Consider the following 72,089-nt stretch of genomic DNA (forward strand, 5'->3'; position numbering starts at 1 on the left):
ATACCGGCGGAAGAAAAAACGAAGCAGGGTCATTCACCTAGTCAATGTCCACTGACAGAACAGTTGTGGGACTTGTTTTTATGTATACATTAAAATATCTGCAAATTTGACTTTTATTTAAAAAAAAAAATAAAAAAAAAAGGGGGGGGGGGGTAATCTGTTATTCCAAGTACACGCGCCCTAGCCTTTAATGTTGCGTGGTTCAAATTGGTCTGTCCTTAAGATAGCCGTTAGGTGTCGACGTCCGTTCCCAGTTGCTCACACGGGTAGAAGAGACATCTAGCCTTACACACGTTATCTATTCTTTACTCTAGAGATATCACTTCTATGAGGCTAGATGTATGTGCGCGGAGTTGGTAACGCAACTAACGGGTGGTCATCTTACGCCGGTGTTGTTCTCTGGCGGGCTCTGCAAATTGCAGCGGACAAAAGTACGTCGGTTTACATCAAACTGTCGACGTGGGCATGATTTAGGCTTGATTTTTGAGGAAAAGTAGTATTCCGAGAGGGGAATCGCTGACGTGTATGACGAACCGAGTCGACAATTGAGCCATATCGAGTTACTTTTCTTCAATGGCACCGACGCAAAATGGCCGACGAGTGTAGACGCCCGTTCCCCTCCGCTCACAGCACGCACCAGTAATCTAGCCTTGTCTATGCACTCCTACGGCAATGCCACATAGACAAAACTCCAATTCGTCGCAAAGCTGGATATCCGCCGCCGGTAGCTGACAGCAAGGCAGCAGGAGCTAGAAAACTCCTCTCTTGGAAGACCCGGGCTCCTTCTGCGGCATTCTTGTACAGGTCGGTCGGTATCGCTCAATTTCGAGTCATATTGGTCTCCTTTTCAAAACAATTGACTACGTAAATCACGGCCTTAAACGAGTGGGTGGACGGTTGGTTGAAGTTGTGCAGGTAAGTCCGCGACTTTACTTGTGGCGTCAAGGCGGCTAATGGCTAACAGTACGTAGCTACTGGCCCTGCCCGCCGCTTTTAGGGACTAACTAACATTGGCGTTTTGTTTATTATTAAACGACACCACCAAGGGTTGTACTCTGTATTCGGTATGGGCGAAAGTTAGCCCTCCCTTCCTCCGCGGCCCCCGCCCGCCCGCCCGTCCGTTTGGATCTGCCTGCCTGGCACCCAGTCAGTAACATTGCGCAGAGTTTTGGCTGCCTTCGAGTGAGTGACACATCTGCGGGGTCGTGTTCGTGGCTGGGCGCCTGTAGTATTTCTTTTCATTCTATTCCAATTTTGAGTAGTTCTAGACCTCAATGTAGCTGTTAGCTTGGTCACATGCGCTACATCAAAGTCAGGCGACGTCCACTGGCTTTGGGTTAGGGTTGACAACGTCACAACACATAAACCAGAAGCACGTCGTCCCACCTCACCTCCCTTTTTCCACTCCTTTAAAGTGTGAACGACAGGAGAAAAAAACTCTAATAGCATTATTATGTGAATTACAATCACATTTTGAGACGATTCGATTAAATACAACGCAGATGACGAGAAATTAGTTTTTTAATCTGCCGGTTAGCCACGCCTACCATTATAGGGCTCTATTGTCCCCAGCAGGTGGATGACGTCAGCGGGAGAATGGGCTCATCGGTTTTACTATGCACCCCATTGAGGGGGAATTATTTGGAATGAGCAAACTGCGACGAAGAGAGCCGCAAAATGTCATTGTTTCAGTCTCTACTCCAATATTTTTACAGGATATTCTTTTTATCCAAGTATTTTTCCCCAATAGCTAAATAAATGGCATGGTCATGACAAATAACAGTCTTGTGCTAAATGGAATATAAGATTATAAAAATGCATTTATTCAAGACGACAAGGCAAAATTACTGTCAAAACTGTCGACTTCACCTTTACTGTTGCACCTCCCGAACAATATTTTATGCCACCTAAATTGGGCTTATGTAATTCCCCCTCCCCGGTTTTGGAGAATGTAAACCAACCAAGAGGCCTGACGGCTAGCCGGCACGCTAACCCGAACCGAGCGATGTGTCAAAGTCTTCGAAGCGGAAAATAACACATAACTAGCACGGATCATTTCACATGACGACCGGGTTGTCGATTTGCTTCGCCGATCGGCACAATCGACAACCCGCCCGGCGGCCAACGAGTTAGAGCTCATCGTTCTCCGGCTGAGGGCAGAGGGCTCGCTTGCGGGGAAGCGGCCGGACAATGACCGCTGGACGTCGGCAGCTACGCGCCAAATGGTTAACACGAATATGGCAAAATAACGCTTTACTACATGGCGAAGTCGTAAAGAGCGAGAGACTCGTAGGAGGGCGGTTGCAGTTGTTATGCAGCTAACATGACAAAATGTGTATGAGGAGAGGTTTTTACATGCCCATCCATCAAACGAAAGTAGTCCTTTATTTAAAGAACGTTTGCAGTGTTTACTTTGTAATCGCTGTATTCGTGGCTATTTTGAACACAAAGTTGCAATTTCTGATCGGTCGGAAAATTTGACAGAACACCGGGCACGCGAAGAGAGCAATAAGCCGAGTATAGTGCTATCCCGGCGGGGGGATGTGCGACAAGCCGTCGGCCGAGGGGACAAGGAGCATGTCAGCTACAAAAGGCAAGCCACCTACATATTAAAACAATCCCAGTATTTGACATAATACAAATCACGATGTTCACTCACTTCCTCGTAAGTGCCATGGTCCCGCAGTTGTAGGGCTTGTTTTGGCCAATATCCACCGGTGAATGGTACCTTTTGAAACCCCAAAAAGGCTCACACGCCTCTCCCTCAAGTACAGCAGGATTTTTCTGCAGCCGTTTGGCTGGCGTGATATGAAAAATACAGGCAAAATTGGCGGAATCCTTAGTCCTTCTCATACAACAGTACGGCTGTATAGTGAAGAGGTCTCCTTCTCCCGTACACGTCTTCCTCAATGCAAGACCGAAGCCGGAGTCTGTCATTTTCGTAGCGCGGGATTCAAAAAATGGAATAAATCTATCGATCGCTTCTTCATTTCATTCAGAAGAATAAAGTACCGCGTGTATTATGAAATAAACATGCTTTTTTGTGTCACAGGCACTTTAAAGCCAGTACAATATCCAAAAATGTGACGCAAATTCAATCACTACTGGAGAGGAATGACTTTAGCAAAAAAGTCTATTGGAATAATTTTGGAGGAATCCAGCAATTCAGAAAATGGCGTTCACTTCCTGCCTTTGACGGTGCCGGACGTCCGACCGGATCGGCGACCCCAGTTCAAATGGGGGAAATGTTTTAACTTGGCTGGCGCAATGTTCTTAATAAATCCCGTTCCTCATCTGGAATGAAGCCGGTCGATCAGAATCAACACGTCGATCGCTCAAAACGCAGTACTTCCAGCCAATCGCTCATCTTGCTCATATGCCGTTTTGTTCACAAAAGAATGGTTTTCATTCAAAATGTCAGAAATATTTCAGCAGCAAAATTATCACCAAATTCCAAAATAGTGTCTGATCCATAGAGCCTGGTGTTTTTTTGTTTTGTTTTGAAAGTATGGAGGCAAACGTATTTCCCCGTCTGTCCCGATTCCTTACCGGTGATCCTACGAGTATCACGGTGACGATAACGAGTCCCGCCGATCTCTGTCAGGCTACTTTCACTCGTCACCCGAGTAGGAAGACGACGCGGCAGCGTAGCGTAGAAGTGATTATTTTTTCAAGGTTTGCACTTTTCTGACTGCACAAAATGTTCCGCTTCGTATATTAACTCTTACGAGTCCTAGGATCAATCACGTGGCACTCCGCAACTTTTCATTTGTCACTAGAGGTGCACGATAATTATCGTCGGTCCGATAATAGGAATTATGACGTCATTCCAATAAATCCCACAAGATTATATATAATCGGGCCTATTAATGATATTTTTGGCACGGTGTCGGATTGGGATGTGTGCGTTTGTTTCCACTCCTGTTTTGCCAGCATGCAAAGTTTTGTAACTGTTCTGGAGGCCGTATTTTTCCTTCACTGAGCTATAAACCTTACTATGGCAATGAGCAAATGTTTGCATTTTACGGTGTTCTGTTTACAAGTTCTTTAGAGGGCTTTGGTTATTGGTAGGCTTGCTGTTCTATAATTGCCAGGTTAAGAAAGTTGTTTCATGGACCAAGACGACAAAAGTCTCCTCTCTCGTTGCACCAAATGCGCATTGTTCAGGGCAGTGCTTCTCAATTATTTTCTGTTACGCCCCCCCCAAGCAAGACGTAAATGTTTCGCGCCCCCCCAAACTATCTGCCGCCACTGTAAATAGTATCATTTGTCTATAAAATTACTATCATAAATACGCATCTGCCTAACACTGTGTCCTTTTTTTCTAATAAAGAAAAAAAGTAACATAGATCAACTTATAATAAAGTATAACTTTATTAACGTTGTTTTGTTTGTAACAGAGAAGACTTGACGAGCATCAATTTGCCTGAATTAAAAAAAAAAAAAAGTCAACGTTCAAACTGTAAAAATACACTCAAGGTACATTTTTGACCATTTGATACAGAAAAATCAAATGTAATAAAATCAGTAAATAATAACAAATTCGAATTGATTAGAAACATTCACTCATGAGGACAATATGCCAAAAAATTTGACCGAAAAAAACAAAAGTGAATAAAAGAAAAAAAAGAGTGTCCTTGGACAGAAGGACAGTTTTTATTTTTGCTGCTCACACTCAGTATTACATCCTTTGCAATGGTGTGGAGTTATTTCGCAATGAGCATGTGATCAATGCTCACTGGTTTACTGATATACCACTGACAAAGCAGGACGATTGTTGGCAATATTCGGCACGTTTTCGCTGAAAAACAATCAAGCGGCTTATCAATGAGATTGGGGTCGAATGTCTTTAAGTGGCGTCTTAATTGATTTGGCTTCTGGCTGTCCGCTATAAATATTTTTGGACACAGTAAACAGTGGTCTTTCCTCATCACACACTGTATTAAAAGGCAAAGCTAAAAGGCAAACGGCACGAAAAAGGTAGAACCGTAGGTGAGGGCGGTCGACGTGACGATCCCAAGCCGAAAATGGCACTTCTCGGGCGGCGACGTGAGAACCCGACAAGACCGTGGGTCGCTGCGTGAGTGAGTCCGGTCGGAAAACGGCTTTCGAAAATGGCGGCGGCGCACTGCTCTTCATATCTGTTTTCTGTGTGCTGAGTGCTCTTCCTTAGTTCAAAAATACTGAACGCACTCCGTAAATGAGAGCGCCACTGCCACCCACTGAGTGGATGTGCAAGTACACGTTATTCCAGTACGGCAAAAAAAAAAAAAAAAAAAAAAAAAGCATGTTCCCCGAGGACACATGCGCCCCCCCTGGCATCGCTCTGCGCCCCCCCAGGGGGGCGCGCCCCACTATTTGAGAAGTACTGGTTCAGGGGAACACCTCGTCAATGATAGTGACTGATTGATTGTCATTGACTCAAATGATATTTATTTGAAAAAATGAATATGGGCACTTCAGTGTTTCCCCTAGGATTTTTTAAAGCTGCGGTGGTGGGCTGCAACGGAGTCGGATTGCCTCACCGTGTCGTGCCACGGCAAAATTGTGTCATATCATGACTTTTTTTTTTCTTTCCACATTTTGTTTCCCAAAAAGAACCATAACAAAGATCTATTTGAAATATTTCATGAGCCAGGCTAATGTCGTAGCTCTCAGCTACGGTTCATGTACGTAAAATGCGTAGCTGATTACGGTTACATTACCCAGCGTAATAATACGACTGTCTTTTCACGTAGCAATAGTATGACTTACATTTCGTAGTACTTCTTTTTCCTTTTATTTGGCCCTAATATATACTACATTAACACAACAATAGCAGTACTTCTGTTAATGGACCAATGGCGTAGTTTTGCATAGGGATGTTAGGGACATAACACAAGGAACGTTTCAGGATGCTCAAGTTGTCCCCACCAAATTTTAAGCAACCTTTTTGCATTATAGAAAGAGTTCAGTTATAGAGGTCATTTTGATTGCCTGCCCATATTTTGTAAGGACAGAATTGAGCCTACCATGATTAAGTGAATTACTTTCCTTATGTTCAGACTTACACTGACACCATTCCCCCCCCCTCAAATGCACGTTTGATTGGCAGTTGACTAAATTCCCTTGCGTCCATTCTACTAGAAATAAGTGAAATTATCTGCAAGTGCTTAAGTAAATTTTACTGAGATTTCTTGAAATGCAAATATTTTCACATAGCTATTTTTTAAGCACACTTATTTTAAGCAAAAAAAAACACACTTTTTTTTCGTCAGGAATGTTCTTAATTCAACAAGTGATATTGTTCGAAACATTATGTGAAAGCGTTTTCCCCCGTTATTTTGGTGAAAAATGGCCAACATTTAGATGTATGAGCTTAATAAGAACAAATGGTAATATTTACCTAAAGTAAATTGAATAATCTGATCCCTTAATCTGTTAACTAGTCTTAAACACTCAAAACAAGATGGAGAAAATGATTGGAATAGATTTCAGAAAAATCATCACATTAAAACATTCTAAATTTGCAGTGTGAAAGTTGGTACGTCAATACAGATGTATTTTTGCATTGATCATTTAGCCTATCAATGAATTAGGTTCAAATTGGTAGTGAGAAATGTAGCCCTGACCCCCGTTCACCCAGTCTGTTGGGCTTATTACGGTAATGTCAGTCCCCAGCAAAAAGTGTACATGGAGGTTATGTTATTATATCGTCCCTACCAATATTGAGACCAAACCTACGCCCTTGTAATGGATCCATTTCAAGGAGTTGGGGGAATTTTTAGTTGCCGTGTGTAAAGAGATTTACTGGCTTGGGTGAGGAGGTGAATATTTTGTTGTTTTTGTTCGTGAACTCCATTTCCACACAAACGCACATTGAGGTACCAATTAGCACAGCAAGGAGAAGTATAAGAGTCATTTTTCGAGTGTTCCCGAGCTCGCCAAACTTGGCTCGCATTTATCATGGTTTCGTCAGCCGTGATTGCGTATATCCGCCACCCCTATTTGTCACCGATAGACCGCAGAAAATCAGAGATTTGCTCCTTTTAATTTGATGACAGAAAATATCTTGATCCCTATTATTGTGTATTTATTGGCTTAATATGGCAGTCTTGTGGGTATAGTGTAATGATATAGATGACGTTGCGCTGAAAAAAATTATACCGGGGGCGTGTTACACATTTTTACACGCTATAAAGAGACAAAATTTGTCTCTCGGCTCTCTGTCTATCGAGAGCCGGGCGAGCGGGCCGAGTTCTAATGGCGACCAAGCCTAGCAAAGCCGGATGAAACTGCCACTGGCAGAGGGCTTGTGGTCGTGCTATAAACGTATTGTACTAAATTACCACAGCAAATGCACATGTATGCATTTTCAATGGCATATTTTTGTACCCTCGTCAGTCATCTGATTTTGAGAATCTGAGAGTCCCGTTACGATACCAAAAAGTGTTGTTCCGAAAAGCTCTTGAACATGTTACTGTGCCATCCACCGAATTATTTTTAAACGAGAGTAATGTAGAAAAATGCTCGTCTTTATTAAATGCTTTATTGAGCGAGTCGCTGCCGAGAACAGCCTCTCACTTACACATTGAGTCGTCGCTAGTGTTTAACGAGCTAAATGACGCTCAACAGATCGGTAGCTTCGAAGGGAGCGCTACCGAGCAAGATCAAAGCAGCACCCCGTCGTTTACTTTTAACGAGCAAACTCCAGGCCGAGAAAAGCAGCGGGAGGGAGTGTGATGCAAGGAAACATGAATCTTTTTTTTTTTAAATAAAAAGCCGATCCTTTTCACCCGATTCCGATCCTATGAGAAAGGATTTCCGATCAGGTGATCGTATGGGGAAATTTCTAATTTAATTGGGAGGCTGTAAAAATGGTTGAATCTACTCGACGCGACGTCAATGGAGAGCAACTTCGGAACGAGCGTGTAGCAGCGATGAAGCAAATTGAATTTATATTCCTTCATTTCATCATTTGATAGCTAAAAATACTTCCAAACGGCGGACGTGTTGGTGCACTGTGTTTTGATGACGTCATCACAAGAGGACTAAGATTCTTCACACTTTAGGCCCGGAACCAAAAATGCAGTTTTAGCCGAATTTTCGGTCGCACGTGTACAAAGGATTTATTGTTTCTCAGCGTACCTGTCCCTTTGGTTGGGAATCACTACTCTTGACCATCCAAATAGACACGACTTTTTTACAAGCGCACACAAGGACATTTACGCACGCACGCGCGCGCGCACTCGCTCAAGATATTTTGTCAGCCTGAAGATTGAAAGGCGGCCATTACAACCGACCCAGTTTAACCGGCGCGCCCTAGTTTTCACCCGACACCTCAGATCGCCGGGCAGCCTGAAACATTTACCGTTGATGAAATGACTGTCGATCAAATGTAGAATGTGGCGCACAGACGTCGGGGGACATTATGTGTGAGCGCTCGAGTGAAATGATCCACTTAACTTAGCGACTTTCCCACAACAGTCATGTGAATCTATTGACCGTGCACTAATCCGTGGGGGTCGTCGGACGGGAATCCTGGCGATCTAACAGAGCGCTAAATTTTCGCTCGGGAGCCGACAAACCGTCGCCTCCACTAAGCCTCTTTCACCGCCGTATCGCAGTGATTATCGCCCCGTGAAATCTAGATTTGGCCACCACATTTGGGGCACTCTGAGAGCATATTCTGTTTGACTGACACTTGAGGCAAAATGCTAAAAATCATCATGGCGCACATCTACGGATGACGTCGTTTTGCGTCGCTGTCTGAGTCACCCGATTTTGAAACCGTGTCTCAATCCGGCAATTTGTTTTTATCTAACTTTATAGTTTTAACGGGCACATTTGAACTGAATATTAGAGTTTGGATTGAACACGCCGCTTTGAAATAATTAAAAACCCTACGGTAAAAACGGCGGTGAAATTTGAATATCTCGTGTCAAGCGCAGTTCTGCCTTTCTTGCAGCCCCCAAATCAGCTATGTGCGAAGGATAACGCCACATCATATTGTATCCTCCAAATGGCAAACGGGGAGGGAAGCATTTGCGCTGTGTTTTGACGCCATTGATATGTTAGTCGTTGAACTTGTTCTGGGTGCATTTTGTTGTTCACTTGACGAACTTTGTTTTCTATGGTTTTTCAACAACATTTTTCAATCTATGGGTTCCGGTCTATGTGTGCCATTTTCATCTGAGAGGTAGTCGTACTACACGCTACGCTTCATCTGATCTGACCTGTAAAATAGCTCCATTTTAGATGCCAAAAAGTTTTCCCGGAACATCGCTCTTGTGACAAATAGGATGATCTCGCAACCCTTCCGTCCAACCCCGAGCCGTGACATCCGGTTTGTGGCTTTCAAGCAAATAGGCCTCTCTCTTTTAAAGAAAAATAAGAAAAGTTTGCCAGAGACCTGTGTTTGAAGCTTGCGTGCGTATACCACTAGGAGAGCTTAGCGGGGGCAATGGCTGTGCCTGCCGGTGTATCGTCTGGCGAGTATTTTTAGGTGTGTGTAAAGCCCTTCGATGTGCTCACAGGAACAAAATGCCTTGCGTGTGTCAGGGCCCTATTTACTCCGAAACATTTTCCGTCAGCCACATAACGAGAAAATGAAAGGACGTTCGGAACTTGGTAACCCTTAGATCGACTATTTGGACACGGACTTCCTAACAGAACGTGAAATAATGCAGCACAAACGCAGGCGCAACATTTATTGTACACTCGAATGTACGGATTTCCGTACCCGCCGCACGGAGTCATTTGCTCTACGAAAATGATGGATTGAATTCTTTGAGGACGTAGATGGTGATACTTGTAATTTTTTTGGAAGATGCGTGACGAGTCGTCTGTATGTTTTTACTTGTTTTTTTGCTGTAGCCTGCTCTGTCACCAAGCAAACATGTGAAAAGCAACTAGTCAAATGTCATCCTTTGAGGTCTTGAAGTACTATAAAGAACTCATTTTCCCAAATTTTTGCCCATCCACGCACGACTTGTGTTTATTTATTTATTTTTTAATGTTCCCGGGTGGAAGACCAGAAAAGTGTTAAATTTGAGCCTTAAAAAAGTGTCTTTTGTTTTTCCCTCAAGGTGCTCTTCCTGGGAAGCCTACGTATTGTTTTTTTTTTTTTTTTTTTTTTCTTCCCTACTCCCCTTTCCTGTTAGTACCCCCCCCCCTTTTTTTTTTTTTCTTTTTTAAATCATCAGCCCAAAGCCTTCACCTTGTGGCTTACATGGTCAGCATTGGGAGAGCGCCCCTCGACAGACACTGACCTCACATCATCAGAGGAAGCATGAGCTCGGCCAAGACCGGCGGGCTCAAAGGACCCAGTAAAATAGCCAGGGCACCGGGAACCGCCGCACCCAAGACCAGCGCCGGCACAGGTAGGTAGACTAGAGGTGGGAATCTTTGGGATTCGATTTGATTATAAATCGTTTATTGATGCAACCCCCCCCCACTATTAGCTGCCTTTAATGTTTCATACATTAAATAAACAAAAATTGTACAAAAATCCTCTCCGGCTTAAATAAACTACCTATTTCACTATCACCTTAACAGTTCAAAACAGTAAATGAAATACTCAAGTCAACATTATGTATCATTCGCTTTAATCTACATTCAATGAATTTAATGTTGTGAATCAAGTTGTTAAAATTGCTCCCGTTATTCCATCATTTCCCTTCTGTCTACTTTCGACATGACAAAGTTTTAATACTGTTTTGAAAATAGATTCAAGTCAAGATTTTGCGATTTAGGAGTATTTTAGAGAAAAAGTTAATTAGGTTCGCTACAAAAGCCTTTCCGAGAAGTCCACTGCTTTAGGATGGCGGCTGTTTACTAATGCCAGTGAGTCTGTCATTTCGCATCTACTTCTCTTTACATGTTCTAACGCTGCTGAGTCTCAAGTTTAAGTTTATTGTCCCCTAAGGAGGGGAAACGTATTTTACAGCAGGTGAGCACACAGATACACAACAACGGATAACACATACACATAAAATAACAAAGACCACAATTAAAAAAATGCTATGAGCAGCTTTGCCTCTCGGCGATATTTTGTATCTTGGCATATTTAAGATTTATATTTCATTATATAGATATGCCTTGTAAGGAAAGGAGATTGAGGGATGAAAAAATGAGTTGGATGAAGCTGCTAAAGGCAGTGGATACCTCATCAGCTGGGTGAATAGCACACTTGGTAAGAATAAGTTTGCAAGGATAGATGGGTATAAAATACAATTATATAGACAATTACAATGTTATTTTTCTATAAGATTTTATGCCATTGCTTTATTATTAGGTGCTAGAGTTGTGAACTATGGATAATAATGAAATAATAGTTTTGAGAAAACTGCTGTTGGTGGCTCAGTGACCATCTGATGTGGTTTGTTCTCAGATGAACAAGTTGAGGAAGGAAGTTTTGATGCAGAGGTTGAAGGAAGAAAAGAGGCAGACTGACTGAGTCACAGCCAGAAAGCGTTGATGACAGTGTTGATTTCTATTCACTGTTGCCCCCTCCCAATTAAAGTATGTCAGTTGCAGCCAATTATTATCTAAAGCTAGTTAAAATTGAAGTTATGTTGTTTTAAGGTGTAATAAGTACTTGTTCATGTGCCCCTTTTGATCTACGAGCACCCGCCCCGCCACCGGTCTCTGCACGGCCCTGCTGAATCGATGTGTGGGTCGACAGAGCTCACTATTTTGTTGGGTTGTACAGTGTACCGGAACATATTTCCTCCACTATCTTCTCACCTTTTGAACCCCTGACCCATTTTCATGCCCGGTATATATTTTGCCATTGTATGTTTCTGTTATTATGTTGTTACTCGTAAAAAAAATTACCAAATTAGGCCTGAATGAAATTGGAAATAAAGAACATTGCTATATACAGTGGTACCTCTACATACGAATTTAATTCGTTCCAGGACCTTGTTTGTAAGTCGAAATGGTCGTATGTCGAGCAGGATTTTCCCATAGGAATACATTATAATTCCATTAATTCGTTCCAAAGCCTAAAAACATACACTAAATTCTTAATAAATACTGCTGGCACTGTTACAAATGGCAATTAAACATAGAAAAACAAATAAGTTATAAATAAATAAGTCAGAATAATATAATAATAAGAAGAATAATTAATAATTATTCCTGTAAATAATGTAACGAATCGGATTCTAATATGGCGGACACTTTTTACTGTCCCTGAACGCACCGCGAAGCTGACGTCACGGTGAGATAGGTCGGTGCGGTAGAGATAATACTTTCGTTTTCTTGAGAGCAGTCAACTGCTTAAGACAATGGGCGTTTTGTGTTGGATAAGTTCTTAAATAAATGATAAAAACGTGACGAAGCTGGCGATTTCCTTGGCAATGTTACCACAATAATAATTGTCACCTTAACTTATAAATAGTGGCGAACGGTGGTCGGAAGAGGACCATGGAGCTGTATTGTTGAGCCAGTTCAGGGACGCGCACACCAAGCTCATATTTTTCTATAACTTGCATCTTCATTTCAAAGGTAAGCATCACTTTTTTCCTTGTTTCTCCAACTGTATCAACTTTTTTTGAAAACTGTGTTGATTTCTCACACAAGAAAATCCACCGTGCGTTCGTTTGCAGTGCTGTCATGTCGTCGTATTTCGAGCAACTCGTCGGATGTAGAAACAAATGGCGGCTCAAATTTTACGTCGGATGTCGAAAAGATCGTGTGTCGAAGTGATCGTATGTAGAGGTACCACTGTATATTGCCAAGGCTCCACACTTACTTTTTGCATTGTTTGCAGTGGTGCGCCTAACTTTTTGCTAAGGTGCACCAGCACAAAATGTAGGCGCACCCACATTTGGCATTGCATCACCTTTAACGCCATACTATGAATCACTCTCCGTAACATTGGTATAATCCATTCCAATTCACTCGCACTGCTGAGAACAGCCTCCGAACAACAAAGATGGACTAAATGATGATGAATACACTTGATTGTCGAGCTACCGAGCCTTGGCTCACCAGATCAAAGCGACAAACCTTTCAATCATCGTTAACTTGAAGTACCAAACGCCAGCTGCACCGGTGACCAAGAAAAGCAGCAGCAGCTGCAGGAGGGACCGAGGGTGAGAAGCTGTACGAGCACGAAGCGGCAAAACGTATATTTTTCTATGAAAAAGCCGATTCCTATCCTTTGAAAAAGGGCCGGATTTCCGATCGTCTGATTGGATCGGGACGTCCCAAGTCTGAAGTCAAGACTCAGACTACACCACTCCTGTTTCAGGTCTGACAAATCTAATTTCATTTTGTTAAATGCCACAATAATGAGAATTTGATCTCAGGGGCGTCAAACTGGTTTCGGTTGAAAATCAGATCTCACGGCGGCCGGCCGGGTCGGACCGGACCCGCTTTTTCAAACAAGTTGACTGACCGGCTGCCATTGACGGCGCTAGACGTCCAATCCCTTTGGACCTTCGGGAAGGGCGCCCTCTCTCCGTCCAATCCAATTGCGCCGTCAGCGGCACTGAAATATGAATGTTCGGCGCCAGTCCTCGCAGTTTTAAGTCAATTAGACGTCTGTCGTTGTCAGCGAAAGCCAACGAGTTCACTCTGGGTCACTTCCTTGAGACTTTAGGGTTCTCTGAATTCATTGTCACTTCCTGTACAATTCCTGTTGATTTTGGGACATGACCTGTTCATTAGTGACTGCCTGTTAATTTTGGGGCATTTCCAGGTGACTGCAGGCTATTGATTTCGCGGCACTTCCTGTTGGTTACAGGACATTTTTGGGTCACTTCTTTGTTCACTTATCGTCCGGATGAATTTACGAAAATCAGTTCCGAAACATACAAATACTATTTTGGGCTGTATAATGGACATGAGCACCTTTCAACTAAAAATGAACCATCTAGTATGGCTTCATACTAAGCCTGCACAATATATGGTTTGAACATCGCCATGTACTTTGATTTTACTTGAAAAAAGCAGCAGTTAGTTCCCTTTTGTATACAGCAAAACTGGGTTAAATGGCATGATATAAATGAGGGATGTCTCCGATATTAACAGAAATCGGGCCGATCGCGCCATTTTTCAGAGGAGGGGGAGGGGGGTTCATATTTTTCTGCGCCACAGCCTCTTAGCCCTCCTTCCTGCTAAGGCAGTGCGACCAAACTGTTAGGTTTTACCCAACCCTAGGCGCTTGGTACTTAAGGTTACTGACAATTGACAAGCCTGAGAAGCCTCGGTAGCTCTACGATCAAAGGCAGAAATGCGTTGGTCATCGTGAAACTTGCTGCCCAGTCTGAAGTGTGCTGTGCCAACTCATTCATTGTGTAAAAGAGAGGCTGTTGTCGGCAGCGTGGGTTTGAATTTGAGTGAACGCCCTCATATGAAGTGATTAAGAGTCGGATTAAAAGTATGGCGTTAAAGGTGTTGCAGTGAAAAATGCGGGTGGTGCACCTAGACAGTGTGGAGCCTTGGCAATGTCATTTTTTTCTATTACCGTCCAGGCCTATCCCAAACAGAGCTATTCAAGTTATCTGGTGAAAATTCTTCTAATTTTAACATGGCACATCCCCCCAATATTGTTCAGGCCTACTTCATACTGTATAGCTCGTAAATCTTCATAGTTTTAGGTGAGGGCCAAGTCTGTGGATGGAAGATTTGGTGTGGTGTTCTGAGCCAGTGCGGGTGCTCTAAGATCCACAGGGTTCTCTGTCATCATTTTATCTGATGTATTTTGAACAGGAAGTAAAGCAACTGCGACAGACAAATCGGCTGCTGGCGTGGAACCCGACCACGATGCCGGCGACGGCTTCCAGATGGGCGAACGCGTCTGGGTGAACGGGACCAAACCGGGCTTCGTCCACTTTTTGGGAGAAACCCAGTTCGCCCCTGGACAGTGGGCGGGCATCGTTCTGGACGAGCCCATCGGGAAAAACGACGGCTCGGTGGCCGGCGTGCGCTACTTCCAGTGTGAGGCCATGCGAGGGATTTTTACCCGACCGTCTAAGCTGTCGCGCGGCGAGGGCGACACGACGGCGCCGCCCTCCCGCGCCGCCTCCCCGTCGGTCGCGCCCGCCGGCGAGCCCCCGCCGGCCAAAAAGACTTCGGCTTCCGAGTCGCCGGCAACGCCGGTCACCCGCTCTTCCGATTTGGCGCGCTCCAACAGCAGATCCGTTTCCAACCTGTCGGAGAGCGGCTCGCTCAAGAAAGGAGAACGCGAGCTGAAGATCGGGGACCGCGTCTTGGTAAATAGCTTTAGCTTGCTAGAGTGATGGATGTACAATGGAACTTTGAGATAGGAGGTTACCCGCCCGCCCGCGCACGCATATCAACAGTATATTTCGGGTTCTAGTTCGTTGCGCGCCTAAAGCACTGAACAATCCCTTTGGCAACCGGGTGACAGTTCTCATATTGCTTGTCCTAATACGCATGCACCAGGAGATCATCTTTTCTCATTGAAATGCTCACAGAAATGATATTCTTAATATTCTATTATAACAACAACATGGCTTTTAGAACATAATTTACCTTTGTGGCATAGCATTCTAACTGGTTGGGCATAGCAAGGAAAAAGGCTTTCAAGGTTCAGGACATTTTTAACAGCCTTACGTTTGCCATCGGTGGCACAATCGTTCCATGTTCGTACAGAAAGGCAGGCACATTAGGACGAGAGACAAGTTTTCATTTCCAAGATGGAGAGCACAATTGGAGCACATCCATGATGTGATCTTCTACATTTTTTGTAACACAATTAACCCTGAATCATCATTTTAAACGTTAAAAGATGAATCGTGACTTAACTGTGGACTGAATGTGATGAAAAATGTTTATGGCTTAACAGCACTACAACTCTATATACAGAGCGTCCTGGAATTTAAGACGGAGTTCCGTTCCACCACGCTAGCGGGTGACGTCGCCTGAATTTCCGCGCGAGTCGGGTTTTGCCGCCGAAGTGGAAATCGACGTCAAAATACGCCGTGTAAAAAAAAAAAAAAAAAAAAAACGCAAGATGCCGTACTTACCGTTAGTGCCGATGGAGAGTCAGGCTTTTCAATGGGTTTATTTGCAAGGGAAATTACGGAAAGCGGCTCGTGCGAGCAAACAAAAAACGCCCTTTCGCTCCAGTTGCGGCGTGTTTAGGGACAGCCAAGAAAACGCCCGTCAACAATACAACCTGAAGCATAGATCATATTTCATTTGGCTTTTATTATTCGACTCTCAAAATGTACTGTGCGGGTCAAACGCGAGAACATTTCGTTCCGTATTCACTCGAGCATACCAGAATGTACACGTGCAATGCCATTACTGTCCTTATTTTGACACAAGTTGTTTGCTTTTGCGGACTTCAACTATGAAGAGAAAAGCGCTTTTGGCAACGCGACGAGCGGGGGCATTTTTGCTTTAACTTGGGCTCGAACGCAACAAATCTTTACCGATGTCTGTCGGCCTTTCTCGGATGGTTTTCTGATGTTAAGCTCTGTTTCCGCCGCCATCGCTTCCTTTTTGGCTAGACCGGCATACCTAGAAGAGCGAGCTTCAGGTGGAAAAAAAGAACCGGCCGGGGCGCAAAAAACGGACGAGCGCTATGCACTTGCCTAAGCAGATGCTACGATGCCGAGGACTAAACGGCGGACGAGGCGCGGGCGTCCTGTATATCTCGGTATGGACGACGTGTCCGATTTCAAGATCAATATGACGAAAAAGGTTTGCCCACCAGCCATTTGGAGATAAAACGGTTGCCCGACCGTTTGACGAGCCAAGCTATCTTGAATTTTTCTCTTTTTAGAGGAGTGATTTCATAGGCGTCGTCAGTGTCAAAAAGCGCTTCCCCCTTGCTGACCGCAATCTGCTCCGCACTGGCACGTTTTGCCGGAATGATGTCATTTTAACAAAGCAGATTACAGTCGACTCTTGATTTTGGCAGAGCTTAGGGACCAGTAGGGCGAGTGAGTGTGCGAGCAATTTCAATAGCGCAAATAGAGAAACCTGTCAATCATGTTTGTTCTATACAATTCTTTCTCTAAGCAGCTGATCGGTTGTTCAGATAGACCTCTGGTTGTAAGCTGAACAAATGTTCCCCAGGCAATAATTTACAGGAGCCAGATTTATACAGTATGAGTGCCTCTCGAGTTTTGTAGTTGACCAAAGCATCTTCCTTGGACATTTGCGGATGTGTGGTTGACCCTAACCCTAAAAATGTAAACAATAATTCCCGGAAATGGCGGCACAGTGGCTGTGTGGTTAGCATGTCCGCCTCACAGTTCTGAGATGGAGGCTTCAATCCAAATTTTTTTACAAATATTTTTAACCCCCATCAGGTGAGCGGAACCAAGGCAGGAGTGGTTCGCTTTATTGGAGACACGGATTTTGCCAAAGGCGAGTGGTGCGGCGTGGAACTGGACGAACCTTTGGGGAAGAATGACGGCGCCGTGGCTGGCACCAGGTAAAAAAACATCCTCTGAGATGATGAATGTCTGCCTGTGGCAAATAGAGCGGTGCTTTGAGTGTGCCAACTTATGAATTTCATCATGACATGGAATTACAAGTTTCATTCTAGCGAGAGAGATTTAGATGTGCCCAAGTGAGTGAAGTGGAAAAACTTGATAATGTAATGGCTTTTGAAATACAGCCACAGTCAACACAAATACTGTACAAAGGACACTTGCAAGAAGCTTCGTAGTCTTTTCGCTCCTAAGTATTGTAGTTTCTTCTCTTCCCCGTGGCACTATTTTTTTCAAGTATCCGTTAACTTGCAAGCGTGCTCACAGGGAATTGTTAGACAAAGGCTGTTTTGGACTGCCACGCACACACCGGAGGTCTCACCAGTCCGTCGACTAGGGGAAAATGAATTTGTTCTTTAACTTTCAGCTCTGTCGAGCACGAAAGAATTAAAAGTGAGCGTTCCCTCACCGGTCTCCTTCGCAGGTACTTCCAGTGCCAGGTCGGGTACGGCTTGTTCACGCCGGCGCACAAGGTCACCCGTATCGGCTTCCCGTGCACCACCCCGGCAAAAGCCAAGGTAGCGACTCGCAAGGCGGCCACGCCGGGCGGCCTGAAGCGCAGCCCCAGCGCCTCCTCCATCAGTACCATGAGCTCCGTGGCCTCCTCTGTCGCCGCCAAGCCGAGCCGCACGGGCCTGGTGAGATACTCTACTTCTGTCACGCGCTCAAATGGGTTACGGTGTTGCCACGACGTGAAGTTTGACTCGTCATTTGTCTCGACATATGCGGACGTGCTCGAAATACGACCATTTATGACGGCGTCGCAATTGCGTTATTTTCCCGCAAGACGGATGGACGGACGGCACATTTTCTTGTGCGAAAAATCAACATGGGTCCTAAGAAGGTTGGCGCTCGCCTGGCACGGCCAGACTGTTCTCCCTGTATTTTTCAAAGACTGTGAGTATAGTCTGGGACCCAGCCCATTAACGGCCTTTCGAGCAAGAACAAAATCAACCGCTCAATCAGATTGGTTTGTTTGCCTGACGTGTTCTAAACGAGCAACGTCACTCTTCCGCGTCGGAGGTCATCTCCACAACAACACGGATGGCGAACAGGAGAGCCGAGAATATGTTCCAATCCACGGTAAAATCAGTTTTAAATGACCAAAAACACATCGACACAAGTCATTGACAACAGTCTGTCTCGCGCTAGCCATGTTGAATAAACTCCGCTGTCCTCGTATGCAGTGTTTTTACTCTTACTGAAAAAAAGTAATTATTGTTACAAATTACTTCTCCCAAAAAGTAATTGCGTTAGTAACTCAATTACCTGAATGTAAGAGTAATTAGTTACTTGGCAAAGTAATTGGTGATAATTACTTTTTTTTTTTTCCCCTCAAAAAAAAAAAACAAAACAAAACAAAAAACATTGGCCACACTATGTGAAGTTTTTTGTGAAGGTTTTTGGTACAATTGGCCCGAGCCCAATTCTTTTCCCTAATTTACCCTTTACCCTGGATCAACTGTTAAAAGTTGTTAAAATTGCTCCCATTATTGCATTAGTTCCCTTCTCTCTACTTTCGACATATGAAAGTTTTAAAACTGTTTCATCATTTAAAGATAGATTCAAGTCAAGATTTTGCTGATTTAGAAGTATTTTAGATAAAAAGTTACTTAGGTTCGCTAGGAAGGTTCTCTACAATAGAGCCGTCCTAAAAAGTCTACTGCTTTAAGATGGCGGCTGTTTACTAAAGCATCTAGTGCCGTGTCTGTCATTTTGCATCTAGTTATATCTATATACAGTATATGTGATATCTACCATGTCTACCATATCTACCATAACATGCGGGCGTAGTTTGTAGGCTATCGGCTACAACATGTATTATTGGAGCTACCTAGCATCGCGTTTGCTTGGCGTCACAACTTTCTTGCCTCCTCCCCACTCCTGCTCTGCTCTGTCGTATCGGTGAGTCCGTCTCCCTCAGACTTTTCGACCACTATAATAACGCATAGTAACGCATGCCTTTCCGTCCTCAGTAACGGTAACGGCGTTGCCAAGATGAGAAAAGTAATTAGATGACCCACTACTGAAAAAAATAACGCCGTTAGTAACGCCGTTATATTGTAACGCCGTTATTAACAACACTGCTCGTATGTCTACTTCCGCGCGCAAGTCCCTCGTCGCTTTACTAACGTCAGGTCCGCCCGTCGCTGATTGGTCTACTCCGCTTGCTCCGCCCTGGAAATTTTATCCACTGAATGGTGGCCAGACTCAATAGCTGGAACAGCGGTGAGTCTGGTATACCAGGCTAGGTCAGTTCAGGTAGTGAAAAAAGCGGAAAAGCTTACCATTGAAACGAAGATGGAAATATTGGAATATATCTAGGATCTGGACGGTCCTCCTCCGGTCACCAGGCTTATAAGTTAAGGTGACAGTTATTGTAACATCGGAAAGAAGTCGCCAGCTTCGTTAGGGTTTGAATCATTTGGCTCCGAACTTGTACAACACAACACGGCTATTGTCCTCTGTAGCCGATGCTAAGAACAACAGAACATAGAAAGTGAATGTAAAAACTCTAACACACCTCTCTCACTCTGTCGTCAGTCACACGGTGTGTTGGGAAACAGCGTGCAAAACGCAACCGCCCCATTAAAAGCTGTTTTGTTACATAATTGTTATTATTATTGTTATTCCAATTTGTATGAATAGTTTATTTTATTTGCTATGTGTCTTTGTACCAGCAGTTTTTATGCCAAGGTTTTCGGGCTGTGGAATTCTATTCTTCTGAGAAAATCCCCAAATTTCAACTTACAAACCAGGTCCTGGAACAAATTATATTGGTACGTAGAGTTACCACTGTACATAGATTATATTTCAGAGCAAATTGGGCCTACAAAAAAAATGCTAGGTACAATTTTATGACGCGCCCCACTCCAGACTCGGGTTCCGTTGCTGTTCTTTCCTTCTTGTTGGCTCTTGGTGAACAGAGACCGCGGTCTTTTCAGCCATCAGCGGACCGTTACCTGCCGTTGACCTTTGCGAAATGGTGCTCGGCGTATCGTTTCAGGGGCTGACGCACCTGCCCCGCAGACGCATATTGACCGTTTCTATTTGTAAAACAAAACTCTGCCTCCCGGTCCTCTGTTGTCTGCTTTTTGTCGACACGTAGCGCTCGCCACGTTTGCTGCTAAACACGAGCGGGACGGACGGAACAAATGGTCATTTAGTACAAGGATTTGGAGGTTGGCATATTTCAAAATGTCATTGAGCAAGTAACCCTATAAGGAGCGACACATTGGCAACACATGCTCAAAATTGAGCCTAGGTGTCCTGCCCATAGTCATTTGTGACAAAGATGAGCGTTTTTTTGTTTTATTGATACGATCGGTTTGTGATCATAGGTTATACTTGATGGTTGTTTCACGTTGACCACGTCTTTTCCTGTTCTCAGCTGACGGAGACATCGTCACGGTACAACCGCAAGATCTCGGGCACCACCGCCTTACAGGAGGCTCTGAAGGAGAAGCAGCAGCACATCGAGCAGCTCATGGTGGAGAGGGATATGGAGAAGGCCGAGGTGGCCAAAGCCACGAGCCACGCCGGAGAGATGGAGCAGGAAATCACTCTGCTCAGAGATGATCAGGAACAGGTCATGATGCCCAAAAGCTGATGTCATGAAATATTTCGCCACCTGTCCTGTGGGAGGTCAGGCTCTTGAGCGGTGGATGAAGCTAGCGTTTTAAATGTTGAATATCATCCGTCTTGTCCGTGTAGGAGGCCGAGAACGTCCTCGTGAACACGCAAACACAAAGAGTGGGACTCGAGCCAAAAATAAATCGCCATAATAATCCTAATTAGATGCCGTGCAATGATTTCACACGCCAGTGTCAGCTGTTGTCTGGTCTCAAGCACGGATATATTCAAAGGAAGGGAAGGGCGTGCGTTTGTCAAACAAACAAATATATATAAATTTTATAGCAGACTGGACTCGGCCCGCCCGAGTTAACGTCAGCAACCAGCACGTTTGCTCTGTAAAGCTTCGATGGATATTCGGATAGGAAAGGCTGATGGCAAATTCTGCAGCGGCGGAGAAAACGAAGAAGAAATGAGGGAAGTTGTTTTCAGAGGATAGGGCGACATTTCTATGCTAACGCTAAGAGTTACATTTAGTGTGTGATAATCACTCGGCACATACTGAAAGCAACATTGCATATTATCTCTTGCCAAGATAAGAAAACTGATCTCACCGTGTGTTTGGAAACATGTTAACCCTGGAGCATAGCCTAGCTTGATAACACCAGTGAGTATGACGGAAGAGGGCGCGGCACATCTCGCAGACTTTATCTGAACTCGGTGTCATAATTATGACATGACACTGTCACGAACATAAAGGAATGAATGCTTATGACAGATGTCATTAAGTGTCGAAACCCTAACACAGTTCCTAAACTCTAATCTCAATGGGACATTTAAAAAAAAACTCAATATTGCATCAAAAGTGACATCATTTACAAAATGAAACTGGATGGCCTCTGACACAGTCCTCATTCATATTCATGACAGGTGTCATGTCATCATGATGACACAGAGTTCAAATAAAGTGGTACCGTGACACGAACCGAAAACTGTTGCGACACAGGCTGATGGACACCAGGTACAAAAAGAAAAAGGTCGACATTTGACAGAAACGATCTGGCATTTTCATCCCGCCGTCTCGTCAGACAAAAAATGGATTGGTCTCGTTATGTTTTAGTCTCCCGAGACACGTATTTCGCTCGTCGTGGTGAAAACATAGTTCTATTTTTCGATATCTTCGTTGATGAAAACAAGAATGATTTGAAAGGATCGATGCGCTTATAATAGACATAGTTAGCGCTGAGAGAACGTTGAATTGTATTTCAGCACAGTAGTTTGTCTTGCAACTAAGCAGGACAGTGTGCTTCTCATTATACTTAAGTCTGTGTTGCCAAAAGTATCATTGATGCTTTACGGTGTCTTTGTTCATCCTTTGGAAGATGGAGGCCAAGATGGATCAATTACGTGCTTTGGTGGAGGCGGCCGATAAAGACAAAGTGGAGCTGCTCAATCAACTGGAGGAGGAGCGAAGGTAAGCACGTTCAATTGAGCTTTGGGTGACCATATTTGGCCTGCCCTCGAGATACTTGAATTTTACTCAAAGATGCTTATATCACTTGAGTAAATTTTAAGTTTGCCTCTTCTTTCTGGATAGAAAAATTCAGTTTAATTAAAAAAAAAAAAAATATATATATTGCCATATAGTATACGGACATTTTTTTACTCGACAGCCTTTATTCTTCCTAAAAATAATCAAACAATAAAACGCAAAAAACCCCCCAACTAATTAAATAATGATTAATATATATATATATATATATATATATTTTTTTTTTTTAAATGCAGACCCATGGAAATGTTGTCCAGTCAATATACACACACACAGTAAGCTATGTGCCAACTAAACATCTTTATAAATTACTATCAGGACAATTGTCGTTGAAAGATTGTTATTCTCACTCAATTGTTCTCATTCAACATTCTAGATTGCAGGCAAATAACTGAAATAAACTGACAAACTATTCAACCGGCGTGATTCCAAACGCAGCAGTTCAAAACTACATTTCCCATAATGCCTACGCGGAGCTGAGGCAAAATCAAACTTTGCTATAAAAGTTGACAATCATCGGCAGCGCAACAATGCGTCACCAAACGGGATTTTACTGATCACGCCAGTACAAACCTTCTACTACTAGCAGTTACTGAGAATATACCGTATTGGCCCGAATATAAGACGGTGTTTTTTGCATTGAAATAAGACTGGAAAAAGCGGGAGTCTCCTTATATTCGGGGTCTAGACATTATACCCATTCATGACGCTAGATGGCGCCAGATATCATTGAAGCGAATGCTGAATTTGACTCCATAGGCCAAAGCGAACTCCTTATGGTTAATGCAATTATTGCAATTTTGTTGTTTTATCACAATAGATTGGTTTCTTTACATTTCAAAAACCAGAGGCCATTCATTTACGATTGAGATTGCACTTTAGTTTACATATTTAAATGTTCAGATATTAAAATTGGAATGAGGCAAAATAACATGCTTTTCCTCTCAAATACAGTGAGGCAAGTAAGTATTTAGTCAACCACTAATTGTGCAAGTTCTCCCACTTGAAGATATTAGATTAGACATTGTTTAATTTTTAAAGAATTTATTTGCAAATCATGGTGGAAAATAAGTATTTGGTCAATACCAAAAGTTCATCTCATTATTTTGTTATGTACCCTTTATACTTTGTTATGTACCCTTTGTTGGCAATAACGGAGGCCAAACGTTTTCTGTAACTCTTCCCAAACTGTTGCTGATATCTTGGCCCATTCCTCCGTGCAGATCTCCTCTAGAGCAGTGATGTTTTGGGGCTGTCGTTGGGCAACACGGACTTTCAACTCCCTCCACAGATTTTCTATGGGTTTGAGATCTGGAGACTGGCTAGGCCACTCCAGGACCTTGAAATGCTTCTTAAGAAGCCACTCCTTTGTTGCCCCGGCTGTGTGTTTGGGATCATTGTCATGCTAAAAGACCCAGCCACGTCTCATCTTCAATGCCCTTGCTGACGGAAGGAGATTTTCACTCAAAATCTCTCGATACATGGCCCCATTCATTCTTTCCTTTACACAGGTCAGTCGTCCTGGTCCCTTTGCAGAAAAACAACCCCAAAGCATGACGTTTCCACCCCCATGCTTCACAGTGGGTATGGTGTTCTTCGGATGCAATTCGGTATTCTTTCTCCTCCAAACACGAGAACCTGTGTTTCTACCAAAAAGTTCTATTTTGGTTTCATCTGACCATAACACATTCTCCCAGTCCTATTCTGGATCATCCAAATGCTCTCTAGCGAACCGCAGACGGTCCTGGACATGTACTGGTTTCAGCAGGGGGACACGTACCGTCAGTGCAGGTTTTGAGTCCCTGGCGGCGCATTGTGTTACTGATAGTAGCCTTTGTTACTGTGGTCCCAGCTCTTTGTAGGTCATTCACTAGGTCCCTCCGTGTGGTTCTGGGGTTTTTGCTCACCGTTCTTGTTACCATTTTGACGCCACGGGGTGAGATCTTGCATGGAGCCCCAGATCGAGGGAGATTATCAGTGGTTTTGTATGTCTTCCATTTTCTAATAATTGCTCCCACAGTTGATTTCTTTACACCAAAAATTTTACCTATTGCAGATTTAGTCTTCCCAGCCTGGTGCAGGTCTACAAATTTGTCTCTGGTGTCCTTCGACAGCTCTTTGGTCTTGGCCTTAGTGGAGTTTGGAGTGTGACTGACTGAGGTTGTGGGTAGGGGTCTTTTCTACCGATAATGAGTTCAAACAGGTGCCATTAATACAGGTAACGAGTGGAGCCTCGTTAGAAGAGGTTAGACCTCTTTGACAGCCAGAAATCTTGCTTGTTTGTAGGTGCCAAATACTTATTTTCCACTCTAATTTGAAAATAAATTCTTTAAAAATCAAACAATGTCATTTTCAGTTTTTTTCCCCATACTCTGTCTCTCATGGTTGAGGTTTACTCATGTTGACAATTACAGGCCTCTCTAATTTTTTCAAGTAGGAGAACTTGCACAATTGGTGGTTGACTAAATACTTATTTGCCCCACTGTATTTTGTTATAGTCATTTGTTTCCGATGTACTGTATTATTTTCTGTATAATAATTAATTTGGGGTTCAAAAAGTCTTTTTTCAAACTTGAGTCTGGAAAAAGAGTGGGTCATCTTATAATCAGGGCCGTCTTATATTCGGGCCAATACGGTAATACTAACATTCAACCAAATACACAAATGCAGAACAATTACAAGACTAATACAATATACTGTGTCTCTTTGTACACATATAAAACAAGACATGGAGCCATGTCTCTTAGAACTACTTATTGTCTTTAACTGCCGGATCTCTTGCTAAATTGTCAACCCAGTAGAAGGTGGTAATGCCCCATGATTCAAGGGGTAAAACTGCCAACAAAAAACGAGAAGAAGAACTACTCTTTCTCCCCCTTCTAGTAGAGGAGCTACGTCAACGCAGGCATGCGCAGCCCCCCGGCGGCCGGAGGGATTCTCTTCAAATCGGTCCAGTGAAAAATGATAAAAACGGGACATTTTCACAAATTTCTAAAACTCGGCCGGACACCAGGGAGAAGACGTGAAACGAGGACTTGCCCGGGCAAAAGAGGATGTTGGGTCACCCTAATTTAGCTCGGCCCACTCTCAACAATCGCATTTGTTTTTCCCAACAGGAAAGTCGAGGACCTTCAGTTCCGTGTCGAAGAAGCGTGCATCACCAAAGGGGACCTGGAGGTAAATTCTCCACACGACAGCACGGCTGCAATCAACACATTCCACTGTTGTTTTAGGGTGATTGCATACAGTACATTCTGACTGTAAATGAGTTATTTCGTTTTAGCGGGAAGGTATGGTGACTGAGGTCACTCGGCATTAGAGGCGTGCCAAATTTCCCATTCTTAGATTATTGGCAATTCGGCCGCGGAAGAGTCGAGAACGATTTACAAACATCCAAATTCTGATGATTTAATTACACCAGGTAAAGCGGAACTAAAACAGAGTCGGCGCGGTCTTCGGGATGCAATAAGGAATGGACCGAGAGTAAATATCATGTTCACCTCAGGCCGCTAGATAAAAAAACAATAATACCTGACTGCGGCCGACTACCGCTACAAACAATGCCCACTGGCTAGTTGCTACAAACTACGGCCACATTATACTACGGTAGAGATCACATATATATAGTAACTAGATGCGAAATAACAGACGACGGCAACGTTAGCACACGTATAGAGAACCGAATCGTTAGGTACTCCAAGATTTGGCATATGGTTGCCATTTGACAAATGCCCGTGTCACAGTGAAGGCAGTTTCCCAGACCGCGGCAGCCCAGCCAGTGTGAAACGGTGCCGCTAGAACCCATTCATCGTGTAAGCGGGAGGGCGCGCGTTCTCTGCGAAATTCAGGCTCGGTGACGTCGGACCGAATTTGAGCACGCGTGGGGCCAGAAATAGAAACCTTCTATGACGTCCATAACTCATCCAATAGCAGAGGGGCGGGCGTGGTGATACGGCTCCATTTTGGCGGACAGAGTCGGGACCGAGGAAAGGCCTTAATAAATTGTGTTTCTGGAAGTAGCCTAAGCTTTTGGACGCCGTAAATGTGGCTCCCGCACCTCTCCCCGTTAAGCTAAATGATATCTCGATGCACATTTGCACAGATTCGAGTTCTCCGTCAGCGTGACGGAAATTTGTCAGTCCTGGATGCTGTTTTGTAATGCATGAGGCAATAGTGGCCATTGCAAGCATTTGTCATTCATTTAGATTTTTTTGTACATTAGGTCTGTTGCGCACTGACAGCCTTCTCCTGGGTTTTAGCTTTTTATTGGTCTTCATTCATAGGGCTCTTTTATTATAAACCGACAAGGTTCATTTATTCAAATGAAGCAAAATCCAGAGTTTGCCCACGATCACGAGCCGGTTCTTATTTTTGTCATTGGCTTTTTTGGGCTAGATTCTGCTTTCATTTATATATAATTATTGGGCTACCCATTTTCACTGATTCACAATAAATGACGTGTGTGTGTGGTGATGTGGTAAAGTGGCTCTCATAAATGATATCTCCATTAGATGTAAACCAATACGGCATTTTCATAGGCCAAACCAATTTTTATCAAATAATTTAGCCGTTGTCTCAAGCCGATATGCCGGTGTGATAACGTTAAGCCAAAATTTCCCGGTATTGAAATTATAGCTCTAAAATGTGTTACTTTGAGATATCTGGGTGAAAAAAACTTTTTCCATTGAACAGGATTCTTAGTTTTCAAAACATATTAGCAAATTGGAACATACGTAGATGTTAGAATATAAAAATAAGTAAGAAAAAAATAAGTGAAATATTCTAAATGAAATAAATGCTGTCGTTTAGGTGAGCCTAAACCCGCAGCCACAGCTTAACATTATTACCGTCAGAACAAAAAGAATTATTTTCCATAAAAAGCACGTGTGTATGACTTACATTATATACACTCTAACCCCTCTTTCAACACAGACAGTTGCCAGAGAGAAAAAAACCCACGTTTTACCACCGCTAGACGCACACATCACGCTGGTGGGAATTGTTCACAATAGTGTTTATTCATTTTGTATGAATGCGAAATCATACTGGCCTCCTCGGCAGCCACCCTCCGCAAACATGTTTTGGCCCTCCTCCTCTAAGCCGCGGCCGTCCGTAACATTTCTGTAGCCGAAGTATTCCCGTACCGGCGATTAAATTTTCTTCGATGGAGGAAAAAGTTTCACCTCCTCCAGCCTTCGTGTAGCACAGCTGACTCCCTGACACCGAGCAACAACCGGTGGGGGAGGGTTGAGCCTTGCACCGGCAAGCGATGGATTTCTCCATGTATTTTTAGGACATAAAAATGAGCTAATACCTTAGGGACGGTATGACGGAAAAAAGTTGGTTTCATACCTCGGTATACCTTGAAACCGGAAATCGGCACATGTCAAGAGGCCGATATGCTTTTTTTTGGTTGATTTTTGCAATTGAAACACTTGATCTTTAAGGACACTCCATATATTGGCCAGCCAATATATCGGTTGACCTTTATAAGAAACATCATCACCCAAACAATGATCTTAAATTCTCCTGTTCTTAATTCATTTTTTTAACCCGTCCTGTTCAGCCGCTTGACACGGAGATTGGGAATCTGAGTGTCCTTTTGACCCGAACAGTTTTAATGTGTCACACGAGAGTACAAGTTCTCTTGTTATATCGGCCGATGGCCGTTCTTGAAAAAAAGAATGTGTTTCGGCCGAGCGATATTATACTGTTATCTGATTGCAGGATTTTTCATTGACTTCCACAGCGGAGACCGCCTAGACTAGAGCTTTAAAAGCAAAGCATCAGGGTTAGGATCCACTTTTTCCTCCCTAGAATGTGCGCACTAACAGTTTTCTGACTCACTCTTGGAACGCGCATGCAGCTTCACCCCCCTCGCCAAACAAAAGTCCAACATACGTGTGTTGTGTGCAAGCTGGCAACTAATGCTGTAACTTTGAGCCGGCTATTAAGTGATGTTATATCGTCACCTTCCCCCTCTTGTCCTCTTCCTTTTTTGGTTGTTTTTTTTGTCATTTTCTTCCCATGTTGGTCCAGTAGATGGAACCACAGAAGATGCTTCATCCCCAAGATGCATAAATCCAAACCCTACTTTCAAATATATTATAATGCCTCCAGAAAAAATGGTCAGCGTTTCCTCATTTTGTTGGAGTTTGGCTAAATGATTTGACATATGGGGATTTTTTTGGATGGTTTCAATTGGATTTCCGTTGAATCGAGCCTCATTCCATCATTGACTACGTCGAGTCCCATTTATACACACGGCAGCAAAGTGGTCGATAGTGTTGTCTGCTGTTGGTCATTGATGGTAGCTTTGCATGTAATGCAAAAGCTAGCATCTATGAATTTTTTTTTTAATGTCTTTCTCTCCAATGGTGTTTTTTCTGCGCACCACCCAGCCATAACCGTTTGAACCATCGGCACTGTTCAAACACCAAAATAACGAGAATTCTCCCGTTGCGTAGGCTCTCTGTAGATTGACACCCCCAAATTCCCCCACATCATGTAATCAGACCCTACCCATGCACACCCCCATCTATAGGTGACGATTTGCACGTTTTTGTTTCTTTCAACTGGCTCATCCAAACTGCACAGGTGCACCAAATGCTCTTTTGCTGCCTGCTTATTCTTTGTACAACCTGAATGTTGTGTGCTAGCCTCCCATTTCCTCCAATGTCATCCAACCAACCAACCCATCCATCCATACTCCGTCCTTCCTTCCTTCCTTCCTTCCTTCCCTCTGACTGATTTTCTTTCTGTGTTGGTCTAGCATGTGACGATGGCACTGGTGTGTTTTCCTTCTTTTTCTCTCCCCCTGTTTACTAACAGACGCAGACCAGGTTGGAGCATGTCCGCATTCAGGAGCTTGAACAGAACCTGCACTTTGAAAAGACCAAAGCTGAGAAGCTCCAAAGAGACTTAGAAGACACTAGGGTAATGGATACCGCACCGTGTTAGAGCGGGGAAAAGGGGGCACGAGCACATATCGCGACTACAGTAAGCCGTAGTTGACGGCGACAGGTTTAAAGAGGACGCTTGCTACGCAAAAGTGAATGCTAATGCTATGAGTTACATTTAGTGTGTGATGATCACTCAGCTAGTGATGCACGATAATACATTTTTCAACCGATAATTTCCTCCTCATTCCAACCGATAATGTCAAGCCGATAATTCGATTAAAAGATTTATGTAAAATTTTAAAGTATACACAAAAGAAAATATTACTGTGCAAAAATATCATTTATTGCTCTTTTTTTTTTCGACATAAAATATGAACAACTCGTCAATTCCAACACCTAAATAATGACAGATTGTCTGACATTGTGTAATGGTAAACCTTTGGCAACAATTACTTACACAGTAAATACCTAAGTTGCACAAAAATGCCTTTAAAAGTAAGCCATTCCTAACATATATAACATTAATACACTGCAAAACACACCTACTTAAAACTAGTCAGTTTTAAGTGTAAACCTATTGGAAGTAAGTGAAATTATCTGCCAGCGCTTCAAGTATATTTCTCTCAGATTTCTTGGAAGAAAAATAGCGAGCTGAAAATAATCTTAACAGCCTTATTTTAAGCAATACATTATTATACTTAATCCTGAATTAAAAATTTTTTTTTTAAAAACTTGGAAGAAGGGAAGATTTTGAACAATATTTGTGGCTACAGAATATTATTTCATTACAACTGGAATATGCATATTTAAATTGATGTGTTAATAAGTGCCAATAAGTTTTGATTATCTACTGTAATTGAGCAGACAAATAAGTTAAATCATTTGAAAAGTGATGGCTAATGTTATATGCTTTGTTGCACACTGTGAAAATGATGAACTCAAAAGAGCCAGATGTCATGTAGTCATTCTGCAGCGCTTTGTTTACATTTGCGGCACTCACGACATTTGCTTTACTGCAGCTAAACTGATAGACGGCAGTACTATTTGGACGGAGTTGGAGCTCGCATCCGCGTGCGTGTTTTGTGCCTAAGTTTTGTTAAGCCGAAAATAAAGGCAGCGTTACAAAGTCATCGGACCGCTCGTCATTTTACATACTGAATGCATTATTGACTGGCTGACTTCGTTTTCTCCATGTTTAAATGATCATCTAACCACTGTGCCGTCATGATAAGCTTGCTGGCTTACTGGACATCACTTGTCCAAATGTCTGTGGTCAAAAAATGTGATTGGCATGTTTTTCATGAATAGTGGTGGTCGTATAAACTGCATTATTTCCTTATCCAGGGCTTTGGTTCTCGGGTCATTTCGGTAAAAAAAAAATTGTGTGTTGTCTCGGCGGCGGCAGCTACGTTCGTACCGGATAATCTGCCCGCCCCGGCCTACGGCGAGGCGGCGGCCTGCCGGACCGGCCAGTCGTGCCGGTGTTTAGCCTTAAATGCGAATTTACCACCCGCCTCGGGCTGCATTTCCAAACAGCCCGACTTTGTACCGTCACAAGCCCTGTAGTTTAACTTAGTTTGTGTTTACAATAGCTTTAGCATTCCCGCTAGCAGCAGCCTCGTATTTGTTCCAAAAATCTTTGTGATGCAGTTTTAAATGGCTGCTGGGTGAGTGGTCTTGAATGAGGACGCTTTCTTTCCGCCTCGTGGAACTTCTGCGGTACATGTGTCGCAGATGGCGAGAGCGTCGTTTTTTTACAGCCGCCATAATATTCAACTACTTCTTGTCGTGTAACTCCGCCTCTTCAACCCCCTCCTCCCTCAGAGGCTTCAGAGAGGGGAGGGGTTGAGGAGGCGGCGTGCTGAATTCTTCGGTTGCGCACATTTGGAGGCTAAATCAAGTATATAATTATCGGATTGCATTATCGGTTGAATTTTAATATTATCTGGATTATTTGTGTGACGTCATAATTGCCATTATTGGCCGATAATTATCGGTGACCGATATTATCGTGTATCTTTACACTCAGCACAGACCTTTAAAGGCAACTTTGCCAAGATAAGAAAAAAAATTGTACCGTATGTTTCCCAAAAAAAGCGAGATGGAGCGAGTGCGGCATCGCTTGAAGTGCATCCTAACACCAGTAAGGATGGCGAAGCGGGGGCTGGCGCTGCACATCTCTCCTGAGTGACGCGACCCGAGCACCGCTACGACGCAGGCCGTGTACGACGTGAACATGTAGCACATTGTGAAGACGTGATAGAAACTGTCGCGTTCATCTCATCAGCTGAACGGCAATTACAAGATTAACATTGATTGCTGTCAAAATGGGGACTACAGTATACTCCCAGTGGCATGAAAGATACGGGCATACCTAGTGTCACTGTATGGGTGATTCTCTTCCTAATTTGCGATTTGATACTCAAATACTTGGAGCAAGCGTCTAGTTATACTAAGGTGTCTTGCCCTTTAAGGGGGGGACTTGCTATCACCCTGAAATGGTTTACCTTTAAATGTCACAGAATGGGGTTGGGAAAGATGATTTTTTTTTTTCAGCTTTCCTGGTCTACGGCCTTTCTAAATGAAAAAGGTCCGGTATTCTAAACTCTAAATGCCCAGCGATAAGTTTAATGTCGGTCCGTACTGGCTTTCAGGTCGATAAATCGTCCTCTGAACGTAAAGACGTCTGCTTTTCAAGGTCGCCACCGTGTCGGAACGATCCCGTATCATGGAGCTGGAGCGGGACCTCTCGCTTCGCACCCGGGAGGCGGCCGACTTGCAGCTCCGTCTCCGATCCTCGGACGACCCCGACGGCGTCTCTCCGCTCCTGGAGGAGATGGCCGCTCTGAGGGACCGACTGGCTTCGCTGGAAACGGAGCGGCGAGAGGAGGTGGCCGAGCTTCGGGAGAAGATGGAGTCCCGGGAGAAGGCGTGCGCCCAGCTCCGGGCCTCCGAGGTCAGGCTGTCCGGCGACAACGAGCAGCTGCGCATGCGCCTGTGCCGGGCGGACGAGGACAAGGCGGAAATCCTGGAGAGGATCAAGAGAGAGTACGAGACTGCGGCGGAAGAAGCCGCCGTCGCGCACGCTCGGGAGACGGCCGGCCTGAGAGAGCGGCTGGCCACCCTCGCGGAAGACAAGGAACGCCTGGACGACGCGCTGCGCTCGGGCGTGGACAAAGCGGAGAATCGCCACCTGGTGGAGATGGAGGACGTCCTGGGAAAGCTCCACGCCGCCGAGCTCAAGGCGAAGGAGCTGGAGGAGGAGGGAGCTCGACTGGCGCGCCAGGCCCGGGACGATCGAGAAACCAAGGAGACGGTGGTGCGTATTGTTCGCGCTTTGTGTTGTGACCCCAAGGTGCCGTTAGAAGATCTACACGACCAAATCAACGTACAGAGTACTGAAGTGAGTTTACACCACGACCGGTAGTACGAATAGAACAGATGATGGCTTCCAATGAATCCTTTATTTTATATGCCATGTGGTGTTTTTCCTTCAAAGTTAGTTGGTGAACTGAGCTCACTGTTGGAGGGCAGGGAAAATAAAATCCTTTCACTCCAGCAAAGTTTAAGCAGTGCGGAGCAGAAAAACCAAACTATGGAGCAGGACCTAGAAGACCTGGTGAGTAGTTTGACTTTCAGGATGCAGATCGTTGATTCATCTAACGTAAATAAAAGTGAGCGGAACAATGCGCACCTTCCAATTTGAATGGTTATTTTGCCTTCTTACAGAAGCAGAAGTTGTCTGCGAGTACACGGGAGCAGATCAAATCTGCAGAAGCTATGCAAGGTAAATGATCATTTCTTTGCTCCTCAGCCTGTTACATCACACGACGTTTTTCTGCCTCTTCAGGACTAGAGAGGAAGCTGGCAGCCACGGACGAGAAGCTGCGTCAGCTGGCTGAAGACAAGAACAAATTGGAGAAAGACATGGCTGACATGGTGACGGCATCCGGGGACAATTCGCTGCGGCTCAACAAAAATCTCCAAGACAAAGAAAGGTGTGAAGTTGGGTTAGGGTTGACGGATGTGTAACCCACTGTCTTTGTACTATTTTCTGGCTTTGAACAACGTCTCTGTACGTCCGCCTTCCCTCACCTCGCTCAGGAAGTTGGAGGAGTTGCAGAGTCAGTTGGCCGAGGAAAAGAAAAAGCTGGCCAACTCCAATGAGCAACGTGAGCAGGAGCTGCGAGCGGCACGAGACGGCCACGACGCTCAAACCAAAACTCTCCAGGAGAAAATAGCAACACTGGTTAGGAGTCAATCGCAGGGGGCTCATTTTAACTAGAAAATGCAATTTGAATGGTAGCTTTGCCGTGATGGTTGTTATATCGAGTATCTTCCTGTCGATTTTGAGGAATTTGGCGGTCACTTTCTGTTGATTTTCTGGCATTTCACAGGGCACTTCCTGTCATCAGAGCGGTGAATAGGGCCATCGCTATAATGGAAAGGAAGTGACCCAGCATGAACAGGAAGTTGCCCCGAAATGCCCAAAAGGAAGTGACCCGATTTCCCTCCCTTCACAGCAGAGCTACCGTTGCATTTTCTCCAGGAAATTTCGGGTTAAGGGTCTTGTTATGAAAGCACCGCTACTCACTCCCTTCCGTTGTTGGTTTCCAAGGAAAAGGGTGCGACGGAAGCCGAGGAACTCAAGTCGTCTCTGGAGAACGCTCGCTCGCAGGCCTCCGAGCTTCACGGCCAGGAGGTCCGGGGGCTGAAGGACCTAGCGGACGACTTGAAGCGGGAGCTTTTGTCCTCCGAGGACAGATGCCGAAACCTGGAGAAGCTGGTGTCTGAGCTACAGCCGTACAAGGAAAAACTGCAAGTAAGGACACTTACGTTTGATATGCTGAACGCCGGTGAGATATGACCTAACTGTCATCATTTATGTCATGAAAGTATTTCCAGTAACATTTTATGTTACAGCCTTATCCCACTCCAAAAGTCAAATGAAATGTTCAAATTTCTGTTCTTACTGATAATCTCGGGTCCATACGTGACTAAAAGTTATCCTTCGAAGCCCTTACGCTACATGAAAAAGCGTTTTTTTTTGCTCGGCGCGTGATGGGTTCCCATACGTACGAAGCCTATGTAACCGCCCGCCGCGGAGTTGATCTTTTCACGACCGATCAACATTCTGTAACAATTTGTGTTAACAGCATGTTAAAGGTTACCGTATTTAGTCCCGTATATCCTATAGACCCCACTCACCAACGTCACACAATGACGTGTCGCTGCCATATTGTCCGTCATTGTTCATCCGTATTCTCAAGGGTTTCAATTGGTCGTGCAATTTATAGAGCAATTCATAGAAGCCCCGGTGCTTTCAGACGCTGTAAACTCATTGGATGCGTTGCATAAAAGGCGTTATATGGAAAAGCTTCAGTCTATCCATTCGCCAGATCCACATTTGATGCCTAAATCGATATTTTTTGACCCGCTGTCTTCGCCGTCTCTGCCTGACATCTGCTACCCTGATACCTACAACTATCTTGTCCACAGAAACGCCGCCTATTCTCACGAAACTTTGAAAAACTTTATGAGCAGCACTCTAAGCAACATTACCCCGTGTGACCCTATACTTCAAATTTTCTAAAATGGCGACAATCAATTAAAAAAAAAAGTTGACTGCGATGGCCGACGCTTCAAGGATAGGTGGATATTGGACTATTTCTTCAATAAAATACGCAACAACTGTGTCTGCCTCATTTGCAAAGAGACAGTCGCTGTTTTCAAAGAGTTCGATGTGACGCGATATTAGCAAACAAGACACGCTGACATGTACGACAACATTACAGGGAAGATACGCAGCGAGAAATGAAAGCAACTTGCAGCTAGTTTAATTTCACAGCAGCAGTATTTCGCAAGAGCCCGAGTGTCGAAAGAGATCGCCGCAAAGGCGAGATTGTTGAAATTATGAATAAAAAAATGAAAATAAAATAAACCAAATGTGACACACAGAAGGGCTTGCTAAAACTTGTTTAAATACATTGTTCTACGTAAATCAGCCAAGGTAGCCCCACACATTTTGCCCACACCAAATCTGGCCCCCAGATTTGGACACAAAACGTTTGGACACCCCTGTTTAACTGATGATCCGTAGACGAGGCCAGCTTCTTTGACTTGGTACCAGCTAAATATTATTCAAAAAAAAATGATGGCGGAAGAAATAAACATCTTGAATTTGAAACTGTATGTTGTCGGCGATAAGCCTCGCAATGGTCTTAATTGTGGTTGTCAGCCTAAAACCCTCTAAATATATATTAAATGCATCTTGCCAGATATAAAATGACTGCTACATAATCTGTGGTGATCGTTTGGTGCCCAGTTCTCTCGTCGAATTGCAGCAGTCCATCTCGCGCTCCTCTCCGCGTCTCTCGGAATACGGTAGAACTTCAAGTCTCTCCGTCTATCTTCTCTGTTACTGCAACCAACCGCCACACACGCCTTCACCATTTTGATTATTAATGTTAACGAGGAGAAAAACACACCATAACAGGAGGAATTTACGTAGCGGTAATGCGTAAACACGACGAGCCGACAGACAAGCTGGCGCGGAGGCGTGGTTGTGGCGTCATGTGAGTGGGGTCTATGGTGGAAACATGTTTAGATATCCCGGACAATTCTCGTGTAGTCTTTCTTGGGTGGCCCAGTACAGTGCCAATTGTGTATTGGCCCAAGAACCCGCTGAAAAATGGCTCTCATTAATTCTCTAGGCTTAGGGCTGGCCCACCCAAAGTATGCCGAGTGCTGGCCCGCCTGCCCCTTGGCAATTATCTTCCGTATGGGAACTCATGATGCAAATACTGCTACACTGCCACTGAATGGGATTTCGGTATTGAGCTATGGACTATTTTTCAAAAAGCTTCTGCTGCTTAACCTTTCTGTTTGCATTCATCCATATTGGCTTGGTTTATTTTTGATTCATCTTACGTTTGAAACCCCCCAAAAAATGTTTGTGTGTTTGTGTGCAACTCATCCCCCAAATTGTTTTCATCAACTTGGTTTCCCCAGCATCTTTCCGCTAAGCTGGACGCCTCCAAACATGATGCGGAAGGCTTGTCCACAAAACTGGAAGAGCAAAACGTACATCTGGAACGCAAACGTAAGGAGAACGAAGATCTTCGGACCGAGAAATGCGAACTGCAGACGCGGCTTTCGGACGTGCAAAGTCAGCTTTCTGAGCTCTCCGTAAGGAACGAGGACCTGCTCAAAACTGTGGAGGAAGTGTCAATAGGTAGGCAAGAATTACTTGACGGCAACAAGCGTTCGGAGGGAGAAAAATCATCACTAAACGACCGGCTAGAAATGCTGAAAAATAGTCTTGGAGAGATACAAGCTGAAAATGGCAAACTTAAGAGCACCTGCAACAAACAACAGGCTGATCTGGATGAACTCCAGAAACAAATGGAGGAGAAGGACATCGCGCTGCACACAAACCAGCAGGATGCTCAGCAAGCGGAAAGTAAAAACAAGCAGCTTCTGGAAGACCTGGAAGAGGTCCGTAAAGAGCGAAGCAGGCTGGAGGAGGACCTCGCCAAAAGCGGGTCTAAACTCGGGCACGAGAAGGATCTGCTGGTCTCTGAGCGAGACGAGGCCAGAAATGCCCAAAAGTCTCTGGACGCAAAGAATGCGGAGCTGCTCGACCGGCTACGATCCGTGAACTCGGAGAAAGAAGATCTGATGGCGGAAAACGCACGGCTGCGGATTCTGACGGAAACCCTAAGCCGAGAGAAGGCCGCCGCGGCCTCCGAAATGGGTGCCTTCGCATCGGACATACGCGGCCTGGAGGCGACGAAGGAGGAACTCCAAAATCAGCTGAGCCTCACCAGGAAAGAGCTGGACGGCTCCTTCCGCGAATGCGCCGACCTGAAAGCATCTCGTCTCGGCCTGCTCCAGATGCTGGAGGAGTCCAAGACCAGCAGCCAGGTGACAGATTTTGAAAGACTTAACCTTCTGCAGGAAAAGAACGACTTGCTCGACCTCCAGAGGAAAGTCTGTCAAGAGAAAGACCAGCTAATTAAAGACAATGAAGACGCGAAGGAGAAGATGAAAGAGTTGGCTCAGCAGTTGACTCTTTCCGGCGAAAAGCTAACCGACGTATCCGCGTCTTTGGAGCGAGAAAGGCAGACGTTTGCCGCGCGGAATTCCCAAACCTCCGAGATGTTGCGCGCGCTGCGAAACGACAAAGCGAACCTCGAAGCGGAGATCGAGCGGCATAAAAGCGATTTGGAGCGCCTCGCCGCGGAGAAGGAGGAGTCCCGAGTAAAGATGGACAAGGTTTCGGAGGACGCGGGGACCCTCGCGCGGGAGCGAGATGGACTAGCGATTGATCTTAGAGCCGCAAAAGACCAGTTGGAAGCCATCTCCGGAAATCACGGCGTCCTTATTCAGGAGAAGTCTCGTCTAGAAGGAGTACTCGAGGCGACCGTCTGCCGAAAAGACGCGGCCGAAGCCGAGGTGGCGTCCTTGACCAAGGAAAAGGCCGAACTCCGGAGCCAACTAGAGAAACGTTCCTCTGATATAAAACTCCTGGAAATAGCGGAAGACGACCTCGCCCGAAAACACGGCGAGCTGGAGACGTCCGCCGCCGAACTCGGTCGGCGAGTCGACGATCTCACCGAACTCTTGGACTCGTCGCAAAGTGAGAAAAGGCGACTTCTCGAGGAGACTCGAGAATTGATTCAACAAACGACATCGTTGTCAGAGTCCAAGAAAGAGCTAGAGGAGCGTTTCCAGGCGGAATCGGATAAATGGTCGCAAGCTAGCCGGCGATCGGAAGAGCTGAGAAACACTTTGTCTCAACTTCAGCGGGATAATGAGGACATGTCCTCTCAACTTAGGAACGCAGAGGAGCTAAAGCGCTCATTGATGGCTGAAACGGAGCTAGTGAAAGCACACTTGAAGGAACAAGAAGGAGTTAACCGTCGCTTAACCCGCGACGAGCAATTGCTTTTGTCCAAAATTGAGCAGACGGACAAAGAAATGTTGGCCTCGGAAACGGAGGAAGAGGAGCGGGACGAGAAACGGCGGCTAGCCGGCGAGCTACACAAGTCCCGGGAGGACGTCGGAGCCCTCCGGGCGGCGCTGGAGAAGCGACGCCGAGAAGCCCTCGCCGAAATGGACCTGCTCCGCTCCGGACTTAATCAGGCCATCGCTAAGCAGCTTGAGGTATTCTGCCGCTGCTTCCTCTCATATATCCGTGCCATTTCACCCATCTCACTGCATGTCTGCTAGTTGCCCTTTCCTCTTTCCAAAAAAACACTTTGATTCTTCACACGGGGCGGGCGGGCAGGCGGGCGTCACTACCCTTCCGCTACTTGCGCTTTAGCTTTCCTGAAATATCAAAAAGGAATCCACAAATGTATAGCTGAACACAGAATGTTCAACAAAGGCATGTCAATTATCTGATGAAATTCTGCTGCCTAAAAGCTGACCTTTCTGAAATAGAGAGCTACTCTTACGCACGCGCGGAGGGAGTACCACCCAGCACATATAAAAGGATTCTCCTTATAGCTGGGGTTCACTGTCAACAATTCAAATTGTGACCTGCCTGGCACAGCAAAATGTGACCCCCACCCATGGAGGTTTTTGTAGAAAGGAAAAAAAATCAGAGAAATTGCAAGGGATTTCTGCCATTCACTCATTAAAAAAAACAAAAACCCTTCCGTACGCTAATGTGACTGAACAACCTACGCTCTGAAGAAAGCCTGTCGATACTCACGCAGTACAACACGGTCAGAGCAGAAGAAATTGGCCAAGCTAGAAACCAATCGTAGGCCTCCCCCGACTCATATCGCTGTGCCGGCCGGGTCACGACGGAAAACGCTACGGATCTTAAGAGTCGAGGATGAATTTCCCGCCCTCGTTCGCTCAGGCCTCCGAGGCTTCGGACCCGACCGCCGAGGTTCTCCGCCAGCTCGCGAAGGAGAGAGACCGCTTGCTTCAGGATAAGATGGAAGCTCAACTTCTGCTGGAGGGCCTTCGTACTTCCAAACGTGAGATGGAGACGCAGGTAAATATTTTCAAATGGGTAAACCAGTGAAATTGAAATACATTTTTTGAAATACATTTTCATGTGTTGTGTCAGACTACATTATTTTAGTTGGATCTGTTTTTGTGTAATTAATACATTAGCTTATATTTCATTTTCATATCGTTATTTGACATATTTTGTTCAGTGTACTTTTTTTTTGGATTTTCTTTGATATATTTTGGCCTCAAAATAGTCTTTTCCCATTTTGGCTGTCACGTGTATTTTCTCATGCTTGATTGTCATATTTCAACATATTTCCTTTGTCAGTTGCTGAGCTTTTTGGTTGAATTGTTTCATCTATTCCCAATGATGTGTTTGCGTTGTGTTGCGGTCTAACACGTTAAGGTGGAAGCCTTGAAAAAGGACAAATCAAAGGTTCAGCAAGAGCTGGCCGCAGCCAAAGAGCGACTCGGCGACGAAAGCCAGAAGACGGACGGTCTCTCGCGTCAAATGTGAGCGTGTCCTTGCAGTGATTAAATCGTCTAAACTGAGACTAACCAACCTTTGCGGTTTTGCTCATCTTCAGCGACGTGCTGAAAGAGGCCCTGTCGCTCGAGTCGCGTTCGCTTCAGATGCTGCGAAATGAGAAGGACGAGCTGACACGGGATATGAAGAAGAATCACAATGACCACAGTCAAATGATCAAGGTACGCTACACTTTGATTTGGTTCCGTATAGTTATTGCACATATACAGGTACAGCGCATCAAAATGTAGAACCCCCCCCCCCCCCCCCCCCCCCCCCAAAAAAAAACCGGCAACTGTGAATAAATTAAAACGATTAAAACAAGGTTGTACTATGAACACATATTACAGATGGATATGTAGATGAAAACGTCGTTGACGACCGAGCGTGCCGTTTTTGCAATGTCCGTGCGCTGGCTCGCAAAGTTGACCGTGCAAAACAGTCGTCTAAACGCATGATGAAAATAAAAGCAAAACGCCACTTTTGCCTTTTTGCTTAAGATGGTTGTCATGAAATATGCCAAGTAGTCCACATGAATGGACATTTTTTTGACAGAACTTTTGAACTTTCGCAAAGCCCCGCCTCCTTGTAAAACTGTCAACCCAAGGCTTTGTTAAATTCTCTGTGACAGTGATTGATTAAACAAAGGATGTATGCCACAGCTGGCAGTATACCTGTTTTTTTAATTTTTTTTTTAAATTTTTTAATGAATTTTGCCTAGATGCAGACAAAGGGTTGACGTATGCAATGGAGCAGCATGTCCATGGTATTAAACTTTCCAGAGAGTAGACCATTATTATAATGGAGGTGAAATGCTACCACTCACAACGTCACACCACACAGGCCCAATATCTAGCTATAGCGTTATGTCATTTATTCTGTCAGATTTTTCTCCCGAAGTGCTAGATAATAAAGCTATTCTGAAACACCTAACATCATAAACATACATGTGCAACATGAATACGACATAATGCTCAACGTTGAGAGCGGCGTGCATTCGAGTTGACTGCAGCCAAATGCTAGGCGTGTGCGTGAGGAGAGCTCTGTGCGTCCGAGACCAAACGCAAGTACAGTGGGGAGAACAAGTATTTGATACACAGTCAATGGGAAAAGCCATTGGCAGTGTATCAAATACATGTTCTCTCCACTGTACATCTGCCTAAAATTATTGGTGGTTACTTTGAACTTGTGAATATGCTTAGGGCCTTGACAGCTTACATGAGTTATATTTGTGTAGTGACAGGCTAGTAAACAAGTAGGCCATCAAATGTCAAACTAACGTTAATAGTTCAGTTCTTACTACTTCAAATGGCAGGATGTGGAAATACTTCACGACGGCGGTCGTCGAGGCGGCGGCGTAAGGACCGGAAGTTGCGTGGCGTCGCCTCCCGTTCGCCGGCGGACGAAATCGCTCACGGAACCAAAGAAATGGCTTTGTCAGTCAGCCGTACTTTTCTCGAAATGTCGAGGTCAACCAAAAACACAGAGAAAGATGTCAAAGGAATTTGATAATCCAACCATTGGGTCTATCAGTCTTTGTACCGAACTGATTCTATCGATTCAGTTCACTAAAATGAAGTGTTTGGATCGCAGCGGCCTTTAAAAAAATCATTTGGGCCAGTTGCTTTTTTTCGCCGCGACCCATCAAAAATGTTCCCTTGTTGTTGTTGTAGTTGTTTTTTTTTTTGTTTTTTTTTTTTTATGATCCAAACATCATTTTCATGTTTTTTTTTGTTGGGGGTGGGGGTAATATTTTTGTACAGCTATACATATATATATATATATATAAAATTTGTATGTTTTTATTATGTATATATCTGCTAATTGTGTACGTGACTCATTTTGAAGTTGATTTTTTTTTCTTTTTTTCCAGGTCAGGTTTTTTCCAAAATTGGCATATGGCAAGAAAACGATGGCGCTCATGAGAGAATATTTCTGGTCCAGCGTAATGACATATCTTTTTTTTTTCAGCTGAAGGACGAGAACTCGAAACTCCAAGCGCAGTTGAAGGAGTTGAAGCAAAGGTGCGCAAAAAAGACATTTCCTTTCTTTGTTTATGCAGTCTGCCACGTTAGGTAAGTTTGCAGCCTCCCTAAGAATGGAACGCTTAGATCAGGGATGGCCATGTCGGGTCCTGGAGAGCCCCTATCCAGCTTGTTTTCCATGTCGCGTAATCAGGATGGTTTGGTCAAGTGTGTTAAAGGAGGGAGACGAGCCGGATAGGCCTCTCGAGGACCGGACCGGACCGGACCGAACCGGACTTAGCTTACATGCTGGACAAGATATCATTCCTTTCCTCAATAGGCTTGTCTTCGTTACAGCGAGAGCGCCGGGAAGGGGAGGACGGACAAAGAAAATGCAGAGCCGCTCCATAAAAATAGTGCCTTAGAGTCGGAGAAGGTTCTGCAGATCCGAGCCCCGAAGGACGAGGTCAGGGAAAATGTTAGATTTGAGCTGATGGTAACAATTGCAAATTGAGGCCACAATGTAACATCTAATTAGAATCTCAAATGGTATTCATATTTTTTTTTTTTTTTTGACATTTGTCAGACTTTCTGATTGTGTATATTGCTGTTCAGCTGGCTGTCACGCGCGAACAAAGTGCCTCATCCCAGACGCTGCAGGCAGTCGTCCATTCCTTGGAGCGGGACAAGGCTCAGCTCACGGAGCAAGTGGGAAAGCTGAAACAGGAGCTGGACGCCGCCTCCGGTACTATTCTCACGCACGCGTCGTGAACGTGGCCGGACTCGCCGATGTGATACGCACTCAACTGGTGTGTGTGTGTGTGTGTGTGTACGCAGGTGATGCTGTTGCGGATCGACAGAGGGACAAAGACACGATAGCAGAGGTACGAGTCGTTTTCTGGCTGAACTATAATAGTGGATGACATGCGTGTTAACATGCCTGGGCCAAATGCAACCTTTGTGTGTTAATGATAAAGTCCAACAGGGTCATTGATTTTTTTTCAATATACTGTATGTAAACTGGCAACATTTTGGTTTCATCTTGAAGAAATTGGGTGCGCCGTTCATCTTGGTTTCCCCAAAATGGGGAATTTTTTTTTTTTGAAGCTCCCTTCGCCACCAGTATGTCCATCCTTAGTACTGTTTGGCTTGTGAATGACGAGTCCTTTGTTTGTGGTCCTTTATTAAAACTAGATTGACTTTCTGAATTCCGTCATCATCGATTTACGGAAGAATAACTTGGACCTGAAGGAGCAGTTGGAGAAAATGGCCGCCGCCGCTCTCAACGGCAACGACGACAACAACCGGTCAGTGAAAAAAACGCTATTACCGTGTCCTGCCACAATGATAAGTAGTCAGTGACCAGACAAAAGATTATCATCATGTTATGTAAAATCATTATTACTTCCGATATATTGGTGTTATTATGATCACTGCAACTATTATTATCTGTGTAATCCTTATGATTAGTAGAGTTGTCGTATAAGTGTTTTGTTGTCATCACTGTTACCGTAGCTGCTGTTGCCATCATATAACTGTCATTTTCATCGTTGGTGTTGTCAGTATTTCTCTAATCTAATTGAGTCCAGATTTTATCGTTAGGAACAATTCTTTGAGTAAAATAGAATGCCAGTGCTGATGGTGATAGTTTATATGGTTATACGTATCTATATAGTATATGTCTACACATGGAGTATAGGGCTGGCAAGTGGGAACTCTTATCCCTTGGCACAGGTTCCCAAATCTTGTCTTTGAATGCACAGGTAGGACACGAAGCAATGAGCGGTCCTGTTGTTTCCTTCTGGCAGCGGGTCCACAAATAACATTGGATAATGAATAACACATTTCAGCAATTATCACCATGAGCACCAGTAAAGCTGCTATTGCCTATATTATGAATGTACAATCAATATATGGGGACGACGGCGGTGATAGTGCGATGATGATGATGACGATGTTGGGAAGTGACTGTATTCACATAGAATTTTTGGGGAGTGAACTGGGGGTGGGACCCAAAAAAAGCTCGGCTTCTTCCCACTCCTTTTCGAGCTATGTATTGTATGTATTTTTTGTTATAATCAACACCACTGTTATTTATTTCCCCCTACTCTTGCTGTTTTTGTTATTACTGCTCGAAATCCATCAGTCAATCAATCCAGGGTTTCCCCTGAGATCTTTTGAAGCCGTGGTGGCGTTGGGCTTCTTCGGACAACCCCATCATGTTGTGCCGCAGTGAATTTGTTTCATATTTTGACAAAAATGTTTTTTTTTTTTCCAATAACAACTAGAGCTGAAACGAATACTCGAGGAACTCGAGTAACTCGAGTTTAACAACTGATCCGAGTAATTTTATTCACCTCGAGGAATCGTTTAATTTTGCCAGCTCTAAGCATCATGTTTTGCCCGTACTACTTTTAATGCGGGACAACGCGCTGATGTCACGTGCGTAGAGGAAGAAGCAATAAAAAAAAAAAAAAAAAAAAAAAAAAAAACTTTCTGCAGCCGACAGCTGCTCCAAACTACGCCGACGTTCCTAAAAACTAGCCCGCATGATGTTACGGTGGTTAGCAGGTAGCATCTGATGCGTCTCATAGATATCACATGTATGTTGAACTAGATCCTAAATGACAGCGCTGTTAGTAAACAGCCGCCATCTTAAAGCAGTACAATTATCAGCGCTAATAAATAAGATTTAAGTTACTGTCACTCGCTCACGTAATGTTAGCCATGCGGAGGGCTAGGTTTCTATTAGACCACTGTCGATGCGTGGTTAACGTGTCTTACATACAGGCTTTATTTAATCTGTGAAAACATAGCGCTGTAGAGCAGGGGTTCCCAACCTATTCCACTAAGGCACACTGTGGGTGCAGGATTTCATTCTTACCAAACAAGATGACAACACTTTTTCCCCAATCTGGTGTTTTACAAGTGCAATCAGTTGATTGCAGTCAGGTGTGGCTTGTTTTAGCAGAAGCCTCATTGGTTCAACTGTCTCTGCTGGATCGGCTGGAACAAAAACCAGGACCCACAGTGTGCCTTGAGGACTGGGTTGAAAACCCCTGCTGTAGAGTGATGAGGGTGTAAAATGAAAAAATGATAAAGCTAACTGTCAATTTTAGCTCAGTAGTCATTGCTGGATAAAACACCAAGTAGCGCTGGTCCCTAATGTGCTCCAATACAGCAGGTATCATACTGTAACGTTGACAAAGAGTCACCCGCTTCGTTAGGATGCAATTATTTCTTTTTTGCGAACTTGTGGAACGACAACAACAATAGGAAGGCACGTCTCTCACTCTCCCGCACCTCCCTCACCCCCGCACATCACGCGGTGCATTCAGGAACGCGTGCAAATATCACCGCCATATTATAACCTGATATGTTACAATATTTATTTTGAACACTGCAAAAACTCAAAATCCTATCAGGACTTCCGGTTTAGACTCATATAAAGCTTGACACAAATGGAAATTCAATTGAAAATTCAATTGAAACACGTGGGAAAAACTTTTTAAGTGATGTGTGTTATCAAGCGTAATGGCATGTTTAGGTAAGAAAAAAAAAATAATTATAAGATCGATAGGTTTTTGGAGTGAAAGCAGTGAATTGGTCTTTTCTTTTTATTCTAGTCACATCTGAGAGGCAATTGTTGGCTTTTTTTCAACAATGTACAAGACATTGATTGACTGAAAATGGTTCAATATTAGATGTCTTTTCTCATGTATATTTATAATTGCTCTTTACCTAAAAAATGTTTTATCCGATTACCCGATTAATCGATAGGATATTCAGTCGATTACTCGATTACTAAAATATTCGATAGCTGCAACCCTAATAACAACATTTATTTTATTTCCAAGAACCCTAACTAAGATATTCTACCGTTTTGAACCAGATTGTACATCATGAAAAATCCCATATGATACACTACGGTTCAAACGTTTGGGGTCAAAGCGACCTCAAACTTTAGAACGGTAGTGTGTATTTGCAAAGTTTGCATCCTGCCTGGGAAAACTTGATTTTCCTGGACATAGGAGGAAAAAAAAAAGGGGGGGTGGGGGCTCAGCAATAGGTGGTCCATTTATAGTCAATGTGAGGCGTGCTGCAAGACGCTCCCCCTGTTTTTCAAGTCTGTCTTCGCCTACACAGGATAAGGAAAAAAAAAGAGATCTAGGAAACGAGACAAAAGCATCTCAAACTTACATTGTACATTTGAGCAAATGTCATACTGTGTTCATTGAAGAAAAATCTCACAAATCACTGTTGAGATGGGCACTGTCACAGTCGGCTTTAGCAATATCCATTAGTCCGTGATGCCATCTTTGACATCATGCTGACCTGGTCCATATTCTGAAACACATTCAATGGATTACCCATTTGGATTTAAATATGTTAAATTTACATTAGTCAATACAACTTCAGTTCAAACAGAAGTGTCTTTGTAAGAGTTATTTATCTGAAATTCATACAATGATTTGTTTCAATGAGATGAATAATACTTCTTTAAATGCAAATTTGCCATGTTTTGTCATTTTGGGGGATGAGGAAAAAGCCAGGTGATAGACGATGAACCTTTGTCAACATCACAATTTAAGGTAAAATAATAAATTATGATTATTAAAGATCAGTGGCGCAGGTTATAGACAATGAACCTAACCCAGTATCACAATTTAAGGTAAAATAATACAGTTGTGATTATTAAAAAAAAAAAAGGTGCACGATTCTAAACACTCACCTTTGATTTTTGTGCTACAGCCACGGCTTGCCATTTTTGTCCATTGGGTCTCAGCTAGATTTCCTGTTTGCTTACTTCTCCTATCCTGTGAGCTGCGTGTCCACGTGCCATCGCGTCTCATTCGGTTTTTGAAAACGTTATCTCAACATTAAAATACAATGCTTTTGGTTATTTTTACTCCTCCGGACGTGACAGCTGATACCTTCGCAACTGAAGAGCACCTGGGAGCACGAGCCCTACGTTCACAAATTAGCCTCAGACACCAATTAAATATTTGGGAACGTGACGGTCTAGATCATCGTAACAATAACGGTCATTCCGTTAGCGGACCCTCGTCCTCAGGAACTTTGAGTGAGTGACATCAGTGCCGAACAAATGCTATGCTAGGAGTAGGACGCGACGATTTGGGTCAAAAACGCCCCGTAAAGAACTTAAATGTTACGTCAATGTCCATATACTAAGGTCGTTTTCACAGTCTTAAACCAGAAATGCATTCGTTAATTGGTGCGCTTTTCAAAATAAAGCGTGAAAAGGAACAATTTGTATTTGAGGTGCCATTTCAGACGACTTAAGGCAAATAGTGCGCACAAATGAACTTCATATATTCATTTAGCCGTCATGTTAAATTATACAAATTATAAATTACAATGGATCTTTTCAATCTTAAAAAAATCTCATTTGCAAGGCATGGTGGCTTTTATTTTGGTGCGGCGGCCCGCCACGACTTTTCATGTGTTAGGGGAAACGCTGCTATCAATCAAACAATCACTCTGTGTTACTTCAATCTGTAAAGAGAGTCAGGGTGAGGCTAATCCTCATCGGATGTCACTACAAGTCAAACGGATTAGACTTTAAACAAAAAATGTCTTGGCAGGGAGGAAAAGGACGCCGGCAAAAAGAAAAAGAAGAAGAAGCGGCTTCCTCCCCGACTCTTCTGTGACATTTGCGACCACTTTGACCTCCACGACACTGAGGATTGCCCGACGCAGGCGCAGACGCCGGACTCGCCGCCGCACAGCGCTTACCACGGCAGCAAGGACGCCGAGCGACCGTATTGCGAGATCTGCGAGGTGTTCGGCCACCTCAGCCGAGACTGCGAAGACGATCGCACTTTCTGAACGCGAGCGCCATGTAGGCCTTTTCTATTTTTCCCCTTTCTAATTTAAAAGCGACTTGAGGGCTAAATTGTTGCTTGCGCAGCTTGTCACACTGATGGTTGAAATGTGTGACGCACAATGACTTTGAGCTTTAAGTGTCATTGACACAGACAAACTGGAGCAGTGGACGTTCTTTACCTTTTGTGAAAAGTGTGCATCATAGATATAAATATATATATACATCCAAAAATGAAGAATGAAACACTGATGTGACCATTGAGGATGAGCCATATTTCATTTTTCTATGCCTGGAAATGTTTTTCTGTCCAACTTTAAAGGCGTGCATGTGGGCAGAAGACTTTAAAAGCACTTGTTGGGCTCTTTCTATACAAATAAAAGTTAAGTTTTTAAATAAAGGGTGTCTCAGCTCCGGAATTGGCGGGCGTGAGTGGCGCCACCTCGGAAGCGTGCCGCCATTTTTTCAGCTCCACGCTCAACTCCACTGTGGCCGTTTCCGCTCGGGTAGGCGTGTCTTCGTCGCGCTCCTCGCTGCCTTTGCCTTTGTGCGACCCTGTGACCCCCCCCCCAAAAAAAAAAAAAAAAAACAAGTCAGACTGGGCCGCTCTCCTTGAAGTCAAGAAGTAGACACACAAGTTCCTTTCTAAACCGCCACATAGCCAAAATTTGACTGACCTGCCCCACCTTTTAATTTTCGTCTTAGTCAATGGACGATAGTACTTAGTAGTCTTCCTTTTATTTTAGTCATCTCAAAATGTGTCTGTTTAGTTTTAGTGGACGTTTACTAAAAATGTTTTTATCTGTAATAATAAATTTTACTCCAACAATTTGAAAGGAAAATTGACACATTGTAGCGTCTACAAGGATAACGCCAACTTGGTGATCATACACACTCAGCAGAAAAAGCGTACATTAATTATACCCACCTGGATGCCATGAACTGTATGTAAAAATATGTTGTCCAAGAGTTTGGAAGGCGGTGGCATTAGCCTAATGCGAACGTGAATGCTATGCTAACGCTACAAGTTATATTTAGTGTGTGATGATCACTCAGCAAAGACTTTTAGAGGCCAAAGAAACATTGCATATTCTCTCTGGTCAAGAAACAAATCTTGCCGTGTGCGCAAGTCTGCACAGAGACGGGAGATGACACACTGATGAGTTGGGAGGGGGTGGGGGGCGCATAGGCTTGCCACACGTCCCTTGAAAATACGGAATCGTTCTGTAATTGGGAATTAAAATTTGCGTTCCGTATTGGAACAATATGCAGTTTAATCCGTATTTCACAATTGTCCCATGGGACGACCCGTGGCTCCGGCGGCAGGGAGGGGCAGGCGGTGCGCCCAGCCCATGTACATCTGGCACACACAAACACACACCTGCGCTCATGAGTGAACACTGAACCAACAATAATGAACAAAAAGGGCAGGAGATATGAAAGGGCAACTGAAGACCTTTCCGGATTTTGGTGTAATTTTACAAATATAAACTTTGGACGAGTTCGTCAAAACAACCATGACATTATCAACACGTAATTGCAAGGACAATTTGCGTTTTTTTAGGTTTTTTTTTACACCCCGTTAATGGTCCCTTCGCAAACCCGGAAGTGTGACGTAGATTCCCCGACGCAACAGAGAAGACTATCCACAGCTAGCATAGCAACAACAATGATGTCAGTGATATTTCCGCCAAAGGTAACCATTCAGGATCGCTCTTTCGTGATGCTACCGATGGCAAAGGCTCCCAGGAAAGATGAACTACAGTTAATCCCTACATGTTTGAACCTGAGGTGTCAGATGACGGCGATTTACTTGACACAGCAGATGGCGTCATGACGCCAATTGACAGCTCGACACTTCACGAACGGGAGAGTGAGTGGTAAGCCTAAGTCCAGCATCGTGATTTTTTTATTAGAGAGAATGCGATTACATGGTTGCATATTTTTCCATGTTGTCCACATAGCTAAAACTGGATATTAGGTAATGGGACAGCTCCTACCGATCTAAATATGGTAAAGCTAGCCCAAATGTGGCTAAATGATATGTTATTGATTTTCAAAATAAATGACAAAACGATTTTATTTTCCAGGTGTTGCTGTAAACCGTCAAGTAATTACCCTTCCAAGAGTATGCCTGTGTCGTCAGGAGATCCCAGACGTGAGAGACAAACTTGAGGCTGAAGCACTGACAGGGGCATGAATTACTTTAAAAAACATAAAACCATAAATTGTAAACAACATTGACACATTTTGTTAAGTGTTTAATGTATTCTATTGGTATATAATATATTGTAATTATATTACATTCTGGAAAAATATTCAGATACCAGATTTATGTTGAATCAGCATCAGCTTTCGCTGTCAGATTGTGACACGACATATAAGCTAAGTTATACCAAGCACACATCAAAGAACATAAATGTAGTAAGCAACACAAAGTTAGGATAGCAACGGACTAGTGCAACATTGAAAAATGATAATGGCAGTGGGAAATATATATTTACTCTTTTCTGTAGCATTAAGTGTTCTCTATACAAAGATAAAGCATTATCATTAAAATATGAAGGTAACTAGATTTTTCTTTAAAAAAAATGTGTACTGTATATATGACTAGTTTATGATTTCATGTCATCAAAATTTGCTACATTTATTTCTCCTAAGTCATTGTCATCTGATGTCGCAGACGGAAGAAATTCAGCATCTGGCAGGCCACATAGGATCTCTTCAGTCGTCATCGCTGGACACCGCATCACTTGGGTCATCATATGACTCGACCCACTTTCTCTTGATTTTGGGAAACTGGGTGGCGACTGACTTGCAACGCTTTTTTCATCGTGTTGAGGGTTTCCGCCGCTTCATTTTTTATGTTTGGCTTCCTGGTGGAGAAAAAAAAAATCACAGCAGCATGAAAAAATTGGATGAATCCTAATTTTAATTTAATAATAATTTCTTGGTGATCAAATAATAATGCCCCAGTCAAAGCAGCATCTATTTGATGCTATTGTTCCCTCTTCAAATAGGCAGACCTTGATGTTGATGCTGTAGTACAATAGTTATTGTTTTATTGAGATGTATTTGATACATTAGGGCCTGGCAGGTGGATTGTTTTATATATAGGCTTTATATTTACCCTGTGACAGGCCAAAAAACAACGAGCCAAGGACCTATTTAGTGCTGGGGACATTTGAATTTACATACCTATTGATATAGTAATAAAATCACGAGTAGACCTGTCAGCAAACCTATCTACTTATGACAGGGTAACAGCAACAACAACAAAAATGTCACGCTTCAACAAACAGGCAGTAGGAGTCCCCCTCGTTTATCAACAGAAGTGCATCAAATTTTAGAATCAGAGGGTCTACTTACGTCTTTGTAAAACCAAGGTTGCATTGTTCTAGGTTTTCAAAGCTGTCGTCGCTGAAATGATGAAAACAATGAGCTGATTGGGGACCTGTATGCATGCTCACAAAAACGGTCCAAACCTTTGCAGGAGAAGTTTTTTTGAAACCACTCCTAGAGTCTCGAGTCTTTCCTGTGAGCAATTCATCGCTACACAACGAGCTGGCATGACGAATCCCGCGAGAAAAACCCAGAAAACTTTTGCAATATATGGCGAGGATAGTGTGGTGCTATATTTCCGTGTTCAGTGTGGTGGCGAGGCGCCCTGGAAGTTACGCCATCAGGTAGCGGTCGGCAGGGCGGCGCGTCCCTCGTTACTATGGTGTTGCTATGGCCATAACTCAAAAACTATGCGGTCAATTATTATTATTTTTTTTAATGTGACTTTTTGAGACAGCGAATCATGCATTTAATACAATTCAACTGAGTAAAACACTCAAGAGCGAAATCTGAAAAGCTCTTCAGTTGCCCTTTAAAAGACAGCAAGATAGTTATCTGCCTGCCCGCTGCTCTCTGCCCTGCACTGCGCTCCACTTCCGGTTTCGTCGCCTAGTTATCTCGCTCGCTTTTTTATTTAAATTCTTTGAAATTGAAAGCGGTTATATATGGTAAATGGTGTTATACTTCTATAGCGCTTTTCCACCTTTATGTTTGTGGTTTCTTTATAAAAAGAAATGAGATAACTTGACTATCTAACAATAACTCAAGTGGTAATATGCTTCCCTAAAACGCAATACAAACGGACAGTTAAGACACTGATTAGCATATTCGCTAACTAGCTTCACGATCCGTGCTTAGTAATAACGTTTCATCACCAAAAAATACAATTGGCTTCATTTACTAGTCTCTGAAGGAGGCACACTGGATCAAACAACACACAATTCAATCTAACTCTCGATACGTCGTAATATTATTAATTCAGCAGCCCAACCTTCATCTAATCACTGGCGCACATGCGCACCCCATCAATTCACACAAACAAGGACCCAAACGGGACTGTTCATAGCTGCCGGAAAAAATCAATTATCAAATTAGTTGGCAACTAATTTATTAATTAAGAAGCTAGTTTTGACTGTAAGATGTCCGAAAATTGGAAAAAGTTGAAGTGTTGTTTTCCAAAGTAAAAGCAGATTTTTGTTCATGTCCTACTTTACCTTGACAAAAACATAATGAAGAAATATGATTTATAGAACTGAAAAATGTATTTATTTTATGATTATAAGAATTTAGACGAGTTTAAGGTGAACAAGGTCCTAAACGATTAATTGGTTATCAAAATAGTTGTCGATTAAATCGCTAATCGATTAGTTGTCGATTAATCGATAAATTGTTCCACCTCTAAATAGAAAAAATTGTAAAATACGACTATTGTATTAGACTGATGGGTTGATTTTTTTTTTAGTTTACATTTTTGTTTTTTTTTTAATGGCCCTTGGAAGAAAACACGTTGGACACTCCTGCCTTGAACTAACGCCTTAAAATTTTCTTGACTATCACTTCAGCTTTTTCATACTATATTGCTTATTTGTACAGGGCCCAGCAGATCGAACAGATAGTGGAATCATTCAGTCCGGCCAAGAAGCTCCTGACAAAGATTGTCCAAAAAATTAATTGTGACTTTGTTGAGATCTTTACAGTATGCTCTTTTTTTCAAGTGACATGTTCTTCTGTTTTTTTCTGCTCGCAATTCAGTCTGTTATTGTGTAGTCTTTGCAGTCACCTGTAGGTGGCAACCGTGTTCTATTTGGTTGAAATGACTTTTCATTTTAGGAAAAAAGTGAAAATTGATGTAATAAAATGTAATAAAATTGATGTAAATACAATACAGTATGTCCTATTTTATGTCCTGGGGTGGGGCTATTTTTCAGCTGCAGCCTCCTGACTGTCCGGACCACAAGCTGGATGGACGTCCTCGTGGCTACCCCCGTCTCATCTGGCTAGATGGACCCCTTCTTGTTCCTTTACTCCACTGCATCTTTATGGACTGTAACTTCGCCTGCTAATTCCCATTAGCGGTCCTGGGGTTCCTGTCTATCCGCCCTGGGAGTGGATATCTCGTGACTGTGGTACTCCCCAAGGTTTCTCATTTTTCTCCCGAAGACTGGAGTTTTTGGAGTTTTTCCTTGCCGACATGGAGGGTCTCAGGATGGGGGATACCCAGGACTTGAATTTATTTATTCATCCTTGTTGCTTCATTTGCTGTTTCTGATTGTGTATCATATTGCCTTTGCAAAGCCCTTTGAGACAACTTTGTTGTGATCAAGGGCTATACAAATAAAACTGAATTGAATATGTCAGAAAACACAGACATGACTGAAAAATCCGTTTCTGGTCTTGCACTCCTCTTTAAAAGAAACTGATATATTTGAAGCAAAAGTGTTTGATAGAACAACATGTCTATATGTTGCCATAGCAGATTCATGGCGCATGAAGCCCCGAACTATTTTTAATTTGTCAGTTTTATCCTGAAAACCCCCCGTTTACAGACGTCGCGCAACCGCTTTTGTTTCAACCCAGCCGTAAAACGAAGGTAATTAATTATATTTATTATTCAAAATGTCAGTCGTTTTTAGCTTAGAATCATTAATTGATGTCCCATATTTCGTTTAAAAAAGAAAACTTTAAAAAATTATTCACGCACATATTTTAAACTTTTAAACAAATAATGTCACAATGAAAATGACAACGGCGTCTGTAAAAAAAGTCACGGATATCTACCTCATAACTATCGCTTAATTGTATTTTATTTTGTTTTTTTGTTACTGTCGCATTTTCTCTGATATTTTAGATGATAAATAATTGACCCAAACAAAAAAAATTTGGAAAAAAAAGTTTTAAAATATATGATATATTAAATATATGAAAAAGAAACTCTCGACCACTCCTAGATGTCTGCGATTTCTGCATCGCAACCCATGTTAAATTACCATGTTTCATCCATAAAATCCCCCAAAAATCCAGCTGTGGCCATTCACAGCTGTGTCTTGACACTCAGTGATACATGCTACATGGAGTTTTTGGATCAAAACAAGGTAAGCACTCGATAATATCTCGTTAAAGTCATGGCGTCTGTAATTCTGCTCTCGCATGCTCTCGCCTACAGATGGGGTTTTGCTGTTTAAAAAATATTTGAAAAAAAAAAAAAAAATGCCCTCCTGTTCAAAATTTTTATTCCCCCAGAAAATGGAGATATTAGGCTTTCCAATGATGTATCACATGCATACACTCTAAAAAATTTGACCCATGGTTACTCAAAAAAATTGTGGCAACAAAGTGACACTCAATATAATTGAATAGATTTAAAGCGCTATAATTTTGATTAAAAAGTATTGAATACATTAACTTAATTTAAACCCAAAAAATTAAATACATGTTAAAAGCAACAGCAGAAATGTGTTGGATGTACTAATAGACAACACATGAGTTATATCACCAAAAAATATTTAGTAAATCTTACTCAATTTCACAAGGAAAGCTGATTTATGTTAACTAAGACTCTCGAGCAAAAATAATTTACATTCACTGAATATCTGGAGGAAACTGATTCATATTTATTGATGATCTAGTTGAAATTGAGTTATCTTTGGTAATTACATGGGTGAAATTGATTCACATTTGCTAAATATATGCATAAAAATTATTTGGATTAAGTAAATAAAGTAAGTTATATCAACTCATATTCTAGCACATTGTTGCTTAATTCAACACATTTACACTGTTGTTTTTATTTTTCTGTACCTAAAATAATTGTCTAATTTTTTATTTTAATTTGTATGACGGGATTTTATTCTACTCAATAATATTGAGTGTCACTTTGTTGCCATAATTTTTATGGGTCTAATTCACCCAATATCCTGACCAAAATTAAGTAAACTGTGGCATCAAGAAACATCAACAGATTTCAATGCATTAAACAGCATTAAACATTTATTTGAAAAACTAGAAAATTTAACATATTAACATACTTTTAATAATTCACAAGAAAACATTGAAGCAACCAAGAAAAAAATTCAACATATGAACATATTTTACCAACACGAAGAATTGAACATTGTAACTAAACTAAACTATTAACAATTTCACAACAAAGGTCTCTTCTGTTAGGCCAGTAGCCTGTTCTTCAAGCTTTTGATTTTTGGGGAGAGCTTTGTATCATCGAGGCCAAGGAAAAGTTTTTGAAACACTTCAAATGTGTTCTTGAGTTCCTTTGGATATGCGAGATTCAACACATAAGCAATCCCAACCAGAAGGGAGCAAGCCCTCGAAAGATTTTCCAGACCAGTCAGCACTTTGACGCCCTCCACCACAATACCAATGTCTGGTGCCTCTGATGGGTTCGGTTTGATGTAGATCTTCAATGTTTGAAGTGCAAGATCTTGGAGTATTTGGTCCTCATCAGCATCCTGTAATAGCAAGAACATTGCGCATGTCAGACATTAAACCCAAAGGAGGCACTATTACCCAAATTGCTTCAACTGTTTGGACAAGAAAAACTGGAGTTTGTCATAGCTATTGTTCCTATTGCACTCCATTTATGTCAGTGTTTTAAACAAATCTTAGATAACACTTAGAAATATGCATAAAATCATTTTTTCACACCAGGTAAATTTTAAATGATCTCATCAGTTTACCACAAATCAAAACAATTCAATCACACCATCAAGGTTTTAGCAGTTGCAGTAGTAAATATATGTAAATGAAATCAATCCATTACATCTTTTTTACCTGGGACTGTATTGATGAATCCAATCCAAACTATTAACATACTAATCCGTATTGTACTATACTGATAGTGGCACTGTAAGTTCATTCCTGACGCTATAAAATTTATAGATTTTCCACAGCAATTGGTTCAACTTTGCTCTCATTTACTTATTTATTAAGTTGCCTCAGTCTCTGTAAAAATGTATTTGTATTCACAAAGCAGCTCTTTGGCCAGCATTTCTTAGCTACTTCTTAGGCACCAATTATTAAGACTTTAAAACTTTTAAATTCTGCTAATTGGTGCAATCAAATAACACCTCCTATTTCTGCACTTGCACTTAAAAGTTCCATGATGGAAAATAAACACTTTTAAACACTTAACAGAGGACAATGATGTAGTTTGCCAAGACCTACTGGGAGAAATACAGTTAAAGCTATTTTGTGATTTGACTTTCCCAAAACACATTAAGTCAAAGAGATGAGAGTGATGACCTTCTTTTATTTTAACATGTAATTCAACTTACATCGTACTCTCTTAAGAGTTGCTCTGACGATTCCCCGAGGAACTTCATCGAACATCTAATGACGATCTCTCTCTTTCATGTGGATATTTGGGTTGCTTGGAGTCTGAAATGGAAAAATAAACACAAGGTGTTTTATATTACTGTTAATAAGGCCCTATCAAGGATCCTTCCTATGCCGTCTCTGGGACCTGAATAAGGAAACACTAATGAAACAAATTCTCATGCAATTATTTCATCACAGGATAACATTACCTCCTCTAAAGTTGATATTCCTAGAACACTGTATTAGCAAACATAATGCTCAATGAAGGGTACCTTGAGTAAGATAGCCTGCAACTGCAGCTCCATGCTTCCGCCCTTGGTATGGAAGAGTTTTAATAGTTGAGGCGTAAATTCGTCCAGCTTGGACATGAACTTTGATTCAAGATGAACCATTGTTATTCGATAAAACTCATCCTGGATCTGAAAGACAAATCATAAAACCAGTTTTAAATCCTCAAGTATATCATATACTCATATAAAGTGTTACCGGTTCATATCTTTTGGTGTAAATATTCCTTAATAGAGTAAGGACCGCTGCAGCTTATAGTCCAGTGCGGCTTATCAATTAAAAAATGCAATTTTCGTGTCAAATTTGGTGGGTTGCGGCTTACAGTCAGGTGCGCCTTATAGTCCGAAAATTACGGTCGTGTTTTTCAAAGAAAATGAGAACAATTATGCAAAATTATAATATATATATATATATTATATTATATATATATATATATATAATATGTATATAATTATATTAAATATAATTAAATGAAAACATAACAATTAGATATTTGTTTTATAAATCGTTCAGCCCTATAATATACAATTATATGTAAGAGAATTTAAATTTAAAGAATTTGCTTTAGCAAATGTAGCTACCCTTGATGGTGTGGCTTTTGCTCAATTCTGACTAATATGTCAAATCTAACCATTCCAACAGAGATGGGCAGAGTAGACCAAAACTTGATGACTCAAGAGTCATGTTACTTCAAAATAGTATTATGAAAGGTCAAGTAGCCATCCAAAAAACGTACTCAAGTACGAGTGTATATACTGCTGAAACGAGCAGCGCTAGACTGCAATCGACTGATTGGTGTCCTCTTCATTTCTTGGGAGGGGGAAGCTCAAATCCACTCTGTCCTTTATGGTATTGGATTGTCAAGATGTACTTGTATGGAGCTAATATTGTGGGCAGTGTAGAATCACCTTTGGCAGTTGACGGTTTGTTGTTCCCGGCACGCGCTCCTCCAGGTCCCGCTCCCTTCTTCTTGGACTCGTCCTTGGATTTGTTGTCAGCAATGACATTCTTTAAAGAGCGATAAGATTTAAGTGCGCTCTTCTTCTCCAATCTTCCTCGAACATAAAAAACATCTGCCGCCGCGGCCCCAGAATGTCACGGCGACAAAGTAAGCAGACTCACTTCACTGCTCGTTGACCCGTCGTCCCCCAGAGGATCTTTGTGCAGGGAGTCAAAGTCGCACAGGATGTCCACTTTTTCATGTCCCTCGAGAAGGCCTCGCAGCGACACGTGAGCGGACGCCATCACCGTGGCCGTCGGCGGCTCCGTCACCAGCTCCACCGCAGCTTTCTTAGGCTTGTCTATGGCTTTGGCCTGCAGCACAATGTTCCGTGCTCGCGACGTCGCATGTGTTCGGTAACATTCATCTGGACTGGGAATCCATGATCGTCTGTTATGAGCTCCCAAACAATATGGTAATAATCCATTGGAGGTTCTCTGTAACGCCAGTGCTGTTGTTTATCGTTGTTCTATACCGTTCCCTTGACACTTATGCCGACTATAGACTCCCCGTCAGAACCTCTTGGTGCGGTTTTCAGACTATAGTTACCTCCAAATAATTGGAACAGCAAGTTCAATTCCTTAGTTTGAGACATTCCGCAACATGACAGCTGGTGATGTCACTTCACAATTGTCACAGGCTTTGCATCTAATAGCCACTCGACTACCAACCCACGCAAGGCGTAATAAGCAATCGTTTCAGGACAGCTGTAGAAAAGTAGCCTACTTGTTTCCCTTTCTTGTCCACGGCGCCTTGACCGACGACATCATCCGAGGCCTCCGCGGGCCACGACAGGGTCTGAAAAATGCCACAAGAGCTCACTATATGTACAGTGGGGCAAATAAGTATTTAGTCAACCACTAATTGTCTAAGTTCTCCAACTTGAAAATATTAGTGAGGCCTGTAATTTTCAACATAAGTAAACCTCAACTATGAGAGACAGAATGTGGAAAAAAAAAAAAAAAAAACAGAAAATCACATTGTTGGATTTCTAAAGAATTTATTTGCAAATCATGATGGAAAATAAGTATTTGGTTAATACCAAAAGTTCATCTCAGTACTTCGTTATTGCCAACAAAGGGTAAATAAGAGAGTCCAAACGTTTACTGTAATTCTTCACAAACTTTTCACACGTTGTTGATGGTATTTTGGCCCATTCCTCCATGCAGATCTCCTCTAGAGCAGTGATGATTTGGGGCTGTCGTTGGGCAACACAGATTTTCTACGGGGTTGAGATCTGGAGACTGGCTAGGCCACTCCAGGACCTTGAAATGCTTCTTACGAAGCCACCCCTTTGTTGCCCCGGCTGTGTGTTTGGGATCATTGTCATGCTGAAAGACCCAGCCACGTCTCATCTTCAATGCCCTTGCTGATGGAAGGAGATTTTCACTCAAAATCTCTCGATACATGGCCCCATTCATTCTTTCCTTTACACAGATCAGTCGTCCTGGTCCCTTTGCAGAAAAACCGCCCCAAAGCATGATGTTTCCACCCCCATGCTTCACAGTGGGTATGGTGTTCTACGGATGCAATTCAGTATTTTTTCTCCTCCAAACACGAGAACCTGTGTTTCTACCAAAAGGTTCTATTTTGGTTTCATCTGACCCTAACACATTCTCCCAGTCCTCTTTTGGATCATCCAAATGCTCTCTAGCGAACCACAGACGGGCCTGGACGTGTACTTTCTTCAGCAGGGGGACACGTCTGGCAGTGCAGGATTTGGGTCCCTGGCGACGCATTGTGTTACTGATAGTAGCCGTTGTTACTGTGGTCCCAGCTCTCTGTAGGTCATTCACTAGGCCTCCCCGTGTGGTTCTGGGATTTTTGCTCACCGTTCTTATCATTTTGACGCCACAGGGGGAGATCTTGCATGGAGCCCCAGATCGAGGGAAATTATCAGTGGTCTTGTATGTCATCCATTTTCTAATAATTGCTCCCACAGTTGACTTCTTTACACCAAGCGTTTTACCTATTGCAGATTCAGTCTTCCCAGCCTGATGCAGGTGTACAATTTTGTCTCTGGTGTCCTTCGACAGCTCTTTGGTCTTGGCCGTAGTGGAGTTTGGAGTGTGACTGACTGAGTTTGTGGACAGGTGTCTTTTATACCGATGGTGAGGTAAAACAGGTGCCATTAATACAGGTAACGAGTGGAGCCTCGTTAGACCTCGTTAGAAGAAGTTAGACCTCTTTGACTGCCAGAAATCTTGCTTGTTTGTAGGTGACCAAATACTTATTCTCCACTCTAATTTGGAAATAAATTCTCTAAAAATCAAACATTGGGATTTTCGTCCCCCCCCCCCCCCCACGTTGTCTCTCATGGTTGAGGTTTACCCATGTTGACAATGACAGGCCTCTCTAATCTTTTCAAGTAGGAGAACTTGCACAATTGGTGGTTGACTAAATACTTATTTGGCCCACTGTATATCACTAGAGATGAATGAGTGAGAAACCGTTTCTGCTGTTCAAAATTTATCAGTCTAATCTTATGCCGTATTATGTCATTGTCATTAGATAATTGCCTATTTCTTTTATATGTAAGTGGGAGTTTTCCCCCAGTATTTAGTCATAGCTGTGTGACATTTTTGTAAAACATTCATGAAAAGCAGAGTTGATAAGACCAACCCCCCCCCCCCCCCCCCCCAATAAAAATATATAAAATCCCCAAACAGGTGGAGTATTCTGACCTTTTCCTGCTCGATAAAAAGACGTAATCCCCGGTGAAGAAATTTCTTGATGCTGCTCAGGTCTCTGACGACGAACGTGATCGTGTCACCAAAGTCGACACAATCCGTCCACGACTGAGATGACGTTCTGTGTCTCGACTCTACGACTCAGACAACACAAGAGACATCGATGGCTTTTGGCTGGCAAAAATATCGTCCCAGTCCATATGAATGTACGCCATTACTCAGTGATTCTGTGACACACAAGGTGATTTTTCTTTGTAACACTAACCGCAGATGGTCCAGATGGCTTTGATATCCTTCCTGCTTCCTATCTTGGCCTTCCGTGACTAACACGGGTCTTACAAACCTGTGCGCAGTTTTCCCAACTACGGAATTGGGTCCAACCACTTATGTTACAGTACACACTGATTACCTATTCAGGAGAATTTTCAATGCCTCTGCTGGATATTTCAATTGGCGAGCCCTGAATAATTAGAGCCCCCCCCCGCATGATATCCGATAGCCATGAAAAAAAATGGATCTCTACATCCTTAGTGACATTAGGCGTCTTAACACTAGAAAACCCAAGGAGGGATCAGTTGATGAATATACCATTTGTGCCCAGAGAGGGATCATCTGATCCTAATTTGCACATCTATTGTGGTCGTTGATGGTGGTCGTTGGTACTCACGCCTACGGACAATTTGGAATGATCAATCAGCCTAGCATGCACGTCTTAGGAATGTGGGAGGAAACCGGAGTGTTTTTCTATCTCTACATAGAGAAAGAAAGAAAAAAAAAAGCAAACGTGTATGTATGTGGGAATGAAGCATTTAGCTACAGTAAATATGCCACAGACCTAATGTGGATGTGTAGCTGAACAGGTTGACTTTCATAGTATATTGAACTATATTTTAGCAATCCTTTTTTTTTTTTTTTTCATCTTGAATCCATTTCCAGCAGGCTTATAATGTAGACTCTAAGCCTAAACCAATGTAGGATAACAAAGACAAAATAACCGAATTTCAATCTCTGAAAGATTTATTTAGAGCAAAACAAAAAACTGTACAGTGTACTGTATACAATCCTGACACATCACTGGGTAAGACGTACAGCATGAGCCACAAGTCAATCGGCCACATTTCTGACAGACTTGAGACATTTTTTCCCCCCCGTACACTTCTTTATTTGGCAGTGCCTCGTTTTTGCTGGTGGACTGTGTGTCATGGGAACAAATAAATCTTTCAGAAATTAAATTTGGGTTGTTTTGTCATTGTTATCCTATGTTGCTTTACACTAGAACCACCAGGGGTTTTGGTGCTTCCTAAAACTACCAAGGGTGTCCCATTTTGGGACACCCTGGGACCCCCCCCCCAAGCCGAGCCCATCTCATTTCTAGTCACAAAGCACATATAGCAATATAAAAAGTGTCGTCCTTTTTTTTTTTTTTTAACTTCTGGTCATCCTTTTGCCGAGTCCTTGCTGAGTGAGGCTGCTTTCTCTTTCGCTACTACTACTAGTCAGGCTACTTTCAGACACTTATTTCTTACTTGCCTACTGTAGGTTGATAAATTTGTAGGTAGATGTGTGTATGTCTTAGTCAATCCCAAAAAAAGGTTCCTTCAATCAAAGTATATATTTTCAATAGAAAATAAAAGTCACTTGAATGAAAGCAAAATGTGTTTGAATGCAAAAGTTGCCTGAATGATAGCTTGTTTCTGAACCAAGAGTGGTATTTACTAGTTTTGCATATTTTTTTCCAGCCATTTCATGTGAGGTGTTTTTCTTGTTACCACTGTTGCTTGGTGTGCTTAGTTGTAGTATTTCTAAATATCTATGAATATAAATGTATATCCACAGTAAATTGTTAACTGATCTTTTCAAAAATGTTTTTTTTTTAACATGTAGAGGGTATTCAAACAAATACATCCGAATGAATTAGAATTATTAAAATACTGTTATCAAAATATTCTCAGAAGTTTAGCAGTTTAGTGTCAAGTAAGAAATAAGTGTCTGATAGTCAGGCTACTTTAGCTGAAGAGGGGGTTGGGGCGAAACAGGCTCAGTCAGGCTACTTTAGCTGAGGAGGGGGATGGGCGAAACAGGCTCAGTCAGGCTACTTTACCTGAGGGGGGGTTGGGCGAAACCTTGCTGAGTGGGGCTGCTTTCTCTTTTGCTACTACGACTAGTCAGGCTACTTTCAGACACTTATTTCTTACTTGCCTACTGTAGGTTGATAAATTTGTAGGTAGATTTTTGTATGTCTTAGTCAATCAAAAAAAAAAAGGTTCCTTCAATCAAAGTATATATTTTCAATAGAAAATAAAAGTCACTTGAATGAAAGCAAACTGTGTTTGAATGCAAAAGTTGCCTGAATGATAGCTTGTTTCTGAACCAAGAGTGGTATTTACTAGTTTTGCATATTTTTTTCCAGCCATTTCATGTGAGGTGTTTTTCTTGTTACCACTGTTGCTTGGTGTGCTTTGTTGTAGTATTTCTGAATATCTATGTATATCAATGTATATCCACAGCAAATTGTTAACTGATCTTTTCAAAATTGTTTTTTAACATGTAGAGGGTATTCAAACCCCCTTCCACAGCTAATGGCTGGTTGCAAGTAAAGAAACAGCAGCCTGACTTGTTCAAACACATTTTGCTTTCATTCAAGTGACTTTTTTTTCCTCGATTGAAAATATATATTTTGATTGAAATAATTGAAATGAAAATGAAATGAAAAAATTTGGCTTTACCAAGAAATAAAAAAATCTACCTAAAAATTTATCAACCTACAGTAGGCAAGTAAGAAATAAGTGTCTGAAAGTAGCCTGACTAGTAGTAGTAGCGAAAGAGAAAGCAGCCTCACTCAGCAAGGACTCGGCAAAAGGATGACCGGAAGTTAAAAAAAAAAAAGGACGACACTTTTTATATTGCTATATGTGCTTTGTGACTATCTGTACGGAGCTCTGTGAAGTCCCCCCCCCCCCCCCCCCCCATCATACGCAAATTTATATAGAAATGATGTCAATCGTTTGTGCTGTAAAAGTTTTGTTTGAGCTGCTTTCGTTATAGAGATACTTACAATTCTTTTATATAGGTAAATCTGAGGTCAGCTAGCCCCCCATTTCAATTAACAATTGTGTCAATCGTTTGTGCTGCAATGGTTTTGTAGATCAGTATTATGCTTTTATTCAGATATTAATTTCGAGTGGTTACGTCACTTGTAGCTTTTCCTTAGCTTAGCTCCCGCGGCTAATGCAGCATACCAACTCCCAATAACAGAGGGGTAATAATACATTTATTTATTTTTTTTTATTTGTAGAGCGCTTTTACCAATGCTCAAAGACGCTTTACAGTAGGAACAGAAACAGCAAACAACGTGGACAGAACAAAACAAGAAAATAATTATAAGTTAAAAGCTAGTTTAAAAAGGTGAGTTTTTAACAGTTTTTTGAATGTGGGAAGGTCTGAACATGAACAAATGGGTTTTGGGAGTGAGTTCCAAAGGGAGGGGGCGGCAGCGGAGAAGGCTCTGTCCCCCCTAGTTCGGTGTGTTCTTTGTTTGGGCGGTGCGAGGATGTTAGAAGAGCGGAGGTGACGGGAAGGGGAGTGGGGACAGAGAAGGTCTGTGAGGTGTCCTAGCTACCTACCTAACAAGCACGATCATAACACAAACAAATTCGGATCCGTTTCGCAGTAAATTGGGGGGCTTTAGATATTAATTTTGAGTGATGACGTCACTCTAAGCCCCTCATTTACTGCAAAATGGTCCTGAAGTGCTGCCATTCGTTTGTGCTACGTTCGTGTTAGTTGTTAGGACACACCTCTGTTATTGAGAGAGTTGGTATGCTCTATTAGCCACGGGAGCTAAGCTAAGGAAAAGCTACGAGTGACGTCACCACTTAAAATTAATATCTCAATAAAAGCATAATACTGATCTACAAAACCGTTGCAGCACAAACTAGCACAAATGACAGACACAATTCTGAATTGAAATGGGGGGCTAGCTGACCTCAGATTTACCCAAAAAGAATTGTAAATATCTCTAGAACGAAAGCAGCACTAACAAAGCTTTTACAGTACAAACGATTGACATCATTTTTGTATAAATATGTCTGATGGGGGTGAGGGGGCCAACTTCACAGAGGTCCGTAGAGATGGTCAGATAGCACATACAGCAATATACAATATGTCGTCCCCTCTTTTTTTTTTTTTTTTTATCTTAATTTTTTTGTACTTCCAGGTCATCCTCTTGCCGTCGTGTTGTGGGATTTTGCTGTTCTGTTGCGGGATTTTTGCTGCTGTGTCTTTGCATTCGCCTTCTGAGCCATTCGTGCTACGAACCATTTGCTGTTGTGTTGTGGCAATTAGGGTTCGTGCTTTTGCCAATTTGCAATCGCGCTTTAGGAACTGGGGATCGTGTTGTGGCGGTTTGCATTCATGCTTTTTTTCTTTTGCAAAGCGTTTGCAAATAAAAAAAAGCATGAACCCCAATTGCAAAGTGTTGAGACTTTGCATTTGGCCTGACACCTCTCAGCCACCATAATTTCCTGCTCCTGTTCAAATCCACCCCGCCAGTCGACTGTCGTTCGCGCACACGAGCTCGGTCATCAAGATAAGCACATCCCCCGCCCCTTGACGTAGTTAGCACTTTGCATTCAGAAAGCCACATGGCAGAGCTGATCACACTTGGGTTGGGTTGTGAGACCAAAACATTTGAGATTTTTTTGTCGTCACAAATGTATTGATTATTTCATTCATTATAACTTTATACACGTTGCAATGGTCTGTGCGTTTGTTTATTTCATTGCAGTAATTTATACATAAAGTTGCCTGTGTGTGCTATAGGAGAAGAAGAATAAATGGGCAGAGCAGTGAATGAATAAAATAAAACCCTATTCAAAAATAAAACTCTCAAATAATAACTGAAACTATCATGGCAAGAGTCAGTATAAACTGACCAACCCTTGTGGGTTAGAGTAAGGTTGTTTGCTTGTGTGCTTGAGTGGCCTATTTGAGAGACAATGACACACTCATTTGCACATATACAGATGCTAATTGTGGATACCCAGAGTTGTGGGGATCATCTGATCCCCTTCTGGGCTTTCCAGTAGGCTAAAAAAATGTTGGGTTTTCTAGTGTTAAATACGTTATTGTATGTGCATTACAACCAAAGGACGACGAGAGGTCTTTGCTGCCTTCTGCCACGATGGATACCAGCGTCTCTTTGTCACTCTTCTTGCTGGATGTCTGGGTTTTTTCGGCCGCCGGGTTCTGACCCCTTACGGTAGCTCCAGCCACCACTTCCTGCAGACGGCTCATTTCACGTCCTCGAACGATCCAGGAAGTGGAGCGGCGCTCGCCTTACCCGGTAGGCGGTGGTATGGTGACTGAAAAATGTGTAGGAGACAAAGTAGCTGTAGCTGACCACCGGGAACTCCGGAGCGTCAGGGACTGCGTCCAGCGACGGGTCCAGGACCCCCTGCATCCGGCCCAGGTTGTCGATGCCCAGTCGACCAGAAGGTCTAATGCAAAAATGAGTAAAAACGCACTTCACATTTAAAGTTTTCGGCATCGCAGACCCATGGCATTCTAGCAGGTAATTTGTTGACGTCATTTGTAAGAATCCGTGCGTTCCTTCCGTGAACTGGATTGTCTTGATAGGCACTTCTTGTGTCAAGCTTCTCCCACAACAGTTCAGTTTTGCTGAGATCAGTCAGGTGACTTAGCAGATAGAATACCAGTTGCCCGCTTCTGCCCTTAACACTCGTTTTCGTACCAGTCATCCCCTACGAGAGTCGGGGGTGCTGGGGCCTATCCCAGCTAGCTAGCCAGGAGACTGGTTACGCCCTAAAATTGGCCGCCTGTCACAGAGACGCACGGCCATTTACACCTATGGAGAAATTGCGGTGTCTAGCCAACGTATACACTGATCAAAAAAATAAAGGGAACACAAAAGTAAGAGGTTGTAGATCTGGAATAAATGTATCAAATACCTTCTTTCCGAAGTTGAATTTGCTGACAACAAAATGACACACAAAAAAAAATCAATAAAAATCAAAGGTATTAACCCATGGAGGTGCAGATTTGGAGGTATGCTGAAAGTGGAACAACACACTGCAGGCTGATCCAACTTCGATGTAATGCCTAAACAAATGAAAATGAGGCGCCGCGGTGTCGCCTCCGTGTGCATTTATGACCTTCCTACAAGGCCTCGGCATGCTCCCGATGAGGCGGCGGATGTTCTCCCGGGGGAGGAATCCCCCCCAAATCTTGACCAGGGCATCGCTGAGCTCCTGGAGTGTCTGAGGAGCAACCTTGCAGCCTGGAGGAGACTCCGGTAGAGCTGGACAGGGCAGTTAAAAGTCTTTAAACCCTTAGCAGGCTCGGTATCCGCTCCTTTGTTCAAGGTCGAACAGGATGAGTACTGACAGAGCCCTACAAGATGACCTCAAGCAGGCCACTGGTGTGAATGTTTCTGACCAAACGATCAGAAACTGACTCAGTGAGGATGGCCCGACGTCCTGTAGTGGGCCATAGGCCACCAGAATTTGCAGCAACTACACCGCTGGCCCTGTGCTCTTCACAGATGAGCGCAGCTTCAGCCTGAGCACAAGCGATAGATGTGAAAAGGGTCTGGAGATGTCGTGGAGAGCGTTGTGCTGCCTGTGACGTCATTCAGCGTGGCCGCTTTGGTCGTGGGTCAGTGATGGTCAAGGGAGGCATATCCCTAGAAGGACGCACAGACCTCCACAGGTTATGTAACGGCACCCTGACTGCTATTAAATATCGGGATTAAATCCTTGGACCCGTTGTCATAAGACACGCTGGTCCAATGGGACCTGGGTCCCTCCTGGTTCACGACCAGTGTTGGGCACGTTACTTTAAAAAAGTAATTAGTTACATTACTCACTACTTCTTCCAAAAAGTAACTGAGTTAGTAACTGAATTACTCTATAGAAAAAGTAACTAGTTACCAGGAAAAGTAACTATTTCCGTTACTTTAAAAAGAACTTGTTGTATGTTGAAGAATTTGAAATTTTCTGAGCAGTATTCGAGTCAGTGGAATAGAGAAGAACAGACAGGTAGTTAACTAGTTAGGTGCTTCAGCAGATTTGAATTGCTTACCACAGATGTCGACAAAAGCTTTGCCCCGGGACATAAATTACACATTACATGCAGGTTCTTTCCTTTAATTTCGACAAACTTGAAATAGTGTCTATATCTCCACCTCTTAAAGGACAATTTTTCTTCTGAATGCTCTGCCATCCCGACCCTGTGCATCTGTTTTGCGTGTGTGTGTTTGCCGCACGCGCTGTTCTGGGTTGCTTGTGAAATCACTGGCTCTGATTGGCTTACTACGACACATGACTCTAACCCTCAGCCAATCACAATCACTTCCATCGCATCTCTCGAGGGGCTGCATTCAGGTAGGCAGGTTTCCCGACAATTCACGTCACCTTCAAAGCGTCTGCCGTCCTCAAGATGGAAGCAGAATTATTGCTGGCTGACAGGGGGAGATGGGAACGAGGCTAGCATCAGGTGTAGCAAACACAGAAACGTTACCAAACTTTGGAAAGCATTGTCGAATTGAATGAGCAGGGACAAACAGCTAGGAGTCAGAAGTACGTGCGCTATTCTTGAACATGAACGCACCCCAAGTCTTGGATGACAAATCAACAGAGCAGAGAGTCGACTCGACACTGCTGGAAGTTTCATCAATTTATTCAGAGTAAGTAACGCACCGCTTTTGACCGTCAGTAACGGTAACGGCGTTGTAACGGCGGAAAAAGTAGTTAGATTACCCCGTTACTGAAAAAATAACACCGTTGCGTAACGGCATTATTTATAACGCCGTCACTCCCAACACTATTCACGACAATGCCCAACCTCATGTGGCTGGAACATGCAGGCAGTTCCTGGACAAAGAAGAAATTCATAACATTGACTGGCCCCTACGTTCACCTGACCTAAACCCAATAGAACACCTCTGGGACATTATGTTTGGGTCCATCCGGTGCCGCCAGGTTGCTCCTCAGACTGTCCAGGAGCTCAGCGATGCCCTAGTCCAGATCTGGGACGAGATCCCCTTTGAATGACACCCTTTGTTGTCTCATTAGGAGCATGCCCAGGCGTTGTAGGGAGGTCATACAGTCACGCTACTGAGCCTCATTTTGACTTGTTTAAAGGACATTACATCACAGTCGGATCAGCCTGTATTGTGTTTTTCCACGTTGATTTGGAGTATAACTCTAAATCCAGACCGCTATAGGTTGAGACATTTGATTTTCATTGATTACTTTGCACATTCAACTATGAAGCGAACAAAGTATTGAATAAACATGTTACCTTAGTGTTTCCTTCATTTTTTTTGGAGCAGTGTATGTTTTTGGGATGTGCGAGGAGACCGGTATACCACCACGGCACGGGGAGAGCAAAAGAACTCCACACAGGAAGGCTGGAACGCTGAAACACTGAGCTGTGAGGCAGGCGGACCTGCTAACCACTGAGCTGGCGCGCCGGCCGCCTCTGTATATAATTCATTCGAACGAATGATTGATTATAATCTCACGTCTCATCCTGGCCATCCCGCGATATCGATGTCGCTCCTCGGGGGCGATCCACGCCGCGTCCAGGTAGCAAAGACGAGGCAGAGCGTCGATGGCAAAGCCCGGGTACGAGGGTGCCAAGGTGAACGGGTTGCGCTCCAACACCAGAGTCCGTAGGCAGGGAAGTGTACCAAGGGCCTTCAGCAGAGGACGCCGCTCCCCAAAGTCGCACTCGCTCAGGTCCAGACACACCAGCTCGGGCCTCGTACACATACAAAAAAGTTTTTTTCTCACAGGAACTAGCTATGTCATTTATACGCAGCAAACTATTATACCGTGATCAGAATAGCAGTAGTAGTAGCTCATAATGCCTTATATAGTATTCATAAAATAAAAGACGAAAAGTAATATCCAAGCACAGTTCAGTCATATTTAACTTCTCTTTTAAGACACTTGACCCTTTTTAAGGCCGGTTTTGGATTGAACTAGTGACGGGATCTGTCGTTCACTTGAGTAAACGAATCCATTCCGGTTCGTTCAGTAAAAAGATTCGTTCAAACAAATCGTTCAACAAATCGTTCGTCCCCCTCATCTCCCTCCCCGCCCAAACGAATCGTTTGGTTACTGAACGGGAAGTGACGTTGCAGAACGAATCACCAAAGACCGCTTCGCAGTATAACTGAACGGGAAGTGACATTGCTTGGTCCCTCCCTCTCTTGCACACAGGCACCACTCGTCGTAGTTTCAGAAATGAGTGACAGGTGGTATCATTCTGCTTTCACAGACAGCCTCGTCTCCCTCCTGCTGCTGCAAAAGCGAGGGAGAACCTTCGCGTCGTCTGTCCTAGTTCTATGGGCTCAAAGTCATGGCTCGTGCTTGCATTTCGATTTAGGACCCGGTTAAACATTTTCCTTTTGTGGGGGGAGTGGGGGTTTGGGGTCGGGGGCACACGGACTTTCTTTAGCATGATCTTGATCACATATGCTACCAGCCAACGCAGCATGCTTGCTGTCACGAAAATAAAAATAAATCGAAAATTTAATTTCTAAATATGGAACGACCAACACATCATATTTACCTCTCGCTCTGTTGTATTTTTGTTTTTATGCTCATCACTATTATTTTAGGTCACTATTGTTAAAACTGAAGTGTAAATAGCTGGTTGTCAAATGTGCTGATCTGAAATAAAAACAATACTACATTTTGATATTCGACAGTTTAATTGCAAATCAGTATTAAGATGATCGTATTGAATTTTTGCACTGGTATTAACAAATAAAATAATCCGGTCAGCTCCCCTGTCGCCCCCTCATCTCAGATTGTCAAACGCGGACGAGAAATAATTGTTTGCTCTTTACGATGTTGCCTTTCTACTCTCATTAGTCTGTTAAGAAAAATGTAGACATGTTGCGACATCTCCCGTGTCCGCGTGCGTTGTTTTTGAGTAGCACATGATGGACGGATGGACATAATTTGTCAAATCAACACCCGACACGCTGACACGAAAAAAAAAAAAAAATAAAACAGTCGGAAAAAATTGACATGTATATACAGTTTCATTGCAAATCAGTATTATGGTGATAATACTAAATATTTTTTCTGTGCGCATATGAGGTAAATAACGCTGCCATGAAGCCTCCATATAGTGACAGTTCTCTGCCGTGAGTGCCGTCACGCGACCGCAGCTCACTTTTGCTTGCCTCGTAGCTACCCGTGTTTTTTTATTTATTTATTTTTAGCTACCCGTGTTTTAACTACTGCAAATTTGATAGTATGTTGTCAGTCATAGGTAGTCCCGAGTGTTCTGCCTTTTGGTGAGTTTTGTAGAAGGCTTTTTTGTGCTGTCCAGCAGCGAACTCTAGTGGTCGCCTCGCGACATGGTTTTTTGTTTTTCTAGCCAATTCAATATGGCTGCACGACGTCTCTGGCTGAAGTCTAAGTTGCAACGTTGTGCTCACATGATCCTTGGACAAGATTTGTCCGTAAGTATGGATGTTGTGGATAATGTACATATTATGTTGGTAAGAGAAATGTTATGTTTTTTGTATGGAACACTTTTTGTTTATGTTTAGTGAACTAGTCTGGCGTGCTAAGCTAACGTTGTAGCTAATGCTATGCTTGTATACTTTTTTTGTAGTTTTACGACGGTCCGGAGAGGACAATGGTTTAAGGCCATTCCATTAATAAATCAGATAAAACCAAAGGAAGAAGTCTGTTTATTAAAGCGTCGTTCACTAGCCGTCTAGCTTGGAAAAAAGTAGACGCTTCCGAGTGAGGACAGCATAGTAAAAGGACATCAGCGCGGCGGGATCAACTACGACGCAACACACAACAATGAGCCTACGGTCAGAAAAACACCTGGATTCTACAGACGAAGGAGCAACGCCAAGGCAACAACAAAGACAAGTGGAAAACAGAGACTATGCAGACAATACAGAGAACATGGATAACGCAAGCAATGCAGACTCACGGGTCAGGTCTATACGCACGCATACATCCAAGAGTTCATCTACTAGTTCATCTACTAGTTCTGCAGCACTAAAGGCGCGAGCAAAAGCAGTAGCCGCACGTGCACAGTTGGCATATTCAGAAAAAGAAGCTACCATGATGAAGCAAAAATCTGAGCTTGAAGCCAATCTACACGTCTTAAGTTGTCAAAAGGCAGTTGCAGCCGCAGAAGCAGAGGCTGCTGTTTATGAAGAAGAAGAAAGTTTCACAAAATCTGAAGTAAGACATTCAATTGTAGGACAACCTGCCAATCCAATGCAACGTACAGCAGAGTTTGTTCAAAGCCATCCAGACAGCTACTATGAAAGATTTTTATCGAAAATGGATCCACTCGCCAGCCACAAAGCAGCACGTGAGCAATGTGAAATGGCGATGAACACAGAAATAGATGAGAGAAATTTTTACAGTGAGAAAAAACCTGACATCAAAGTGGAGCAGCAAACACAAGAGAGAGAAGAACGCAGTCCACCCAAACTGTACCCGTATGACACTCTTCCAACCCCGGCAGAGACGCAGGGAAAACAGGACATCACATGTTACCTGAGACGGAGAGAAATGTTGAGTACTGGACTTTTACAGTTTGATGATCTCCCAGAGAACTACTGGGCATGG

General features: G+C 43.1%; 2 protein-coding genes across 2 annotated transcripts in view; both read left to right on the plus strand.

The window, feature by feature from the left end:
• The first annotated feature begins 272 nt into the window (after positions 1 to 272).
• Positions 273 to 53,611, plus strand: LOC130912859 (CAP-Gly domain-containing linker protein 1-like). The gene is made up of 25 exons (XM_057830947.1): positions 273 to 804; positions 10,068 to 10,361; positions 14,704 to 15,206; positions 17,280 to 17,404; positions 17,887 to 18,100; positions 20,854 to 21,051; positions 22,418 to 22,509; positions 25,704 to 25,764; positions 29,419 to 29,523; positions 32,188 to 32,892; positions 32,989 to 33,108; positions 33,219 to 33,276; positions 33,340 to 33,487; positions 33,594 to 33,738; positions 34,108 to 34,311; positions 36,501 to 38,657; positions 39,364 to 39,501; positions 39,868 to 39,974; positions 40,049 to 40,169; positions 41,959 to 42,011; positions 42,309 to 42,417; positions 42,567 to 42,696; positions 42,789 to 42,835; positions 43,146 to 43,258; positions 47,558 to 53,611. Exons 2-25 carry the CDS (start codon positions 10,271 to 10,273, stop codon positions 47,799 to 47,801), a joined length of 5,988 nt encoding a protein of 1,995 aa, XP_057686930.1. The 5' UTR covers positions 273 to 804; positions 10,068 to 10,270; the 3' UTR covers positions 47,802 to 53,611.
• Positions 53,612 to 70,777: 17,166 nt separating this feature from the next.
• LOC130913545 (uncharacterized) overlaps positions 70,778 to 72,089 on the plus strand; it is a 5,866-nt gene continuing 4,554 nt past the window's right edge. Inside the window, exons 1-2 of the mRNA XM_057832223.1 lie at positions 70,778 to 70,951; positions 71,107 to 72,089. The exon at positions 71,107 to 72,089 is cut by the window's right edge and continues 4,554 nt beyond it. Coding sequence (XP_057688206.1) covers positions 71,304 to 72,089 — 786 coding nt within the window. The 5' untranslated portion in view covers positions 70,778 to 70,951; positions 71,107 to 71,303. The remainder of the gene's footprint in view (positions 70,952 to 71,106) is intronic.

This window comes from Corythoichthys intestinalis, chromosome 3 (assembly GCF_030265065.1).
Source record: "Corythoichthys intestinalis isolate RoL2023-P3 chromosome 3, ASM3026506v1, whole genome shotgun sequence".
NCBI lineage: Eukaryota > Metazoa > Chordata > Actinopteri > Syngnathiformes > Syngnathidae > Corythoichthys > Corythoichthys intestinalis.

Excerpts from the sequence above, each read along its gene's own strand:
- LOC130912859 (XM_057830947.1), top strand. The coding sequence starts at position 10,271 with ATGAGCTCGGCCAAGACCGGCGGGCTCAAAGGACCCAGTAAAATAGCC. Across the intron at positions 33,277-33,339 it reads ATCTGCAGAAGCTATGCAAG|GACTAGAGAGGAAGCTGGCA; the intron begins GTAAATGATCAT and ends CTGCCTCTTCAG. Across the intron at positions 43,259-47,557 it reads GGCAACGACGACAACAACCG|GGAGGAAAAGGACGCCGGCA; the intron begins GTCAGTGAAAAA and ends ATGTCTTGGCAG.